The 72,089-nt window shown below is 34.2% G+C and overlaps 1 non-coding gene across 1 annotated transcript; it reads left to right on the top strand.

Annotated features, from left to right (window-relative positions):
* The first annotated feature begins 44,731 nt into the window (after positions 1-44,731).
* Positions 44,732-44,858, top strand: LOC141567783 (small nucleolar RNA SNORA77). Its single transcript, XR_012490612.1, has one exon. It is a non-coding gene; the product is annotated as a small nucleolar RNA SNORA77 (small nucleolar RNA).
* The last annotated feature ends 27,231 nt before the right edge of the window (positions 44,859-72,089 follow it).

The following is a 72,089-nucleotide window of genomic DNA, read 5'->3' as shown; positions in this document are numbered from 1 at the left end:
TGAGTTTACTGGACTTTAGAGCTTTAACATCTGAATTGTAGAGGAATATATTTCAGCCCCAAATGGGTAATGACATTTATAATATATGATCTTTGTGATGATTAGATAGAATTAAAGGTGTAACACACCCAGGCATATGATATATGCTTTAAGATAATAAGGCTTATGATATTTTGAATTATGTTAACTGTAAATGAAATATAATTCGACTGCCCTGGTACTCTTGTGTTTTTCAAAATCTGGCAGATGAAGGGAAACCTATCATTTGACAAATTATATAATTTCTGTGAACAAGGACTGCCTATTTTACATTAATAATTTAAAGAAATGGCTTCCTACATAAGACAACAAGTGACAAACCTTCCACAAAGGCAACAAGTGACAAACCTGCCTTACTCCTTGCTCTGAAATATAAATGAGCCCTATTGGATGGGAGAGGATAAAAAAGAGATGGGAGACATTTTTAAAATTAATACATTTTATTATGTTCTTTTTCCTTTATAGGTAGTATTTATGTTTCCTGGTTTTAATTTTTTTAAAGTTCCCTCATTGAATAGCACAAGTATTTATTCCCATATTCTCCTGGAAGTCTAATAGTTTTAGCTCTTTCATTTAGGTCAGTGACAAATTATGAGTTAAGTTTTGTGCTATGTGTGAAGACAGTCAAGGTTCATTATTTTCCCATCTAGTTTCCCCACACAATTTATGGAAAATAATTTTTTTCTGATTCAATTACTTTGACACTGTGACATATTTTTATATGTATTACTTCTACATACATTATAAACATCAAAAGATAATTACACACTTTTTAGCATTTATATGGTTATTAAGAATTGACTAAGAAATAACAAGAAAAAAGCCAAAAGAAAGAAATGTGCTTTTGCATTTAGTCAGATATTTACCATTACAAAAATATCTTTATTTTCTGAAGACTAGAGTTTGTGCCTGGCATCGTTTTTTTCCCCTCTTTCCATGTAAACCTTCCTGCATTGTTTGTGTAGTTCAGGTCTGCTGAAAATTAATTTTCTAGTTTTCTTTACCTAAAAATTATCTATAATAAACCTTTATTCTTGAATGATATTTAACTGATTGTAGAATTCTGCTTTGATATTTCTTTTTAACACATTGGTGTTATTCCACTCTCTCATATTCTTCATGGATTTTGATGAAAAGTTAGCAATTGATCAAATTGTCCCCTGTATGTAAGATATCATTTTTAGTTTGCCTCTTTCAATATTTGCTCTTTATGTCTAGCTTTCAACAGTTTAACTGAAATATTGCCAAGCCTGCATTTCCTTTTGCTTTATATCATTGATGGTTTGTTTAATGTCATTGTTGGTTTAGTATCTTGAGTATGGACATTTCTTGTCAAATTTGGGAAAGTTTGGAAAATAATATCTTCCAATTGATTTTCCCCATTTTGTCTATTTTCTCTGTCCAGTTACATGTATGTGTAATAACCATATGTATATAGAATGTTCAACGATCATTTGCTATCATCTAGTGAGCCCCAAGGTTCTGTTCCTCATTTTGTTCATTTTCTTCTGGCTGGAATTTGCTGATTCTTTCTATTAATCAATCTTCAAGTGCACTTTCTCTTTACTCTGTCATTTCAATTTGGCTATAAAATCACCTACTTTTTTATTTACCAGGGTGTCAAAAAATGTATACAAATGGACACTTTGATCAACGCTACTCAAGTAGTAGTTCGTCGTAATCAGAAATGTCTGGATGCTGATTGTAACCACTTTGAGCACTACTTCCGTGTTTCCCTGAAAATAAGACCTAGACGAACAATCAGCTCTCTTGCGTCTTTTGGAGCAAAAATTAATATAAGACATGGTATTATATTATATTACATTATATTATACCCAGTATTATATTATATTATACCCAGTCTTACAGTAAAATAAGACCGGATCTTATATTAATTTTTGCTCCAAAAGACACATTAGAGTTGATTGTCCCACTAGGTCTTATTTTCGGGGAAATAAGGTTATAATCATAGAAGTCAAACGTGACTTGTATTCATCTTTTGCTCTCAGCATATATTGAGTAGTACAACTTTAATATTTTTGTTCCTTTTTTAAAATGTATATACATTTTTGGCACCCTCTGTATTAAATTTATTGGGTGACATTGGTTATTAAAACTATATAGGTTTCAATACATCATCTGTATATTGCATTGTGTGCTCATCACCCAGAGTCAGTTCTCCTTCTATCACCATATGTTTGATCCCATTTACCCTCATCTACCACCCCTCCCCACCCTTACCCTCTGGTAACAACTAAACTATTGTTTGTGTCTACGAGTTTTTGTTTCTTTGTTTGTCTTGTTCCTTTGTTGCCTTAACTTTTATATCACACATATGAGTCAAGTGAACCTCCTTACTGTTTTCCATAGTGACTGTATCAGTTTACATTCCCCACAGCAGTGTACAGGGGTTTCTTTTTCTCCACAGCCTCTCAACACGTGTTACTACTTGTCTTATTAATGATAGCTATTCTAACAGGTATGAGGTGGTATCTCATTGTGGTTTTGAGTTGTATTTCCCTAATAGCTGATGAAGTTGAACATTTTTTCATGTATCTGTTGGCTGTTTGTATGCCTTCTTGGGTGAAATGTCTGTTTAGGTCCCCTGACCATTTTTTAATTGGATTGCTTGGTTTATGTTTTTGAGTTGTATATTTTAGATATTAGCCCCTTATCAGAAGTGCTGTTTGCAAATATTTTCTCCAATTCTGATGGTTGCCTCTTTGTTTTGTTGATCGTTTCTTTCGCTGTGCAGAAGCTTTCTAGTTTGACATAATCCCATTCATTTATTTTCATTTTTACTTCCCTTACCTTGAGGTCAAATTCATAAAATCCTCTGTGAGCATAGTGTCCATAAGTTTAGTACCAGTGCTTTCTTCTATGCAACTTAATGTTTCAGGTCTTATGTCTGGGTCTTTGATCCATTTTCAGTTAATTTTGGTATATAGTGACAGATAGCAGTCTACTTTAATTTGTTTGCATATGACTTTCCAATTTTTTCAGCACCACTTATTGAAGAGGCTTTTTTTTTCTCCATTGTATGTTTTTGACTCCTGTGTCGAAAATTATTTGCCCATATATATGTGGGCTTATTTCTGGGATTTTGATGCTATTCCATTGGTCTGTGTGTCTGTTTTTCTGCCAATACCATTGCAGTTTTGATTCTTGCACTTTGCAGTATAAATTGAGATCAGAGGGTATGATACCTTCAGCCTTGTTCTTTTATCTTAGGATTGCTTTGGCTACTTGGAGTCTTTTGTGATTCCATACATTTCTGATGATTTTTTGTATTATTTCTTGAAAAAATGCCATTGGAATTTTGATTGGCATTGGATTAAATTTGTGTATTGCTTTGGGTAATATGGTCATTTTAACTATGTTGATTCTTCCAATCCATGAACATGGAATATCTTTCCACTTCTTTGTGTCTTCTTCAATTTCTTTTAATAGTGTCTTATAGTTTTCAGCATATAGGTCCTTCACATCTTCTGTTAAGTTTATTCCTAGTAATTTTATTATTTTTGTTGTAAGAAAAAAGAATGTGGAAAAACCACAAATTCATAGAAATTAAACAACATGCTATTAAAGAATGACTTGGTCAAAGAAGAAATAAAATGAGAGCTCAAAGGATGCATAGAAACAAATGAGAATGAAAATAAATCATATCAAAATTATTGGGATGAAGCAAAAACAGTATTAAGAGGGAAATTAATATCATTACAGACCTATCTCAAGAAACAAGAAAAATGCCAAATAAACAACCTAACATTACATCTTAAAGAACTAGAAAAAGAAAAACAAAATGAAATTCAAAGTCAGCAGAAGGAAGGACATAATAAAAATCAGAGCAGAACTAAATGAAGTAGAGAACACAAAGACAATAGAAAGAATTAATGCAACAAAAAGCTGGTTCTTTGAAAAGATTTAATAAACGGACTAACCCTTAGCTAGACTGACGAAGGAAAAAAGAGATAAGACACGAACAAAATCAGAAATGAAAGAGAAGTTATGATGGATACCACAGAAATACAAAGGATCATACAAGACTACTATGAAGGACTATATGCCACCAAATTCAATAACCTAGAAGAAATGGACAAGTTCTTAGAAACATATAGCCTTCCTAGGCTGAATCATGAAGAACTGGAAAATCTAAATAGACCGATCATCAGTAAGGAAATTCCAACAGTCATCCAAAACCTACCCCAAAGCAAAAGTCCAGAGCCAGATGGCTTCACTAATGAATTCTACCAAACATTTAAAGACAGTTTAATACTTGTCCTACTCAAACTCTTTAAAAAAAACTGAAGAATCATCAATACTTCCTAACTCATTTTGTGCAGCCAACATTACCCTGATACCAAAACCTGGTAAGGATAACATAAAACGAGAAAACTATAGACCAATATTTCTGAGAATATAGACACAAAAATCCTAAAGAAAATACTAGCAAATTGAATACAACAATTAAAAAGATTATACCTCGTGATTAATAGGGTTTATTCCAGGCCACGGGGATGGTTTAACATATGCAAATTGATCAATATGATACACCACAGAAACAAAATAAAAGGTAAAAATCAATGCTTTTATCAGTAGCTGCAGAACAGGCATTTGACAAGATACAACATCCATTTATGATTAAAACACTTAATAAAATGGGTATAGAAGTACCTCAACATAATAAAGGCCACATACTACCAACCCTCAACTAATATCATACTGAATGGTGAAAGACTGAAAACGTTTCCTCTAAAATCAGGACCACCACTGTTATTCAACATAGTATTGGAAATCCTAGCCAGAGCAATCAGGCAAGAGAAGGAAATAAAAGGCATCCAAATTGGGAATGAAGTAGTTAAATTGTCACTTTTTGCAGATGACATGATTCTTTATATAGAAAACCCTAAAGACTCCACAAAAATATCTATTAGAAGTAATAAAAGAATACAGTCACGTTGCAGGATACAAAAAGCAATGTACAAAAATCCATTGTGTTCCTATATATTAACAATTAAATTTCAGAAAAAGAAATGGAAAACAATTCCTTTCACCTCCTTTTTTTTAAATTTGTCATTTGGAATATTTCCATTTTTAGTGTTTCTAATTATCATCTGAGGTCCACTCTCTGTTGAGGTTAACATTTATTAAACATATTTTATTTTCCTATGTTGGAGGACAGTTGTAATAGATTAATTTTAAATCCTTGTCTATTAGTTGAAACATCTGGTTCATAACACAGTCACACTTTATAGATTTTCTTTTGAGAATGTATTTTTGGATTATATCCCAAACATTATGAATATTAGATTGGGGAGCCTCTGGATTGTTGCATTTCTTCAATAGTGCTGTTTTCTTTGTTTCAGAACATAATTTTCTTGTCTGAGTTTCATAAACTCTTCTTTAGTCCTTTCCTTTTCACAATTCCTGTACTCTGTTCAGTGCTGTTGGTGTTAAAACTTTCCTTTCCCTGTGTAAGAACATTGTGAATTTTTCCACATGTATCTCCACCACATTTGTGCTGCCTCATGACTTGCTGTAATAGCTACAGGCTAATACTGTGGAGAGGGTGACTTCTGTGTGTAGCTCCCTCTTTCCTCTCATTCATGTACTCATTCCCCAATAGCCAGTTTGCTTTTACTTACTTTACAGTACTCTCGAGTAGTTGCTTTTGTATTATGTTCCAATTCTATAGTTGTTTTTCTACAGGGCATATTCTAATATTGTGATAGTTTATCATAGTGAAATATAAAAGTTGCATAAATTTCTTGGTGCACATCTGAATTTGTGGGCTAATAAAATTCAGAACATTATATCAACTACATAAATAACCAGATATGAGCAACAAAATAGTGACTATGCTACAGTAAGACTGAGCAAAGGAGATAATTGTCTTCTAGGTGTGTTAAGTTATGGAATCATTTAGGTGAGCTAACTGAGATTAATAGCACTAATACTGAGGCAACAGTGAAGGAAATTTTTCAGATTAATCATGAAAGTTTCCAATAGAATAGAAATGAAAGCCATGGTAGCATCTGAAACTTCTATGTTCTTTTAATTACAGGAGTGCAGAATAGCCTGTGGTCAGGGTGTTGGTGTGATTTTGGGTGGTGGTGGTGGTAATAGTGGTGATGATAAGAATGATAACATCGCTGGCGGTGTTAACGGCGGTGAGAATATTAGTGTTGGTGGTGGTGGTTGAGGCAGATGGTGTGATGGAAAACCCTCCCTAACTGTGCTTCCATAACATTTTGCTCATATTTTAAAAAGAATTCTTATCATGACATAATAAACTTATTCCCTTGTTTGTATATTAATTATTTGATAAAGAGGAGTAGGCTTGACCGTGTGTGTTACCTTAGATAGCACTTTAAATGTTGTTCAAAGGTATAGAATTGTAACCACTATTTGGGGTGTGCAAAAACGTAACAATATTTCCCATTAAGTAAAAGTAATTTTACTCTGAGCTCTCCTAGTATTGATCAACTAGAACATATTTAGGAAATATTTAATAGAACTTCCTCTCTACTTACATCCACTCAATATTTTTCAAAGAGCTGCACAGCAAACCAAAGATTGATGACTCCACATATGGTCCATATTACTGTCTATGGGCATCCTATGATACTAGCACACATAAACCTTTACATTGCTTAGGCATGAGGTTCCTATGCTATGCTTGGAGGCTGAGGTGGGATGCATGATGTCCAAGGTCCAGCCTAGTAACAGGACCATCATCGACCCATACATCTCCCCTTACCACTTTATCTACTTCTACTTACCTAAGGTGTGCTATAAAAAGAGGCACGTAGGGCTGACAATCATGGAGCTTTCTTCCCTTCCCAATATGGCAATATCTACCCTCTCTCTGCTTCTTGCTTTTTATTTTCATCACCCCTATTTCTTTAGAATAACCCCACTCTAGCGTCTGCAAACTAAGCATAACAGGTATCCTAGAAGGAGGTTATCATTTTGGAAACTTTGTCTTCTTCTTTTCTCCTAATCTCCCTTTCATTGAGCCAATACAAAAGCTGGTACCTGATTGAAGTGGAGTATGTTGGGAAAGTGTAAGAGAAAAATGTACGGGGAAAATTACTAGTAACACCTTTATAAATCATCCTGCTGCATCCTCAGTGAATATTTGTGAAATCAATGAGAATGAAATTAGATACAAAAAAAATCTTAATTCCATTTTAATTTGGGTGTCATCTCAGGAGAACTAATCTAGTAGTATTATTTCTCATAGTTCTCTAAATTATCATTATTTGGAATTTTTGTTAACCTTTTCCAGGTCCCTTGTAGTCACTAGTATTTAGAACTAGAGACTCCGAATTTGTTCGGACTCAGCAGGAAAGTATGGGATTGGGAGTATAGTGGATCTTTCCACACCACACTGTGCTACAAAGAAATCTGGTGGGAAACTTGTCAGCACTCCCATCTGCGGGATTAAATCATCCTTGGGCGGGTGGATGAAAAAATAACTGAAAAGGGGGTTTAGGCTGATGAGAGTCACTGGGGCTGTGAACAGAAGTTTCCAAATTTGGAAAGTGATTATCTTAGCCCACATTTCATATCTCATTACACCCTCCTTGCCTCAGTAAAAGTTATCATTGTTATTGCTTAGTCCAACCCGCAGGCCAATGCACTCTTTTTATGGATATTACAAGTTTATTGTAGCAAATTCTTCAGCATAGAAATTCTTCTATCTTATTCTGAAGATGAAAAATGTTACTTTGGCTTAGCCAGCTTGAAAAAAAAAGACCCAAATTTTCCCATTAGTTCTGTTCCTTTTTCTCTTGATAGTATCTAAAATAAATTAAACGCATGTGCTGATGTGCAGCACACATCAAACTCCTTACTTTGCAGGATTTAACTTCAAATATGTCCCTAGGGTTCATCCCAATTGAAGTAATAGCCAGGTCCCTACCAAAAAAATCTCTTGAAAGGAGCACAGTTTTCCCTTGTGAAATGGTTTCTCTGACAAATTTCTGCCTAAAGTACTGCTCCTCAAATGTAGTGTGTATATAAAACATACCGCGTCTTGTTGAAATGCAGATTTTAGGCCAAAAAATCCTAGAACTTCAGATTCAGTAGGCTTGAGGTGACACCTGGATCTCCGCATTTTTAATAAACCCTCTGGTGATTCTCAGACAAATGCTTTGCAGAGCCCACTGTCTGCCTGAGGTGATGCTTCTTGAGATGGTTCTCCCCTCCATCCAATCACAATAGAAGACAGAAGACATTATTTTCTTGTTTTGTTTTGTTTTGTTCAGTAACACCTCTCCTTGTCCTATAAGAAAACAGGCAACTCTAAGAACCTGCTTTCTATTTTCTACTTCAATCCTTTTTCACATACTTTTATTTCATTTTTCTTTCTTTTTTTTTCTTTTTATCAAAAATAAAATGTAGAGCTTTTTCTGGTATCCACTTTTCTTCTTCCTAACAAGTTAGGATATATTTTTCTGGTACTCTCTTCAAATATTTTTCTGCTGCTATCTAAAAATTTATTAATTATTTATGAATTCTCTTAGTAAGCAACAACTTATGGTGTTGGGATGAATTCTGAATTCACTACAGTAGAACTCTGATGGTTAAATGGAGTGTATATACATACACTATTTTATAAATACCCCTTTGCACTAAAAATGTTATTAAATCACATCTGAAGGGGGAAAACAATACATTTGGAACATTTGTTACACTTTTTTATTCATAAAAAAAATCTTACTAACAGAATTTGAGGAGGCCTATGTTTTTTCAAAATAATTAAGAAATCTAATTTAGTCTATAGATGATCAAGATCACTAAAAATGTGAATATAAATAAAAATCCTGCAGCCTTTATTTGAGTGTCTTTCTCTTCAGAGAATATTTAAAAGTAGTTCTTGATATTTTCGAGATAAAGCGTGAGGAACTGTTTATAATACAATCTTTCTGTTGGTAACTTAACAACTTAATTTCCAACATAAGAAAAATTTAATTATGTGAAGCACATATTGAATTATAGAGCTGAGAATAGGTAAAATTGGGATACTAGGGCACTTCACTTACTCTAAAGTATTATATTTAAACAAGTAAAAAATCTACATTCAAGATAGTTTAGTAAAATAGTAAGCTGTATATGGTCAGTGCACTAATCTGATTTTCATCTATTTTCTTTTATTAGGAATATATTGAACATTAGTGTTTGGATGTTTCTGTTATATGGTCATTAATAATTGACATTATTTCTTCACTGATTTTCACACATATAGTAACATGGCACAGTTTGTTAATAGGTAGCCATGTGAGTTAAGTATCGGTTTATTTCTCTGTGTTGTTTTAATTTAATTTTTCTTCTTAACAGAAGTTTTATAAATAATGACATTTAATTTTCTCCTATCTATTCTGTATATTCAGAAATTACTAAAACCAAATGGAATACTTCCTAAAGTAATCACCAACCTTTCACTGTACAAGTGTTTATTAGTGTACAAAGTAATGATCTACTAGGGAATGTCAAATAAATCTTGTTACTGCTCAGATTTGGTGGAAAAATCAACAAGAATATAAGTCAAGGAGAAGAAATAGTATTTTAGACAGAGAAGAGTTTATAAATCACCCCTTGTCTTTAGAGATTGATAGTGAAATTGTAAACTGCGTGTAGTTTTGACTGAATTTAAACCCATCGTTCACTACATCTCTAATAAGTGATTTCAGTTAACATAACCTTGGAAAATGTTATGTTTCAATGATAAAAAATAAGGGGAAATGAGAAACTATCAAATATGTTCTTTGAAAATGTTCTCATTCATGAGACTACGGTGGTACATACACGTCCCTATTTGGTGCATGAATGTTTGACTGCTGTTTTAAAGTCCCCACTGGTCATATGTCTACAGACACAACCAAATAACTGATTAACTAAACCCAGAATATGAAAGATTCAATTCCGCAGACTCAGGTTAAATGCTGAAACATACAGTACTAAAATCATTGTTGATCTGTACCTTTCTTCAAAAATATTACCCTATTCGTCATATCTCTATACCAGGATGTTTATAACCATATTTCCGTAACTCTGTGCATTAGGGTGTTTCCTTGTAACTTTTCATCATCTCTTCAGCATAACTACAACATTGAAGAAGGTATTTTAAATAGAAATTATCAGTCAGAAAATACTGCTGCACTATCAAAACTATGTTTTCACTTTAATGACCCCCTTAAAATATATTTTGTTGTTATAATCATAGTTGGTTTTCTGTAGGGAAAATTAAGACTCATTATAATTAACATTATATATACATATATTATGTCAAATATTTGATATTTGAAATAATTTCTTTAGTTATTAATTTGTACTATTTACTTTAAATTTTTGTTAACATGATTAACGCAATGTGTGTATACAAAATCTTAATCTAAGTTTGTAAATTTAAGGATAGCTAATTAATATTATAAGTATCATTTTCTGTTATAATGCCATATCACTGACAAATTAGCTTACTGCATTTTAAAACAATTTTTGATTGGGAATTTTTTGGTGTTTTCATACAATACTTGATTGGCAGCAGCGTGATAAAACCAATTGTCCTTATATGGTGATGTCTAAGAACTCAGTAAGCCTACAGTTCATGCTAGAGGTCAAATCTCAAGACTAACGTCTGTTGTTGAGTCTTCCATTTCACAGGGAATCCACCACATAATCCCTGTGACCTGTGTATCCGTCCGTGGGATTCAGTGGAAGACTTTTCTGCAAAGTTCTCATCAGTGAATCAGAAGGCAGAAATAGCAACTTCGCCATCACTATGTCTGACGGCAGGAAGGGAAGTTGTCCTGTAAGTACAGGAATGTTCAATAAGTTGAATGAGTTTGTCTGTTTGCTTATAAGTGTCTGTTTGGTTTCGTTGGTTTGATTTTTCGTTTCCTTGAGGGGATTGATTCTCTTGAATTTTCTTTCATCGTGATATACTCACCAAAAAGTAAGGACATAGTAGTGGGAACTTACAGACCCTGTTCGCCCTACACATAACACTGAAATGACAGTTGATAAGCATCAAAATAAGCATGACATTCACACAGTGACCCACTGGTTAGGTCTGTTCATTACACTGAATATGTTGATAATGTCTAATCTTTACTAAGTTAATCTAAACCATTATAAATAGATAAGAATATATACATTCTAATATTTTAAATGTGTGTAGGATTATTTATTTCAAGATAAACCTGTAAAAGTTGGATTACGAAGACAAAGCTTTTGAGCATTTTTATGGCTCTTGGTTTGTAGTGCTATGTTGTTTTCCAAATGGGATACTATATATCAATTTATAATTATCCCTATACTTCCTTTAAGACTTAATAGTTATTAATCTGAGTTGTCAGGTTATATATCAGGTAAAGTGATATTCTTTTACTTTACACTTCTTTCATTACCATGAGAGATGAACATTTTTCCATGTTTGTTTACCATTTTTTATATGAAGTAAATTTTTCATTTAACTTCCCCAATTATCATTTGGGATTCTAATGTTTTCTTGTAAACTAAATGAATTATTTATATGCAATATACAGTAGTCAAGTATAAGAAGAAAGGGCATTGCGGGCAGGAGAAACAGCACATGCTAAGGCCTTTTGCAGAAGTGTGGCAAGAATATTTGAGGAACAGCGTGGAGATCTAGATGTCTAAAGCAGAGTGAAGTTGTAGGAAATGATGTTGGAGCAGTAGTGGGGCAGGTCCTGCAGTGCCTTATATGTCATTGTAAGAACATGTTCACGTTGAGAAGATTGGATGCCACTGTGGAATTCTGAGCAGAGGATAACATAACCTGGTGCACATCGTTACAGGATGTTGGCAATCATGAAAAAGAAATAGTAAATTGTGCCCATACAGAAACTTAAATCAACTTGGTATAGATGAATTTGGATGGAAATGAGTTAGCATTGACCTCTTCGTACCTGTGGTTACACCTAAGTCATGGCTTTAGTGAGAGGCATTAGACAAGAGATTAGAACTGTCTGCACGTGAAACTGACTCAGTGCTGTATTCAGGAAATTCAGAGTATAGGCTTGCAAGAACTCTAATGTTTCAGAACAGTGTTTGATTATAATAAAGCATTATAAAGTATGCTTAATTCCCAACCTTGTATTTTGTTGGCCTTTGCATAGCATAGATATTTCAAATAATAGACTAGAACAATAATTCATCACTGTCTCCAGTAAAAGGCTACAAGACACTCGTACTTGACAGAGGAAAGAGACCATGGACTTGTAGAGCACTGTGGAATGGACTACCGAATTTAGGTACCGAATTTTGTCAAATAGTATCAGTTCACTAGGAAAAAAACACTGACAGTTTGTCACTTGAGGAAGGACTTTTCACTTTCTTATCACTACAAACAAATTTCTCTCCCTTCTGCATGGGCTGTTTTCATTTTCCAAGCCTTTCCTTTATGGAAGTCAAAGGAATGTGTGTGTGGCCCTCAAAAAGGAATCCACCATTCTTCAGCTTTCTCATCCTGGAGAATCAGCTTGGTTTCTCCTTAAGTCCAGATTCCTAAATTCCCGGATTTGAGTCGTGCCACACACCTCAATCCCAGAATCCCATTCTGATTAAAGAAGAGGTCTGCAATGCAGCCTTGAAAAATGCAGCCATGTAACCTAGACTTTTGTAAGATGAAGCAGCTTCCCCAATTTAATTTCTAAATTTCACCTGAGTTTTGTCAAATATTGGTATAACTCCTACACTCTTTACTCCCATGTCAGGGTTAATACTTCAAATTTATATTCTTTATGCCATAGCTCCCCATATTCTTGTTGCAATATTTAATGAAGATTTGTACTAAGCAGGAATGCTGGTTGTAATCCTACTTCCTGGAAACTACAAGGCTCTGATGGGACATTGTGAGGGCAAAGCATGTTGAGCCTCATAAGTGAAACTTATTTTATGGGGAAAGGGAGAGTTTTCCAATGGTGTGCTTCACTATTTCTATAGGGAATTGTAGGTTCTATAGAATGATCAAACATGCTTTATAAAGAATCAAATGTACCTTCTAAAAATTAAAAAATATAACAATAATAAATGGAATGTGCTCTTAAACTAAAATGGGAATGTGGGAGCATAGGCAAGAAAATCCCCGCTGTTTTTTAGAAGATTGTCTAACTTACCATTATGCAACAGTCACCTAACAAAGGACTACATGTATTTAATATTAAATAATCATTCTTATCAGTGATAATACTATAGTTTAACACTGGAGTAATGCCCAGTTAGGTGCTGACTTATTATACCATTCTGCCTTTTCTTGAAGAAGAAGAGATTCTCTCAGCTGCTTTGTAGGAGATTTTTCAGTGTTGACAATATTACTACTATGACTACTACCACTACTATAATTAATATTATTACTTCCTGTAAACAGAATGTTCACCTATTAGTAAGTAATGATCTTCATTCAGAATTAGAATCTATAAATCTCACTGGGATAGATTCCTCAAAAATCTATATTTAATCTTTTGAATTAATCATGGGGATTCTAATTAAACTGACTAGTAGAGATAAGCACAATATAATTTCTAAAAAGAATTCTAAAGGAACAAGTTCCCCTGAAGCTACAGAGTGCAATTTCAAATTTTCTTTTTATATTAAAATATAAAAGAGATAATATATAATTGTGTTGTAAATTATACACTTTTAAAAATCCATTTTAATAAGGACTTGAAAAGCAAACTAGTTAAAAAGAAACAGTAAGTCCTGTGCTTGTGTAATATAGTCTGTTTCTTGGAGATAGTATTTTGATTCAATTATATCTGCAAGCACCATAATTTCTATTGATGAATATGGATTGACATAGTAGTTTAAGCCTATAATGAACTAAATGTTACACAGAATACAATTTTCCTCTTCATTTACCTTAATTTATTCTAGTTGTAAATGCCATTGACTACCATGATTACAGAATAAATCTCACTGTAGGATCAATTACTACAGTGTAGAATAAAACTTGTAGTTGTTTTGTAATTATATCCACTGGGCATTCCATTTTAATTTAAAATAGCTTTTGCAAAAATACTGAAGCCTTAATGAATGATGTACAAGATTATATCTGAACCATTTAACATGTAATTGTTAAAAATATTACAAATTGTTATTTTTTTTAGTCTGGTTAATATTCTAAATATATACCTAAATAGTATCTTTCTAGATTTAATATGTAATTTGCATATTAGATGTTAGAAAATGCGTTTCTCAAAATTAAAAATTATATTTCATATTTCTGAATTTTAATGACTTTTTTCCCCTTATGAGACAGACTGAGAATATCATTTAGTAACTTTCTTCATCATTAAATATAACTGAAATATTGTCTTCCCAAAAAAGGTGGAGTAATTTAAACATCAAGTCAATTTTAAAGAAAGAGCATTACATACCTCTTTTACTTATTATAAATATGAATTTAAAAATATGACTTTCTTAAATCAGTGTTTCTCAAACTTTTTGGTTTCCAAATCTCTTTACCTTCTGAAAAAGTTATTGTGGCCCACAAAAAGCTTTGGTTTCTGTATCTTATATCTATGAATATTTACCATTAGAAATTAAAACAGAGCACTTTTAAAGTAAAATAATATTCATGCATGCATTCTAATAGTTGTCAGAGAAGTGACCTAATCACATTGTTGTTTAACTTCTGGAAAACTCTACTGTTCACTCATGAGAATATGAAATTCACAAGACCGAAATATTCTTAGGGTCCCCTCACCACAACTTGAAAACCTCTGCTTTACATTAATGTAAGCAATGATTTCATTAGAACCTAATTTAATTTTGAAAATGAATTATATATTTCTATTGATTGTAATAGGCTTTAGTATATCTATGACATTTCTTTTTATATATATATTAAGTTTATTGGGGTGACAATTGTTAGTAAAATTACATAGATTTCAGGTGTACAATTCTGTATTACGTCATCTATAAATCCCATTGTGTGTTTATCACCCAGAGTCGGTTCTCCTTCCATCACCATATATTCGATCCCCCTTACCCTCATCTCCCACTCCCCACCCTCCTTACCCTCTGGTAACCACTAAGACATTCCAAGTAACATTTCTCCTTTTGTAATAGCTCTAAGACCATGATTCATTATTTTTAAGTTACTTGTTTTTCTTTGATTGAACAAGTGTAATTGAATACAGATTATGGAAAACAGGTACTTAAGAAGGGCATGGGGGTCACTTCTTAAGTTATATAAATGTCTAACAACTATGATGTACACCTGAAATACAAAATAATAGTGAATGCCAACTGTAACTGAAAAATTTAAAAAGTGGGAAAAGGTGAAAAGAGGTGAAGAGGAATCAGGTTCAAATTTCCAAGTATAAAGCATAAGTCATGGGGATGTAATGTACAGCATGGGGAATATAGTCAATAATACTGTGATAGCTGGTATGGCATCAGCTGGTGGCTGGACTTACCATGGTCATCGTATCTTTAGGTATATATATGTTGAACAACTATGGTGTACCCCTGAAACTAATATAATATTGCATATTAACTCTATTTTAATAAAAATCTAAAATTAAAAAAGACATAATCAGACCATCCAAATCAAGCAAGAATTTTTTTCTGTTTTCACCAACATTAAAGCATAATAACATGAACTGATTATTCGTGAATACACATAGAATTAATCTGCACAGTTCGTTTCCTGAGCATAGATGCTTCGTACTGGAGATTGTGCATACTTTTTACATTTTTTTGTTCAAGTGCCTGTTTCAAGGTATTTTCTTTTAAATATGATTGAAATTCACACTCTGTTTCTTTCTGTATCTCAATTTTCTAAAGGCTAGGAATTTTTTGCTCTGAAATTAAATTTGGTTATGGACATTGCGAGTAGAGCCCATTTATATTTAGACCGAAGAGCGTCCCTACTGTCTTCTCCTGCAATGAAGACAGACTAGCCAAAATAACACTGTGCTGGGAGCTGTGTTATTCTGATGGCCTGTACTGACCTCTATAAATAATGTCTTCTATAAATAATTTTAATTGTTAATACTTGATATGTATTAGAGTGCAGGGCAGTGGGCACTCTTATACATTAAAGCAATCTTCTTGAGGAAAAAAAGGGAGTGAAGGAGTGGCTTTTGTGTGAAAAGGTATGATTTTATACTTTCCAGAAATTTTATATTACAAGCCCAGTTGTTCAGCAGGGGATTTAAGTGCCACCATTATTATTGTTTTTTTCTATATAGTTCCAGAACTCCAGCTCATGTTTACAGGTGATTGTTCACAGATAACATCTACATAAATGTTTCTTTTTAGCAAATAAAAAAGACTTCATATAGTAAATGTGATTATTAATATTATATTTAAAATATACAAAATACTATTAATCACTAGCTTACTAGATAAACTGCTAGTTTTGGGGCTAGAGAAAGAGATAAAACAATTACATATATATGATAAGTATACATATGATTAATACATTGATAGAAATATGGAAAGATATAAGAGTTGACATTTTTATACTAACATTTAAAAATAAATATTACAGGCCTTCCTGCATTTAAGAAAAAAAATCATTTCTGTTTACCATAGTTGTCTTAAGTAGAATAAGAATGGAATGCATTAAAGGCTTGACTGTTGCAGGAAAGTTAGACTTGCCAAGCTTATTGACTATAAAGATTAAAAAGAAAATGAATTGTCGAATGGGAAGTGCAGGAAAAATGGGAACATTTAAAAGCTGCCTAATGAATTAGTCGAGGTGACAATTGGGCAGTGACAGGAAGTAATGTTTCAAAGAGAATCTGAGATGAGTAAGCACTAGCCAGTACTCAGGCAGAAGAAAAAGCTGGTATCAGAGAACGTTCTCAAGGAGATTCACAATGTCGAGTGAAGTGAGTTTAGAGAGAGTGATATGCGTGACGCTGCTCAAGTGAGCACATTCCATATTCCAAAGAGGTGCAGCTCTCGCTCTTGCTCTCACGCTCTCTCTTCTCTCTCCCTCTATCTCTATCATCTCTATCGCTACCTATCTCTCCATCTGCAGTGTGAAACTATGTAATACAGTTCTCCTCACATGAAAAAAAAAAAGTACGGTTGTGTTTTGACTGTCAAGGAAGATATTGTTAACAATAATTAAAGACATCGAATTTAAAGAAGGACTGTTTGGGCAAAGCAATTCATAAGCCGTGTGACATAATATTGTTATTGTCAGTGCTGTCATGATTATTATTTTTACAATGCCCTTAGCCTTAATTCAACTGAGATGTACAGTTTTGGGGCGCGGAGGGGGTAAGAGATTTGTTAGGGAGTTAGGAAAGAAATATTAGCTGAGAAATTATAATGAAAAGAATATTAACTCATTGGTAATTTCATTACTTTGTTATTTTTCCAGAAAGTTGATTGTTTTCTATTAAGACTGAACAATTTAATGTAGTTTTTATTCATAAACTGTTAAAATGGCATATTTATCAATGTTGCTTTTCCCTTTGTTTCTACTTCTGACATACACATGTTCACAAACCTGCTAATACATTATTTATATCTGTAATTATCCAGCTTGATCGTTTCATCAAAACAGAAATAGATAAAAATTAAATGGTAACACATGCTTTCATTACATTTGAATAAATGTCAAGTAGACCTCCCAAACATATACTATACTCTCTTATAAGAGTGATTGTCATGGAGCTGTGAAATTGTGATTCTCTTGTTCCTAGTTTATGTTTATTTTCATTATAATACATTATTGGCTGGAGTTATTTGTCAATCTAGAGCCTTGCCACTAGGAAATCAATAAAAGAACAAAACAAAACTATTCTTTCCATTAAAAAAGATGATGAATAGGTCTATCACATACATAAAAGGGATGAAATGAAACCATTGAAAATATAACTCCCACAAAACTTTAGAATAAATGGTAAAGGGCCTCTAAAAGGTTTTCTTCATAAAAGCAATGATAAGATGAGATAAATAAAATGTCGTAACGAACTTCTTTTTAGAAATCTGGAAATTAGCCAAAGGTTTGCATACAGCAGTTCAGGGAGTATTTATTTTTTTAAAAAGAGGTTGACTTTGGGTAAGTATAAAGATCTTCATGATATAATTTCCCTATCGTTATATCAGTCTGTCCAGCCCTATAGTAGATTTAAAGCCAACAGACCACAATCAGGCTGAAACCAATAGGCTGGCAGGCACCAGCGGAAATAAAACCCCATTCCAAAAGACTATGCTCATGGGAGCTACCGGGTGGTCCTTTGTAAGACCCCACTTGCAAATCTGTCTATATGTGACCTGACTGGGAACTCTTCTAGGGGAATCACCTTTTCTCTTGGGGTGATTGTCAAAAACAGTTACAGGGCCCCAATTAACTTTGGTTTGCCTGCGGTGAAAACTAGGGGTTGGGTAAAAAATAGGCAAACCACAAAGCTGAAAAGGAAAAGTTGAGAAATATGATGTCCGTAGAGTCTTTGCAAAGCTCTAGCATATTCCTGGGAAGCTGCAAGGTCACACACATGGCTAGGTCTGTGCTTATCCACAAGACGGACTTCCGACATCAACTTCTCACCTGGGCCTCATGTTGAGACTCTGTTCAAGCAGGAAATAAAGATAAAGACAGAATTGTCACCTGACTGGCTGCATGTTGAAGGCATGCCTCCCTACACACACACACACACACACACACACACACACACACACACACACACACGCACATGGCCCTTCATAAGAGATTATGAGACATACAGATTCTAGACATTGAAGGAAATCTCTGTGCAATCAGTAGTTAAAACTAAAGTAACTGAGCAGAGACTTCAGTGGCTACACTTGGCAAAAAATATGGACTTTACAAAATTAAAATATCTCAAAAAGGTGTTAAACAAGCAGAGAATAACAACAGGCTCTGGAGAGGGTTGGGGATCTGATTTCCAGAATGCTGCATCATGGTATATAAAATGTTAAGGACTCAACAAAGAATTGTAAAACATGCAAAGTTGAAAACAAGCAGTTTAGTTGATATGCTCTTTATTTTCTAGTGCAATAGAATATTAAAGAAACAAATATTAAAGGAACAAATTAGTACTGCATTCCCTCTTTCACTGTAAACAACTAAAACACTGAAAAATATTTAACAACTGTTTGTAGATACTGAATTAAAAGCAGTATAGGGCTGTCTCCCTACCCAAGGGAAATAAATGTGGTGTATTCTATGATCACAATAGATTTCTTCGCAGAATTATTTTGTGGACAGAAGTTTAAGGAATTATATGGTTAGCAGAACGCAATGGTGTCATTGAGTTGAGAAGACACTAGTCAGAGTAGAAGAAGTTAAAGTGTCTGGAATCCAAGGAACAGAGAGATGGAGAGGAGAGAATGAGCTGCTGAGGTATATATAAGGGTCCTATCGATTCTGTAGCTGAAAAATAAGCCTCACATCAAAAGAGTGAAACTCTCGAAGTTTAGGCAAAGGATGATCCTTAAGTGTCCACAAATTGCTACTAGAATAAGTAAATTTAACAAGGTTGCAGCTAAATGATTAATATAAAAAATCAGTTGTGTTCATATATGCTTGTAATAAGCAACTGAAAATATTTGAAAACATGTATAATAGCTTCAAACTGAACAAAACAGATACAATACTGGAACAATGAAAACAGTGTAGAGAGAGATTAGAAACACCTAAGAAAGTGCAAAATATACCATGTTCATGGTTTGGAATACCTACTATTGACAAGTTACCCACCCAAATTGATCTATGTAGACTGAACACACTCTCAAACAAACACATCTCTATTCACGAACACTGTATAAACTGAAGGCTCTATATAGAGAGAGCTACAGAGAGAGATAAAGGCAGAATATATACCATACATACATATAATATACACATATAATGCACATGTTAGATACATCTATATAATTGAAGGATCTAGAAATGGCCAAAAGAAAAATGTTGGAAAACACCCCTATTTGATTATAAGACTTACTAAAATACTACTGTAATCAAGATGATAGTGTTATACCGATACATTGACATGTGTTTATCAGTGGTACAGAATAATCAAGAAATAGACCCATTATTTGTCACTTACACCAAAACAAAGCTGAAAAAAAAGTAATAGAACCATACCTATATGGCCAATTTATTTTTTAATTGATTCCAAGGTAATTAGAGAATAAAAGAAGGCATTTTTTAAATTAAAGTTTATTGGGATGACAATTGTTAGTAAAGTTACATAAGTTTCAGATGTACAATCCTTCTTTAATACATCATCTATATATCACATTGTGTGTTCACCACCCATAGAGAGTTCTCCTTCTATCACTATATATTTGAACCCTTCTATAATACTGGAACAATGGGATATCCATAGGGAAAAATAGGCCTCAGCTATTATTTCACAACCTACATAGAAATTAAATTACTACTGTTATGGTGGGAATGTTAAGTGAAACAAACATATAACACACATTCTTATATTGTTAAACATACACCTGCCATATGACCCAACAGTTGGCATAGTCATTTATGTTTCAGCAAAAAATAGATGACTATGAAAATATTGTTTCACAAATATTAATGGTTAATTTGTTAATAATATGCAAAATGATTAATAATACAGATCTCTATTAACATGATTTTTGTGATACACATACTTTAGAATACTGCATAGGTATGAAATTAATTTAACAAGAACAACTTGAATTAATCTTTAAAAATTATGCTGAGTTAAAGAAGGCAGACACAAGATTTACATTAGTCAAAACTCATTGAACTTAATACTTAAAATGAATTAAGTTTATTGTATGTAAATTATACATCCAAAAGTATGAAAAATGGTATTACAGAAAAAAAGTGTCCCATTATATTATCAGGGAGCTAAAGTTAGAATTTGTTATAGTTTCACAGAAATGTTTTCACTGACATATATTTAATTTGACATCTTTAAACCCAAAATGCAAAGCAAAAACACTATATGAGAAAGTCTTCATTAACAACCCATTTAATCAATTACTTTCAGATGAATGGATGGATAGATGCTAGATAGATAGATAGATAGATAGATAGATAGATAGATAGATAGATAGATAGATAGATAGATACATAGATACATAGATACATAGATACATAGATACATAGATACATAGATACATAGATAGATACATAGATACATAGATAGATACATAGATACATAGATACATAGATAGATACGTAGATAGATACATACATAGATAAATGTATTGTTAGAGACTGCTTAGAGCTATAAAAAAAACTAGAGTTGGATAAGAGGACTCACTGGAACAGGAGGATGCGGTCCAATTACAGCATACAAATCTGATGGTTAAGTGAAACTTGAGGAAAAGTTGTTAGTGCTGAGGGAGCTAAGATGGAGCTTTGCAGGCAAATGGAGCAGCAGGATTGATGGCCCTAAAGTGAGAGCAGGTCAGAGAGCTAAGGTCAAGGATGGGGTCGGGGGGTGAGGGCGGGGTGTATTAAACATCACATTCTAGTTTTGTATAAAATATTGGGCTAAAATACCTTGAAAATACATAAATATGATTGTCCTTGATTCACAGAACTTGAAATTCAATTTCTATTTGGGATACAATTGACTACCCATTTCATATTCCCTTTCATCTCACAAGCACCTAGCTGGTTGTGGTTCTTTGCCTACTGTGTTTCCTTGAAAATAAGACCTAGTGGGACAATCAGCTCTCATGCATCTTTTGGAGCAAAAATTAATACATTATATAATTAATACTTACATAAGACCCGGTATTATTGTATATATTATATTATATTATATTATATTATATTATATTATATTATATTATATTATATTATGACTCGGTCTTATAGTAAAATAAGACTGGGTATTATATTAATTTTTGCTCCAAAAGACACATTAGAGTTGATTGTCCAGCTAGATCTTATTTTCAGGGTAACAGGTTAGTAGGCTAACCCAAACGCTCATTTCTAAAGGGTCTAGACCATGGGCACTCCTGCCTAGTTTGGGTAGTTATAATTTTCTGTTGACTTTACTCACAATATGGTGTTCTCAGACACATCCGAGGAATCTTCTGTATCCCTGACGTATCCTTTCTACCTCCGTTGGACAATAGTAGCACAATTTCCCCTTAGGAATGAGCATCAATCACCCAGCCAGCACAGTGAATCCTTTCTTTGCCTGTTAGTTCAGAGTCATGGGGAGCCCAAAGTGGGAGGATAATAGTCTTTAATTAAGTAGAATCAGTTAATAGTACCTTTTTTGGTAAATTTCTTAGAATTTGTCTGTTTTAAACAGGGTGTATGTGAATAAGATATTTATATATTTTTTCTTACCAATTGTTATGCCATTTTCTTTCTATTTCTTGCCAGATTTCCCTAGATAGTACCTCTGTTTTAATGTTGAGTAGAAGCGCTGAGGGCAAACTGTTTTATTTCTTTTACTTTTTTTTCTGAGCTTAGCTGAGAGTATCCAAAATTTTACAATTAAGCATTACATCTGCTCTAGGATTTTAGTAAATTCCCTTCGAAATTCCAAGGACATTCTCTTTTACTTCTAGGTGGTTAATAGTTCTTGATTTTAATCACTTAAATGTTTTCAAATGCTATTTCTGTATCTATAAAGATGATCATATATTTTTTTCTTGGGTTTCTTAATGTGGTAAGTTACCTTAATTAGTTTTTGAATATTTAAAACAAACTGGGTCATCTTTGATTTCCCTTCCTTTTTATGTTGATCAATTTGACTTCCAATTATTTTTGAAGTTTTTTTCCCCTATATTTGTGAATGAAATTAGTTTGTAATTTTTTTTCTTATAACATTCTTATCATGTTTGATCACTGAGTTATGCTGATCTCATGAAATGAGTTGGATGTGATGCTCCCTGAATTCCAACTATACAGGCATGTGTCACTTAATGACCAGGATACGTTCTGAGAAATATGTCATTAGGCAATTTCGTCATGCAAACATCATGGAGTGCACTTACACACACCTAGATGGCACAGCCTACAATACACCTGGTTATATGGTGCAACCTATTGCTTCTAGGCGACAAACCTGTACAGCATGTTACTGTACTTAATACTATAGTACTGTAACACAATGATAAGTATTGTATATCTAAACACAGAAAACATGCACTAAAAATACAGTATGAAAGATAAAAAAAATTGTACCCCTTTATAGGGCACTTACCATGAATGGAACTGGCAGGACCCGAACTTGCTCTGGGTGAGTCAGTGAGTGAGTGGGGAGTGGATGTGAAGGCCTAGGACATCACTGTACACAACTATAAACTTTATAAACACTACACTTAGGCTACACTAAATGTGTAAAAATATTTTTATTTAATAATAAATTAACCTTCGCTTACTGTAACTTTACTTTTTAAATGGTTTAATTTTTTAACTTTTTGAATCTTTTGTAATAACACTTATCTTAAAACACAAACACATTGTACAGCTGTACAAAGTGTTTTCTTTCTTTGTATCCTCATTTCATAAGTTGTTTTTTCTATTTATTTATTTTTTTCATCTTAAAAATTATTTTTGTTAAAAACTAAGACACAAATAGCCATTATCCTAGGCCTATACGGGGAGGGATCATTAGTATCAGTCTTCCACTTCTACATCTTATCTGAATAGAAGGTCTTCAGGGGCGATAACATGCAGAGCTGTCATCTCCTATGATCACAATGTCTCCTTTAGGAAAACCTCCTTAAGGACCTGCCTGGGGCTCCTCTTTAAGGAGATGTCATTTATTTTTGTTTTTATTTATTTTTTTCAGAAATATGTCCATGGTGGTTTGCTTGGTTTCTGTTTTCATCACATATTTTTTTGTGAGCTAATAATGAACCATGAACATTCTTCTCTATTAATGAAAACCTTTGTGTGTTGGGGTCCATGTTTTCAAACTTTTTAAGGAACTTGTTAAGGTCTGCAAAAGTTTCTGCTAACACTTTGACTGTGAATTTTCCTTCTCCTGCACTTTCTTTTCTCTTGCTTCTTAGTGCTTTCCTGTTCCAGTTCCATCATCTTCTCATTAGTCAATTCCTCAGGAACCAACTCGAGGAGCCCCTCCGTGTTATTCTCGTTCACATTCAAGTTAGGCTTGTTTGACATCTCAGCACAGAGTTGCTGAGTTTTGCAACCTCCTCATCTTTGGCAAATCCTTTGAAGTCATTGATGAGCCTCTTGAGTGTCTTCTTCCAGATGCCATTTATACACTCCTTGGTGACATCATCCCAAGCCCAAGTAAGATTCTTGATGCAGTTACAGACGTTATAATCCTTCCAGAATTGCTTCTTCCTCACTTGAAGCAATAGTCTAGGCAAAGGTTACCCTCAAATAGTAGGCCTTCAAAGCTGGTTGGATCAAAGAGGTGGTGATTGGAGGAGGAAATGCCACTTTGATATTTGGATGAAGATCACCAGTAAATGGGAGGTGTCTGGGAGTTTTATAAACAATATTCCAAATCTTGAAAGGTATGTTATTCTCCAAACAGTATTTCTCCATTTTGCTGACCTAGCAATTCAGGAAGGAACAAACTGATGGTTTCCAGAGCGGATGGTGGTGATTGGATGGGTGAAAAAGGTGAAGAGAATTAGATGTACAAGCTTCCAGTTATTAAATAAGTTAGTCTTGAGGATATAATATGCAGCATAGGGAATATAGTAATAATATCATAGTAACATTGTAAGGTGACGGATGGTTACAAGACTTATTGTGGTGATCACTTTGTAAGGTATATAAATGTTAAATCACTATAGTGTACTCTTGAAACTAATATGTCAACTATAGTTTAATCCAGTTTCTGAAAAAGTTTGTGTAAGACTATTATAAATTCCACTTTGAATATTTTATTAAAATCCCATATGAAATAATCTGGGCACTAATATTTCTTTTTAGGCACAAATGTAATTGGTTTAAGTACAAATATAATTGCTTTAACAAATATATTACTTTTTATATTTTTTATTTCTTCTTCTATCTGTTTTGATATATTGTGTTATCAAAGATAGTTTCCAGTCCATTGATTATACCTATTTAGAGTTATTCACAGTATAGTTTTATACTTTTAATACGTGCAAGATCTACGGGATTCTCCCTTTTTTTCCCCCCTGGTATTGGGAATTTGTGTATTCCTTATTTCTCAGGCACAATAAGTAAGGGTTTATTGGTTTAATTTATCGTTTCATAGATACAGTTTTTGCCTCTGAAGTTTTTCTCTTTTGTCTATCTGTATTCTCTTTCATAGATTTCCACCTTAATCTCTCTTCTATTTTATGTTTAATTTGTCTTTTTCTGGTACAGTTCTTATAATAGAAATGTTAATCACTTATTGTAAATGTTTCTTTTCCTACTTAATTATTGAATGCTATACATTTCCTATTGTTCACTGAATTAGCTTCATCCTGCAAATTGGATATGATTTGCTTTAATTATCATTTAATCCAAAATATTTCCCAATTTTATCTATGATTGAAGGATTCTTTACTCCTGTAGTAAGTTGCCTAATGCCAAAATATTTGGAGTATCTTAGGAGGTCTTACTGTTATTGACTTACAATTTCATGCAATTTCTGTTAGAGAATATATTCTGTATATTTTCATCTCTGAACTTTTTTGAGTCTTGTTGCATGGTCCAGAAAATTGTTCATCTCATGAACATTCCATATATACAAAATATGGATATTCTGCAGTTTTTTGTTACAGTGTTCTATAAGTGTCAATTAGATTACTTGGATGATAGTGCTGTTCTAATTTTCTATATTTAAATAATCTGTTCTTTATTGTTTTCTTTCAGTTACTGACATATGCATTTTAAATTCTTTAGCACTGTTTTATTTCTCCATTTAGGCTTATCATTTTTGCTTCATTCATTTTTAAGTTAATTTACGAGGTGCACATACTTTTAGAATCATTTTATCTTCTTGATGAATTCACACAGTTAGCATCCTAAAATTCTCTTTTTTTTTAAATTAAAGTTTATTGCAGGTGACAATTATTAGTAAAGTTACAAAGATTTCAGATGTACAATTCTGTAATATGTCATCTATATATCACATTGTGTGTTCACCGCTAAAAAAAGACAATCCAGAACTGAAATATAAACATAAAAAAGAAGATATAGAGGAAAAAATTATAGAATACCACCATACTGAAATAATAGACAGCAACAAAAAGGCAAAGAAAATGAAATCCTCTTAATCTCTGAAAATATTCCCTACCTTGAAGTATATTTTGTTTCATATTAATATGCCCATGTTATTATGCTTAGAGTTTATCTGATATCTCCTTTACCAGTGTATTTAGATTTAAAGTGCCTATACAGTAAATTGATGTTATCTATTTATTTTAATCCATCCTAATAATGTTTACTTTTATTATCAGTAAATAGTCATTTTTATGATTAGTATAATTATGTATACAATTGTGTTGAAGGCCACCATTTGCTAAGTTATTTTGATCTACGACACCTGTGTTGTGATCCATTGTACCTTCTTTCCTAGAGATCTTTGTTTTCATCTTGTAGAATTTTGTTTCATGCAGAAGAATTTCCCTTGATATTTCTAAAAGTGTGACGCTACTGCCAACAAATTTCCTCAGCTGCCTTTTAAATTAAAATGATTTCATTTGCTATAACTTTGAAAGTATTTTTCTGAGATATAGAATTCTAGGTTAACATATTTTTTAAAACAATTGGAAGTGTTTCTTCCATTGTCTTTTTTAATTATTATTCATAAGAAACCAGCCATCATTCATATATTGTGTTTATTTAATGGTAACCATTTTCTCTAGCTGCTTTCAAGATTGCATCTTCTTTTTAGCTTTTAGCAGTTTCAGTGTGATTTGTCTAGGTGTGTTTTACTTTCTTATTATAATATTTTTCTCAATATGGTTCAGTTTATATAATTTCTATTGGCCTCCAAAAATTATGAGTTTTATTCTTCAGGCTGGCAATTAATGGTGAATTTTCTAGATCTTGTGAAGGGTTGATTTTAGGTTTTATTTTGGCAAGTTTATTTCAGTTTGTCTTTAGTCTTAAACTGTATCCCTTAATCCTATTATGTAATCTTTATCCTTAAGGCATGATTTTTGGACCTTTTTCTGACAGTATGAGGTTTTTGCCAAAATCCTTTAACTCAGCAGGTTTTATAGTATTCCTAATCTAGTCTATACAGCTCTGGGTAGCTACTTTCCCCCCAGTTCAGCAATTTTAGCCTTCCTAATGTGGTTTCCTGTTGTGTTCCTACAGTGTGCAGTCTCAGCCTTCTTTTGCACTACAAGGAGCCAGCCATAGTTTTAAGATGGATTTGTTATAATTGGTGGGTCACCCTTCTGTTTCTCTCTTCATGCTAAGACTCTCCTCAGTGTGCAGCCACCTCGCAAACCCAAATTCAAATTCTGTTTCCATAATCCAGTTAGGTGGCTTGTATAAATTGGAAAATTTTCTGTTATGTTGCTTAATAAATATGTTTTCAGTTCTTTAGTTTGTTTCCTTCTGTTTTTCTGCTTGCTTTGGATTTCTCATCAATGTCTTTAAAGAATTTTTATATGTTTTGCTTATATATACAATAATATATACCTCAATAATTTATGTTTTATTATTATAATTTGATGATTGATTAGATATAATTGTTATGAATGGAAGTAAAATTCCTGCCAATCAATTTTTACTTTAGATCTTTAAAATACAATAATACTGAATTCATTTTAAATGTAGAATAATAATTCTAATAGTTATTAGTGGATTTTTTAAATAAAAAACAATAGTATTAAATTTAAAAACTGGCTATGAAAGTAAATTGATTATATTATTAATAATAATGTACTAAATGCTTTTGTTCAATGCTTTAAATTTATAAATGTACTTATCATTTATTTGATCTAACCATAATCCTACAAACCAAGCATTACAATATCTCATATACAGGTGACAAAAGAGGTATCAGAAAAATAAAGTCACTTCACCCAAGTTTTATTATTGGGCAGCACCTATCCTAGTTTTATACAGCAAATCCAGTGTTGAGGCTCAAATACCAAGAACTTTATCTACAAAGATCTTTTGAAGTTCCTTAAAAGAAAACAGGTTGTTAAAGCTGTGGCGGTCAAGACTAGCAGCATACAGGAAACTTTAGGTTGGGAAATAAGAAAATAGGTGTACCATTTGTGAAGTCAGAATCTCCTGCATTGTAGACCTGGGTCATGTAGCCTTTACACTGTTAGTGAATAAATGAGAATTTAGCTCTTTTCAGTCCTTTTTCAATGTGAAAGAACAGCAGTTTGAAAGTAGAAATCCTGCTTAAAACCTCTTTGTATTTTATATTCTTAAGCCATTGGGACCCTTGAGATAGTACTTTTATTCCAGATGCAGTCTTGCTCTCAGTGATGGAATTCGGCATTCCACCCCCTCCCCTGATCTTTAATCCTTCTCTTCTACCTCTCCTTGTGCAGTCATTATTATCCAGTGAAATTTAGGTATCTGTAATAATCACTCTCTGATACAATGCGCACACACACACACACACACACACACACACACACACACACACAGCGTATATATTCATACGGCATCCTAAAAACTTGAAATAAATGAGAATCTGTTCATCTATATTTTATCTTTTTGCTTCTCATGGAACAAGGGTCTAAGATAAGTGTGCGAAAGGGAAAATAAATCTGTGAAAAATCCATAATATCATTCTATACACACTAGGCTGAAACACACACCCATATAGAGCGCACACACACACACACACACACACACACACACTCACACATGCGCGCACCTATTTTTAGTTCTAAGAGGACTGTGTTTCAAAATAAAACAAATTCATCAGTCTTAAATCTCTTGTAGATAATGCTTCACCTGAATTACCTTCTTCAATAATTCAGATAATACCACTACAAAAGTGCAATCTGCTGAGGTAGATTATCTTACAGGTTTTGTAACGCAAAGCTTTGTTCTTAAGGAGTTTTTGAACCCCTTTCACTGCTTTTGTTTTTCGTCTTCCCTGTCTTTAAATTAACTTCGCTATCTTCTTTGTTTCATTTTCAAATAACTTGGTAAAATACAAAATAACTAGCTACTTGAAACTGTTCACTAATTATTTTACAAATTAAAAGCTTATATCGATGACATCAAAATGGCGGCGTGAGGTGAGCCTCTGTAAAGCTCCCCTGGAGTTTACAAGGAATCCAACAACAATAACTTCACAAAGGACTCCCTGCACAGCAGACAGGCAAGACGAAGAGGCTCACTACCGAAATCATCTACAGGTGGGAGATTCGCGTGAGCGGGGGACGAGGGAAGGGAGAAGTGCGCGGAGACGTAGCCGCTCGGGCGCAGGACGCAGACCCAGCTCAGTGCTGTGAGCTCGCTGCTCCCCGGAACTACCACAGCTGCGGGAGAGGGAAGAACTCGGACTGCTAGGGCTCCGCCAGGGCTCCACAGGGCTGAGGGGACAGCATATAACATGGATGAACCCAATGCTAATGGCAGAGACCTCGGAGAAAAGACTGAGGGAAAAAGGCTGAAAACGGTGGTTTAAGCCCGCACTGCCGAGCAGAGAATAGAAGCCTTAGGCACTGAGACTAGCTGCCCCCTCCCTACGCTCCCAGAGCTCGCCCCACCCCCACCTGCCTGGTGCTAGAAACGGGACAGTAGCAGTGTCAGATGAAAAGAACAGAATATTTGCTATTCTGAGAACTTTGGACCACAGACACAGATTCATAGCCCAACTAGTTCCGGCAAAGGGGAAGGAGCTGTGGAAGCAGGACCAGCTGTGGTGGTGGTCACTGCCATTGCTCTGGGCCACCTCTCACAACTCACCCCGCCCCTGACCCCACCTATCTGGATGGATCCCTGCAGGAGGAAACAGAACTGCTGAAACATACAGGGTCTGAATCTGGTGCAGGAAGAGCATTGGAACTTCAAAACCTCTCCACGTACCCACCAGGACACTGTGCCCTGTGACCCAGGCGAACTACTAACAGAGGAGAAGCCCATCTCCCAGGGAATCCCCCCATTGTGTGAGAAGCTGGAATAGTGCAGAGAAAACAGCACTACCATGTGAGAGAGAGAAAACAAGGCTGCAGTCGGAGAGAAAATAAAACATTCTACCAACAAGTACTGGAAAACAAAAGAAAGACCTCTTCCTATCAACCTGTTGCAGAAGCCACTCCTATAGATGTCTAGGGAGAAATAATAAATCAGTAATTGCCATGAATAACCAAGGCAACAAGACAGCTCAAAAAGAAGGAGAAAACTCTCCAGAAAAGTAACTTAAAGATATGGAAATATGTGACTTAAATGACAGAGAATTCAAGATTGCAGTTCTGAAAAAACTCAACAAGATGCAAGAAAACACAGAAAGGCAGTTTAATGAACTCAGAAACACAATCAAAGAACAACATGAGCATTTTACGAAAGATATTGAAATTTTAAATAAAGAACCAAATAGAATTTCTGGAGATTAAGAATTCAATAGAAGAAATTAAGAATGAAATAACCAGCTTAGGTAGCAGAGTTGACCAGATGGAGGAAAGAATCAGTGACATCAAAGATAGCAACCTGGAAATTACACAGATGGAAGAAGAAAGAGATTTAAAAGAAATGAAAGAACTCTACAGGAACTTTCTGACTCCATCAGAAAGAGCAATATAAGAATAATGGGCATACCAGAAGGAGAAGAAAGAGAGAAGGGAACAGAGAATATATTCAAACAAATTGTCGATGAGAACTTCCCAAATTTGTGGACAAAACTGGACCCTCGAATCCAAGAAGCAAATAGAACACCTAGTTACCTCAATCCCAACAGGCCTTCTCCAAGGCACATTGTATTGAAGCTGTCTAAAATCAACGACAAAGAAAGAATCCTCAAGGCAGCCAGGGAAAAGAAGATGGTAACCTACAAAGGAAAGCCCATTAGATTATCATCAGATTTTTCAGCAGAAACTCTACAAGCCAGGAAGGAGTGGAACCAAATATTCAAACTATTGAAAGAGAGAAATTATGAGCCAAGAATAATATACCCAGCAAAGATATCCTTTAGCTATGAAGGAGAAATAAAGACCTTTCCAGATTTTCAGAAGCTGTGGGAATTTTCTAATACACGACCTGCACTGCAAGAAATACTAAAGGAGGCTATTCGACCACCATCAACAGGAACAATTCGTGGCAACCAAAACATAAAAGGGGGAGAGTAAAGGCCTGAACCGGAATATGGGAATGGAGAAAGTAATTGTGCTGAAGAAAATGGAATACTCTAAATATCAAACTTTCTTTTACATAAGCTTAAGGGTAACCACTCAAAAAAAATCGAGAACTGAAATATATGCTGTAATAAAAGAAGAAACAAAGAGAAATATCATAGAATATCACCACACAGAAATAATAGACAACAACAAAAAGGCAAAGAAACAATGGAGACACAGCCTTACCAGAAAACTAAAGATAGAATGACAGGAAATCCTCCCATATCAATAATCACCCTAAATGTAAATGGACTGAACTCACCAATAAAAAGGCACAGAGTAGCAGATTGGATCAAAAACTAAACCCAACCATATGCTGTCTCCAAGAGACACATCTCAGCTACAAGGGCAAGCATAGACTCAAAGTGAAAGGGTGGAAATTGACACTCCAAGCAAATGGTACCCAGAGAAAATCAGGTGTAGCCATAATGATATCAGATGAAACAGACTTCAAGGTAAAAAAGATAACAAGAGACAAAGATGGACATTTCATAATGGTAAAGGGGACTATACAACAAGAAGACATAACAGTCATTGCTATTTAAGCCCCCAATCAGGGACCACCGGAATATACCAAGCAACTACTAACAGAACTAAAGGGAGAAATTAACCAAAACACAATTATACTAGGGGACTTAAATACATAATTGACAGCCATGGATAGATCATCAAACAGAAAATAAATAACGAAATAGCAGCCCTAAATGACACATTAGATGAAATGGACATAATTGACATATATAGAGCACTTCATCCTAAAACATCAGACTATACATTCTTTTCTAGTGTACATGGAACATTCTCAAGGATAGACCATATATTGGGACATAAAATCAGCCTCAGCAAATTTAGGAAGATTGAAATCATACCAAGCATATTCTCTGATCACAAGGTTTTGAAATTGATATTAACTGCAAAAAGAAAGCAGGAAAAACCACAAATACATGGAGATTAAACAACATACTTTTAAAGAACGACTGGGTCAAAGAAGAAATTAGAGGAGAGATACAAAGATACATAGAAACAAATGACAAGGAAAATACATACTATCAAATTTTTTAGGATGCCTTGAAAGCAGTTTTAAGAGGGAAATTTATACCATTACAGTCCTATCTCAAGAAACAACAAAAATCCCAAATAAATAACCTCATGTTAAATCTTAAAGAATTAGAAAAAGAAGAACAAGTGAAACCCAAGGTCAGCAGAAGAAAGGAAGTAACAAAATCAGAGCACAACTAAATGAAATAGAGAACAAAAAGACAACAGAAAAAAATAATGTGACAAAGAGCTGGTTCTTTGAAAAGATTAACAAAATTGACAAACCCTTGGCTAGACTCACTAAGATAAAAAGAGAGAAGACACTAATTAACAAAATCAGAAATGAAAAAGGGGAAGTTATCACGGACACCACAGAAATACAAAGGATCATCCAAGAATACTATGAAGGACTATATGCCACCAAATTCAATAACCTAGAAGAAATGGACAAGTTCTTAGAAACATATAGCCTTCCAAGGCTGAACCATGAAGAACTGGAAAATCTAAACAGACCGATCACCAGTAATGAAATTGAATCAGTCATCCAAAACCTTCCCAAAAGCAAAAGTCCGGGACCAGATGGCTTCACTAGTGAATTCTACCAAACCTTCAAAGAGGATCTAATGCTAATCCTGCACAAACTCTTCCAAAAAATTGAAGAAGAGACAGTACTCCCTAACTCATTTTATGAGGCCAGCATTACCCTGATACCAAAACCTGGTAAGGACAATACAAAAAAACAAAACTACAGACCAATATCTGTGATGAATACAGATGCAAAAATTCTAAACAAAATTCTAGCAAATCGAATACAACAATGCATTGAAAAGATTATTCAAAACGAAACAAGTGGGGTTCATCCCCGGGACACAAGAATGGTTCATCATCCACAAATCAATTTGATACATCACATAAACAAAACAAGGGACAAAAATCATAGATTTTATCAATTGATGCAAAAAAAGCATTTGACAAGATACAACATCATTTATGATTAAAACACTTAATAAAATAGGTATCAAAGGAAAATACCTTAACATGACACAGGCCATATATGACAAGCCCTCAGCTAATCTCATAATTATTGTTGAAAACTGAAGCCCTTTGTTCTATGTTCAGGAACACGACAGGGCTGTCCCCTATCATCTCTGCTTTTCAACATAGTGTTGGAAGTCCTTGCCAGAGCAATCAGGCAAGAGAAAGAAATAAAAAGCATCCACATTGGGAATGAAGAAGTTAAATTATCACTCTTTGCAGATGACATGATGCTATATATAGAAAACCCTAAAGACTCCACCAAAAGAAGTATTAGAAACAATCAACTAATACAGTAAAGTTCTTGGCTACAAAATCAACGTACAAAAGTCCATTGCATTCCTATATACTAACAATGAAATCTCAGAAAAAGAAATACAAAAAACAATTCCTTTTGCAATTGCAGCAAAAAGAATAAAATACCTAGGAATAAAGTTAACCAAGGATGTGAAGGACCTATATGCTTAAAACTATAAGACATTTTTGAAAGAAATTGAAGAAGACACAAAGAAATGGAAAGACATTGCATGCTCATGGATTGGAAGAATCAACATAGTTAAAATGGCCATATTACCCAAAGCAATATACCGATTTAATGCAATCCCCATCAAAATCCCAAGGGCATATTTTAAAGTAATAGAACAAAAAATCATCAGATTTGTTTGGAACCACAAAAGACCCTTAATAGCCAAAGCAATCTTAACAAAAAAAGAACAATACTGGAGGTTTCACACTCCCTGACTTTAGCTTGTACTACAGGGCTACAATAATCAAAACAGCATTGTATTGGCAGAAAAACAGACACACAGACCAATGGAATAGAATTGAGAACCCAGAAATAAAACCACATAAAACTGGACAGACAATTTTTGACAAAGAAGCTAAAAACATACAATGGAGGAAAGACAACGTCTTCAATAAATGGTGCTGGGAGAATTGGTTAGCCATGTGCAAAAGAATGAAACTGGACTGCTATCTGTCACCATGTACCAAAATTAATTCAAAATGGATCAAAGATTTAAGCATAAGACCTGACACAATAAACTGCATAGAAGAAAACATAGGTACTAAACTTATGGACCTTGGGTTCAAAGAGCATTTTATGAATTTGACTCCAAAGGCAAGGGAAGTAAAAGCTAAAATAAATGAATGGGACTATATGAAACTTAAAAGCTTCTGCACAGCAAAAGAAACCATCGACAAAATAAAGAGGCAACCAACTGAATGGGAGAAGCGTTTTGCAAACAGTGCCTCCGAAACGGGGCTAATATCCAAAATATACAAGGAACTCATGAAACTCAACAACAAAAAAACAAACAACCCAATTGAAAAATGGGCAGAGGACCTGAAGAGACATTTCTCCAATGAGGACATACAAATGGCAAATAGACATATGAAAAAATGCTCAACATCACTAATCATCAGAGAAATGCAAATCAAAACCACAATGAGATATCACCTCACCCCAATCAGAATGGCTATCATCAACAAGTCAAATAGCAACAAGTGTTGGAGAGGCTGTGTGACCCAGCAATCTCTCTCCTGGGTATCCACCCAAAAAATCTGAAAACATTTGTACATAAAGACACGTGTGCTCCAGTGTTCATTGCACCTTTTTTTACAGTGGCCAAGAGATGGAAACAACAAAAATGTCCTTTGATAGATGAATGGATAAAGAAGTTGTGGTATATATACACAATGGAATACTATTCGGCAGTAAGAAAAAATGATATAGGAACATCTGTGACAACATAGATGGATCTTGAGACTATAATGCTAAGCGAAATAAATCAGACAGAAAAAGCAGAGAACCATATGATTTCACTGATATGTGGTATATAAACCCAAAACAACAAAAGAACAAGACAAACAAAAGAGAAACAAAAACTTATACACACAGACAATAGTTTAGTGGTTACCAGAGGCTAAGGGGGGTGGGAGGTGGGAGATGAGAGTAAGGGGGATCAAATATATGGTGATGGAAGGAGAACAGACTCTGAGGTGGTGAACACATAATGGGATTTATAGATGATGTAATACAGAATTGTACACCTGAAATCTATGTAATTTTACTAACAATTGTCACCCCAATAAATTTTAAAAAAAGGGAAAAAAAGGAAAAGATTTCTAAATGATATCAATTATAAAGATAAATGCATAAACCAAAAAAAAAATGCTTACATCTTGAGTTCCATCTCATATCCATATTCTTCAAATCTTAATCTATAACGCTTCCATTAGCTTATTTGTGCAGGACTTTATTTGTGTAGATCATTTCTGTTTTCCTGTTTTTGACTTACAGGAAAAAAAATTAGTCCAACTATTTGGAAAAACTAAAGATTTAAAATTTACATGCAAATGTAAATCGATATTATTATAAAACAATGGTGGCTAAAACTTGACTTGTATCATATCTGGATGGCTTAACAGGCATGTCTATAACCACATTGTTAATACGTTGAAGAGAATGGCATTTGTTGAGTCATTCAGTGTTTTACCTTGTACTAGGTACAGAGATACATCTGATTAGTTATTTCAAGATTACATGGTAATTAACACATTTTAAGACACATGAGCTTGTATTTAATAAGATATCAAAATGATGTATGTTCTTCAGTTTGAACTCTGTCATCACAGTATTTTCAATTCATTGTAAAGAAATAGAATTTAATACAGTCTCTGGAAAAGATCATTTAATTCTAAAAAGAGAGTGCCTCTGGACATGAAAAGCACCAATAACAGTAACAACAAAAACACAAAGCTGCTAAACATTTGCATCTACCTGTGATATATATAACTCATCCCAGCATGTTTTAGGTTTAATCTATCGCAGTTCCCCCCACCCCCTGAAATCTATTCTTCCTAATGTATTTCTGATTTAAATGAATGAGATTATTTGGAATCCTGTTGCTGAAGCCAAAAATACAATTCTCATCCTTGATTCCTCCATCTTTCTCAGATCTAACTTTGAATCAGCTAAAATTTCTATCCTATATTTTCCGATTATTTTTCTAAAGCAGCTTGTCTCCTTTCCTACTGTTACCACCTGGGGCCAGATCCTCCTGTTGTGAAAACTTCTTGATTAAGCTCTCAGCCTTCAATTTTGTCTCTGTCTATTGCATTTTCACAATAGCAATAAGTTATTCTAAGGAACAGTGGTGGTTCGAAGACTATGGCTATATAAGATTGGCTTATATTTCTGAGAATTTTTATAACAAGAGGACACGGTGTGAAGCTGTGTTTGTATCATGTTTGTAATAACATCTAGAAAACATTAAATATTCAACTCAAGAATGGATGAGACTATTTGAAATGAGTGAAAGGCTACTAAATCCCCATGAGAAACCCTGTGGAGCTGTATCTGCTAAGAAACATGTCTCGTCATATCTGCCTCCTGCTTAAACCCCTTCAGCAATGCTTCATTGTTTTCATGTTGCATTCTTTGGAAGACCCTTTGGGATCTGACATCTAGACTTCAACATATCAGCTTCATAACATAATTCATCCTCGTCTGGCTCTATCTGCGTTGGCCAAATAGATCCACTTGCATCACTTTGAATAGGATAAAGCCTTTGAATATTGTCTTCTCTCTGCTTAAATCACACTTCTGCATGTCCAACTGCACTAATTCCTCGGTGACTGTAGGAGGGTGTTGTGTGTAAAGGTCAAGGGAGCAGGCACTGACCTCAAAGTGGGTGTGGCAGGATTTCCGGTCTAATACTAACACGTAGTGGTTTGAGCTTTACCAAATCCTCACATTTACCCACATGGAAGGAGACCCTGGATTAAGATGAGCCCAAAACTTTCCAATGAAAACAATTATTTTTAATCTTTTAAACCACAATTACTTTTGCACCAACTTAATATATATTTAGTAGGTAAAAGGCTCACTGTCCTGATATTAGGCAAATCCATATTAATACTTGAAATAAATTTTCCAGTGACAGCATCACATTTGAACTTTAAAAGAGTTGTACCTTAAACAACTTCAAAGAACAGACAAAATGATGATATGCTTAGGCTATCAAATGAAGTGTCAGTTGTGACTCCACAGGGCATTTGGTCATTATAAGGATTTATCCCATAAAGAGTTTTATAACAATAAATGCATTGGAAAAAATGAGGGTGGAGACATTTATATTAGGGTATGAATTTATTTAGTATGAAATTTGAAATGATTATAAACAGACGTTTGAGAAATCCACATCTTTAAAAGTGTGCAAAACTTTTTTTTTGGTTTATGCTTTTTATCTTTATAATTGATATCATTTAGAAATCTTTTCCTTTTTCTTCCCTTTTTTAAATTTATTGGGCTGACAATTGTTAGTAAAATTACATAAATTTCAGGTGTACAATTCTGTTGTGTACATTCATGTTTTCGCTTAGCATTATACTCTCAAGATCCATCCATGTTGTCACAAATGTTCCTATATCATCTTTTCTTACCGCCGAATAGTATTCCATTGTGTATATATACCACAACTTCTTTATCCATTCATCTATCGAAGGACATTTTGGTTGTTTCCATGTCTTGGCCACCGTAAACAAAGCTGCAATGAACATTGGAGCACACGTGTCTTTATGTATAAATGTTTTCAGATTTTTTGGGTAGATACCCAGGAGAGTGATTGCTGGGTCATGTGGTAAAAAACATATGTTTCTTTAAGTGTACATTCTAATTCAGGCTATGGCATATGAAATTAAACTGCTCATCATCTCTGTCTATATTAAAACTTTCACTTCCCCTGGCTACGGATATGGATTTGAATAATGCAACACTTCCTCATGACCACAGACATATTATAACATTCACATCTTAATTGAGATCTCATTTTATGAGCAAAGTTAGGCATCTTTGAGAATGCATTTTAAACATATATGAATTTTAAGAAGGACAATGTGGCTAAGTGGTATAGTTAGAAAATTGATGAGAAAAATTCTTAAAAATGAAGAACAGGTATCAAGTAAATTAATAAAATTCAGACTATTAAAACTTATTATTTTGAGGTAAAATATTATGCTTCTTTGCTCAGTGTCATGAATGCAACACATACTCAGACGACTAACAAAAATCTGTAAAAACACACTTTTATTTTTCCGTTAGATATTTAAGAACTTTGAAAGTCACTTCTTTCCAGGCAATTCATTAAGGAGATTTGAACATATTTTTGTGAAAATGTGTTTAATTAGTCTTGATGATTATGTTGATTCCTTTTCAGGAGAGTAGAGATGATAAATAGTACACAAATATCTTATGTTAGCCTATTAGCTTTCAGATTTCAAGTAGATAAAAAATCGGGATGCCAGAAGTAAAAATCGGTAAGCAGAAGAGTTATGTGGTCTCGTTTACGGTTTAGCAGCATCATTTTGGCTGCTTTGTGGAGAGCAGACTGTCAAATAACAATTATGCGAGTGTAAAGACAAGTTAGCAAGCTATTGAAATAACGCAGGAGAGAAACAATAGTGACTTGAACATGAGCAGTGTTGGTTCTGGAAAGTAGCCAATTCTAGACAGATGGTGAAGTTTGGTTCAAGAACATTTGCAGATCAATTTGGATGAGAAAATGAGAGAAGTCAATAATTTTCTAAAGTTTCTGTTCTAATGATATAAAAATGGATTTCCATTTATTGCAACTGGTTAGAGTGAAGGAATACATTTGGGGAAAGAGAATCAGGAATAGATGTCTAATATAGTTAGATAGAAAGCAACGGAGTTCAAGGGGAGTTAGGGACAAGAAATACACATTTGGGAGCCATCAGCATAATAGTGATATTTTACCTAGGGGTAAATTGAGAATGTGCTGGGAAATGGATAATGTCCTGGGAAGAACATACATTTATAGGTAGAAAGGTGATGGGGAATCAGAAAAGAAGAAATGTTATCAAGGGAATTTTGTATAAAAATTCAATCTGAATCATTGAAGAATTCATAGATGTAGAATGACTCCTTAGGCCCATATCTAATATTGATTTCTGATTGAACCAGTTCTTAGTAAAGAAATTAAAATAAATTAAAGTTTAATATGTTTAGGTCAGCTTTATATCTCATCCCCAGTTCTGAGTGAGCATGAATAATGCTGGACATGTTTTCGATTTCACCTCTTACGTTCACTTACTTTCCTTTTCTCTCCTTTTTTTCCTTTCCAAAATGAAAGTAGTATCTAGATAAAGAAAGACGGGAAATTTGGGAGTTCTGAGAGGTTCATTGAGCAGAAAGAAATTGTCCACCATAGTAATCACATCTGCTATCTTTTTATTTTTGCACGAAGACCATGTCCTCTCTGACCTTAGTGATGAAATACATAAATAAGCAATAATGATAGGCAAATAGTTCTGAAATTATTTCTAAATTAGATGTATGGATTTCAATGTACATTGGTAGGTGTAATTTAAGTGGTAATTTATCTAAACCTTTTGAATAATTCCAGTCAAATTCCAACATTTACTTGCAATATAGATGGGTAGGACAATAAATATGACTGAACTATCAAGATTATGGTGTTAATTTTAATGTAATTTAGAATGCATAGATACAGTTGTGATGTAAAACAGATTTGATATCTTAGTAGTAGATCTGAAAATTATATAACATGATAAAAATGTATATCCTTTTTGATGATAAGGATTTACAATATTTTGTTAGTAATTTAATGATGACTTTAGAGTCTAAAACTTAATTGGCCTGCGTGAGAAAGGTCATATTGTCAAACTTGAACATTGAAGATGACTTTTTAATCTGAAACATTTTAATCAGTTTAAAACATTTAAACGATCGAAACATTCTGTAAAATCTGAAATTGTTGTCTGAAACCTTAAAAGACATTTTGCTTATCCCCTTGAACACTGGTGTCTGAATTGCTGAGGACTAGAAAAATATAAGTGAAGTAAAAATGTAAACTGCTCTATAAACCCAATGCTTGGGAAGTGGTTTTAAGGACTTTGTTATTGTCAAACTTGAATGATGAGTCAATGTAAAATGGAAACTTATACAGATTTTTCTGTACAAAGACATATAAAATGGAAATTTGTACAGTTGTGACTTGTGTGTGTGCGTGTGTGTGTGTGATTTAAATGGTAGACTTTATTCTATTTGTCATGATCCTTCAATTTGAAGTGATCTAACATCCTGGGCTCTGTGATAACACACTCATCTGTTGTACAACTTTGTGCCTATAGTGAACAACCCTGTATTGTACACTTAGAAATTTGCTAAGAGGCTAGAACTCATATTAAACGTTCCTACCACAACTTCAAAAACAAACAAACAATATTTAGAGTACTCTTGCTGACCATTATCAAACTCTATACAAAGATAACTGGAGATTGTTTTTTATTGAGGGTCTTCGTTTGTAGATTTCCCAGCTTACCTTGACCCAAAGTGATATGCTTCTCTGATTAGGGGGATATATAAAACACAATGGAATTCAAGTAAATGAAGTCATTGTTTTTGCTGATCTTTAAATTTAAATATGGAAGATCTTTTAAAAAGCTTGTACCTATTGCATATTTATTTTTGTAAAATCCTTCAGGTTAAATATGTTGTTTGGATATAGACTTTCATAATTTCTCCTAAGTCACACTTCCGATGCTAGTCTAATATAGCTTATAGTTTTTTATATATATGTATACATCCATATATACATACACACATTGTATTCCCAGTAGCAGCAATCACTCTATTTGTTTATGGGTGAAAAGAAATAAAACATGCAAAACTCTTAGAACAGTGTCAAAATATAGGAAGTATATAGTTAATATTTAGATAATTTTACTGCAACATTTACATAAACATTTAAACATTACATCATATAACAGTTCATAGCTAAGGAATTTTAAGCAAGCATATTTGGAGAGATCATTCAAACAGTAATTTAACATTTTTAACTTTTCATCTAAAAGCTATTAAAATTAGATTTCTAATTTAGTTAATAACAATTATTGATTGCTATGACTTGTAGAGATTCCTGAACATTCTGATATTTCAAATCAATATGTTTATGCCAACCAAGAATTACCAATAATGCTTACCTTAAGCTCATCTTCACGGAGCTATAGAATAACATCTTTGATTTAAAAATCCATAACCTGTACTTTTATTTACGTACAATAGAATGACTTTTTAACTGGATTATTGCTAAATTTAGTGAAGAAAAAGATCAATCAAAAGTTGGTTTTCTTTTGTTTATTTTAGTAAACCCATTGGCTGATTATTTGAAACTTTTTTCATTGCTATGGTTTGGAAACAAAATATAATTTCTTGGCATTCTTCTGTGGAGAATCTGGCACATGAAGAGATAAAAAACATGAACACCACCAAAAGTCACTGAATTCCTGAGTACTTAAACTTTGAAAATTAATACAATTAAATCTACTTTCTTTACTATATTGATCTTTCCAACTGTGGAAGAACAATAGTTGTGAAACAAAGAATAAAAACTTATTTAATACTTAGAATAAATCTTAGCTAGCCATTGTCAATTGAATTAATAACTCACTATGTTTTCTGAGAGGGCCCCAGGAAAAAACACTGATGCTTTACAAGAGTTGTACAGTGGTTTTGCCAATATAGTCATCAGCGTGATATGAGGCTGCCAATCCAATCTCTGCATATTAAATAATTTGACATAAAGAATGAACATTCTAAATTGAGAGAATACGGGATACATTGTTCATCATTATCCTCTTTTAAACATTCTGGAGACATGTTAACTAAAGTTGTCAGCTAAAGAATAGAGGGCTTGCTAAAGTAAATGTTCACCAGCTGCATAATGTAATTCTTTTTGGACTCCAACATTTTTGTTTGTTTGTATAAAGTTACTTGATGAATTTTAACACAAATTACCTAAAAAACAAAACGTATTTAGGGTTGAAATTCCCCTAATGGCACTGTGAGCAATATTTCTTCAATTCCAAACTAATGTAATTTTTGATAATTGGGCTGCCATTAATGTTCCTGTTTTCTGAACTGGATGCTGCTATGTAATTGTGTTAAATTTTTGAAAATCCATTATTCTAATTAAATTAGGATTTGGGGGGGCGGGGATAATACCTGTGGGAATCATTCTCAAATCTAAAGCAAAAATAGTGTAAGTTATTTATGAAGACTAAAAGTAGGATGCAGCTTCACATTTTCTTATCTTCACGTCTTTTAGAAATAGAACAGTAATATAGGAACAGTTAAATATTTTACTGCCAGAGAATGAAGGGGAAACACCCCTGCTGGTGGTTGCATAATAGACATCAAAATCTTCACAGTCCTTTATTGAAATAACGGATTGGCTTACCAGATAGCAAGTTTTTGTCACGTTAGGTTTTCAAGAATGTGATATATTTTTAAACAAAGAATTAAATAGTTGTTTTGACTAAATGATCTTTAAGATCACCACTGATTTTCTATATTTTTATTAATTCTTATTAAAACACAACAGTAACAAAATAATTACCAAGGGACTTTCCATTAAGAGTTTAATTTACACACATCACCAGATCGTGTAGAATAACTGGGATTTAAGAGACTGTACTTAATGCTGTTTGTTGCCGAAATAGTTTCCATTCCACATGAGTACACAGGCATTCATGTATATTAAATGCATGTGAAATACACAATATATTTGAATTTGGAACATAATATATATCCAATGAATGTTAGTTTTACCATTATCATCTATATTACTAGTATTAGTATTATTAGTAGTATTAGTATTAGTATTACGAGTAGTAGCATGATTCCACTTGGCATTTTGTTGACTCATTTGTCCAAAGATGGATAGAGTGACTTAATTTGTCATGCTGGGTTAAAACTTAATGGCTTCAGTACTTGGCAAAGAGAGTCTCTTTATTCCACTGGATGGAACAAAGAATCGAGTTTCCCCAGAGGCTTCCTGAAGCTCAGATATCTTGTAATCATGAGTGGAATTAGCCTGAGAACCAAGCTGTCACATCTCAGATGACATAGTGAAGATATGGAAAGTATCTTGATCTTTGATGACCCTGTTGAAATGCTGAATCAACCACCCCTGGATTCTCTGCCCAACTCTCTAAAGACTTTGTTATGTGGGATAAAAAATTTCCCTACTTTTTAAGCCAAATAGAGTCAGTAATTATGATAATTACAAAATCTTCCTAACTGATACTGACAAATTTTAAGTACTCAATTTTTGTCTCATAAGCTTCATGGCCTTTGAAAATACTTCCATTTGAGTTGATTTACTCAACTATAAAATTATTTGACTGACCTATTCCAACACAAAATCATGAAAATTTTCCTGTGGACATAATGATAAAATTTAGTTATAAAAAATCCGAGTATGCATAGTGGAGGCTTTTTGTGAACCACTTAAGCAATTTATGATGCAAATTTGAATTTTTTCCTCTATTCTCCAGAATCAAATACATAGTATTATGTTCTTATATTCCCTCAAATTTCTGGCAGTGGAGACTCCCTCTGAAATGATATTAAAATTTTAGTTATATTAGGCATTTCTTCTTGGTTGAAGTACCTGTAAGTTAAAAAACCATCAAAGTCAAACACATGTTTCTCACAATATCCCACCTCAATCTCCAAAGCAGTTGATGAGCCTGCTAACAAAAAAGCTAAAGAAATCATGTTTTTTCTTGATATCTGAGAGCAGATGTGCACGATGGCTGTCTAGGGTGAAATGTAAATTTGGGTACTCCCTCTTTTTTTCCTCCTGAAGCATTCTCAATTAGGTTTTGGAGAGTGCTGTCCACAATCACGGTGTCACCATCTGCTCTTTTAACCAACTGCACTGATTTTTGCTAAACTAAATGGAGCTTATATAATGGAATTTGCATTGTAATTTATTTAATTTTGTAGTTTAAATCAAAAGGAGCAAGGCTAATGAACCTGCCACTTCCATCTTTTTTTTTTAATTAAGATAACCCTGCTTTTTCACTTTTACCAGATTCCCTTATTAGCTTTGCTGAAGATTGTGAGACAATCTGCTTCAGCGTTTGTTTCTCTCATCAATGAAACTTGCATCTGTCGACCTTTGAAGAGTCCATATTTTTTGAAAATCATCTGCTCAAGGAAAAAAAACCCATAATGAAGTTACGTGGTAGACAAATTAGGTATAAAAGAAGGAGCTCCATAAAATGTCAATTGCTCATAAGGAAACACCTGTATAAATCTACTTTTGACCCTGACGTGTACTCAGAGGGAGGAAAACCAAAAGGACATGCCGTAACTCACGTCATACCCACCTGAAAGCAGCCTTTCTCCCTTGCCATGCAATTAATGTAGTAATAATAATAACGATGATGATAGTAACTATAATCAAATGTTCCTACGTTGCCAAGTAGAGAAATACTCATAAGAGGACTTTTATGGAAACATTTTCCCTTACAGGATTTGACTTAATCAGGATTCACCCTGCACCCAGCTGCGGTCCCACATGAGTGCTGTTACTCTCTGCTGCAGAACCATTCCAGGGTGCCGTGCTCACCTTGGCCTGGCAGGGGTGATGCAACAGCCCGGGGACACCCTGTTTTTTTCTGGGGAGTGAGCAGGCCATCCAAGCCTGAGTCATGCTCACTGGCTTGGCCTTGTGGCACTTGGGCAGGTGCTCATGTCACAGTGTCTGACCAGAGTCCTACAGAAACTGAATGGCATAGAGAGGTAGGTCTTCACGGTTACAAGCTTTTGCAGGGCCCAATGATGGCAGCCACAGCAAGTGACCAGAAGTAACTGATTAGACTGATGAGGTTTCCAGACGTGACCATGTGATTATTTGGGTGACTCTGGAGGCTGGTAGAACAGTGGCCTGTCCTGTGGGCATATGTCCCAGGTTGGCACGAGGCAGGAGAGGGCAAAAATGGTAATGCTGAGAAAGTGGCTGAAAAGCTAGAAGCTCTTTCCGTGGAGGAGAGCAGGGAATCCAAACATGAGGAGACCAGGTGAAAGTGAGGAGACACAGTAAGTCTTCTTTTTCTTTTCCGTCCTTTTGTTTTAATTTTCCCTGCCCTTTGTTTTCAGTTTGTTTTCATTCTGTTTGTTTTTACAAGGGACTTTATATAGAGACCTGAATTCCAACAATACATTTTTACTTAAGCATGAAGAAAGATAATCTACAAAATTAAATTAAATATGAACTCCTAATATTTTCACCTTTGCTTATCTGGCCTGCCAGTCTTATTTTGTCTATATTTTACTAAGCTTTTCTCCACTAAACCTTAGCTTTTCATGATTCAGAGACATAACACATAATGCATTATCTCTGCTTTGTTTCTCTTCTCTACCTGTCACATTTTTATCATATTTTGTCTATCCTAAGAAGACTTCTCTATTACCCAAGCTGAATTTCTGATTTTCAATCTTTAGATTTCTTTGGCATGGCTTAAGCATACATGTTTCATTTTAAATTTATGTGTGTGTATTCACATGCCATAAATACATTGAACATCATTAAGATTAGAGACTGCAAGGTAGTCATGTTGAAGTCACCTGAAACTTTTAATAAGTACCTGAAGATATTTATGACACTGAGGTAATTATTCAGACTCATACAAATATAATTTGTTGGAATTTTAATTTTCAATGATGCTTGGAATTACCGTTTTTATTATTCAAGTTATGTTTTAGAAAAGCTCAGCTTATAATGTAATTGACAGACTAGTCAGAGCTACACAGAATTCCAGAAAACAAGTCTTTTGATCCCTCGGTTTTTACTCTTTATGATCGTGACTAAGTCTGTGTGTCATTAAATACACATTCCCCCAAATCAGCCATTTGCCGTTTGGGGGATGAATGATGGAACTTTTGGTGTTTGGGCGATGAATGAGGGTCAGAACACAGCTGACTCTCAGTGCTGCTCAGACCTCCTAGGTGCTTGGCTGGGTCATGCGTGGATTGCTGAACTTCACAGCCCTGGATCCCTCCAGGCGCTAATGAACCTTCTACACCTGAGCCACGTTAACTTTCTTAAAGCATGTTGCTCTCCTTTTCTTACAGTATAGCATGCCAGTTTCTGAAAATCTTCAAGCAAACTAATAATAAGTATTAGCACACATTTATCAAGCACACACAAGCTAATAGGCAGTGTTCTTAATGCTTTATGTTGCTTATGTCATATAATAATCACAACAAAACTGAAGACAACCATTTTTTTTTTTTTTTTTTTTTTTTACTGTTATCCCCATTTATAGAAAACTTAAAGTCAGAGAGGTTAAAAACATCCAAGATCAAACTGCTTTGGGGAGGTAGTGGAAGACAGGATTTAAACCAAGCTGTCTGACTCAGTCAAGTACACATAAACCAGCTCTCCGTTTTGGTGGGTGGAGAGGGAAACACTGACTTGTAATGTTTGAGGATGTCTGTGGTTTCAATATTCCTGTCATTTTCAAATTTAAGATACCAAGTTGACATTCCTGAGTAAGGTCTTGGAAGATATATGTGCAATGGTTCTTGAGCACCTTAAATGGCTCCCAAAATTGAATTATTTTGATATCCTCCGCAAATCCCATACTATCCCACCATGGAACCTTGCTCTTGTCATTTCCACTATTTAAATATTACCATTCTTTTCCCTAGGAACAAGGATTGTTCATCCCATGCAAATCAATAAATGTGGCGCACCAACCACAATGATAGCATGAAAGATAAAAAACCTACGATCATCTCAATAGATACAGAAAAAGCATTTGACAAAACACAACATCCTTTCATGACAAAAACCCTCAAGAAATTTGGTATAGAAGGAACATACCTCAAAATAATGAAGTCCATATGTATATGAAAAGCCCACAACTAATAACATACTCAATGGTGAAAGGATGAAAGCTTTTCCTCTAAAAAAGTAACAAGATAAGGATGCCCACTCACTACACTTATTCAACATAGTCCTGGAAGTCCCCACTGGAACATTCAAGCAAGATAATGAAATAAAAGCCATCCAAATCAGAAAGGAAATAAATAAAATAAAAGAATTGAAAAGCTTCCAAATCAGAAAGTGAAATTGTCATTATTTACAGATGATATGATATTGTAGGTAGAAAATCCTAAAGACTCAACCAAAAAACTGTCGAAACTAATCAACAAATTCAATAAAGTTGCAGGATATAAAATCAACATACAGAAACCGGTTGTATTTCTATAAACTAACAAAGAGAACAAGTGAAAAAGACATAAAGAAAATTATCCCATTCAAAATACCATCAAAAACAATAAAATATGAATAAATTTACCCAAGGAAGTGAAAGATCTGTACAATAAAAACTGTAATACTTTGACGAAAAAACTGAAGAAAACACAAACAAATAGAAAAATATTCTATATTCATGACTTGGAAGAATTAATATTGTTAAAATAGTCATAAATTAGATTCCAAAGCTAACTATAGAGCCAATGCAATTCTTATCAAAATTGCTAAGGCATTTTTCACAGAAATAGAATAAATCCTAAAATTTGTTTGGAAGCACAGAAGCCAAATGGCCAAAGCAATCCTGAGACAGAAGAACAAAGGCAGAGGCATCACACTTCCTGACATTAAACTATACCACAAAAATATGGTAATTAAAACAGTATGGCAGTGGCATAAAAATAGATGCATAGATTGGAACAGAAGCAAGAGCCCCAAAATAAACCCATGTATATACAGTCAACTAATATTTTACAGGGGAACCAAGAATACTCAATGGAGAAAAGACAGTCTCTCCAAAAAATGGTGGTCAGAAAATTGTATATTCACATGTGAAATATACTAAATATTATGATTTAGATTGCATTGAACTTCATGAATAAAAAAAGAAATATATCACGTGGTACAATTTGAAACCATGCAGGATTATTCATACTTCAATTGTTGCAATGAAGGAAAACACCTATGTTGGGACTTTGAGTTTTGATTTAATCTGGTATTTGCTATAAAAAAGCCTTATTATGAATAAGATACTTTTTACCAAGTTACTGTTTAATACTAAGTTACTGAAAGCATTAATTATTGCTAATCATTTTAAGAGCTATTGTAATTTATATTGAAATATTTAATTATATAATATAATGCCTCCTTTAATGTTTCAAATAACTATGAAGCATTAATTATCTTTTGATGCTTCATTGAATTAAAAAAGTATTTGTTTCATAAGTTGTTCTTCACACATTATGTATTTGTTAGAAAACAATAGACTTCATTATGTGAAATCCAAGCTAATGAAGAGTAGGTGCATTAAACTATTCAAATATAGGCTCATTCTTTCTTCAAAGTTAAGCAAGGGAGGTCATTTAGGTGAAATTTCATTTTTAATCATTGGGAGAACAATTAATTTTTTTTAATTTCATTTATTTCTTTTTTTTAATTAAAGTTTATTGGGGTGACAATTGTTAGTAAAGTTACATAGCTTTCAGTTGTACAATTCTGTATTAACTCATCTGTAAGTCCCATTCTGTGTTCACCACCCAGAGTCAGTTCTCCTTCCATAACCATATATTTGATCCCCTTTACCCTCATCTACCACTCCTCTCCCCCTTACCCTCTGGTAACCACTAAACTATTGTCTGTGTCTATGAGTTTTTGTTTCTCATTTGTTTGTCTAGTTCTTTTGTTGTTTTTGGTTTTTATACCACATATCAGTAAAATCGTATGGTTTTCTGCTTTTTGTGTCTGACTTATTTCGCTTAGCATTATATTTTCAAGATCCATCCATGTTGTCACAAATGGTCCTATTTCATCTTTTCTTACCGCCGAATAGTATTCAATTGTGTATATACAGGGCAACAGTAATCAAAACAGAATGGTATTGGCAGAAAAACAGACACATAGACCAGTGGAATAGAACTGAGAACCCAGAAATAAACCCACATAAATATGGACAGATAATTTTTGACAAAGAAGCAAAAAACATACAATGGAGAAAAGACAGCCTCTTCAATAAATAGTGCTGGGAGAATTGGAAAGCCATGTGCAAAAGAATGAAACTGGACTGCAATCTGTCACCATGTACCAAAATTAATTCAAAATGGATCAAAGACCTAAGCATAAGACCTGAAACAATAAACTGCATAGAAGAAAACATAGGTACTAAACTTATGGACCTTGGGTTCAAAGAGCATTTTATGAATTTGACTCCAAAGGCAAGGGAAGTAAAAGCTAAAATAAATGAATGGCACTATTTCAAACTTAAAAAAAAATATTTCTTAAGATAGCCTCAATTATATTGTTTTCTTCAAATTAATACTATTTTATTAATACCCATATGTAGACAATATAGGTTCTCTCAATATCATTTATGAATGCAGTAATCAAATTCTTTATATTCTACAGAGCACTGCAAAGTAATAACCCTATTGTGTTTATTATCAAGGCAAAGTTTTGCTTATGTGCATTTGAATGAAAAGCTTGCTTCTTAGGTTCCTTCTATTTAAAATGAAATATGGCACATTGGAGTAAATATTAGATTACTTAGTTTAGAAAATTAAAATTTATGGAGATTATTGCACGTTAGGAAGTGAAATTTATTTCATATGGATCTGTACTCCAAAGCACCTAGTATTTTCACAAATTCTAAATACTCATCAATATGATAGACTGTCTTACTTCAATAAAATGTTACAAAGTAAAATAATCTAGGAATGGCAAATAATCTGGCATCGCGGATATTGGTAATCAATTAGAGTACCCATCCTGAACGAACTAATATCCCATCTCTCATTCCTCATCCATACTGATATGAAAACAGTAATTACCAGTTGATTGGAACTGTCTTTTGAGATTAAACCTCATTGTTATCTGTAGGAAGACATATCTTTAAAGATCAACTATAAGGTGTGTTGCAGGTATAAGTTATTTATAATATATGGTGACACAAATATAAGGATGAATCATTTAATAACTTGTACCAGGTACAGTATTATACATGTAATAGTGTCAGTTATACTCAAATATACTCTCTTTAATGAGGTAGATAAGGTATTGCTGCAGGTATGTGAATATAATCTGAAATATGCGCATGTGTCAAGATTCAGAAATATACTACAAGAAATAGTAGACTAAAGAAAATGTTTGGAAAGAAGTTTCAAGTTAGGGGGAAAAAACATGAGTATTTTTGCATCAGTTCTTTAGGTAGCCCTTTGTCACAGTAAATCAGCCATACACAATAATTAGTGAATGAAGTTTTCATTGCTTCCTTTGGGACGCGAGATCAAAGTCCCATGTTGGGAATGTACCCCACCACTGCTTCAAGGTTGCCCCACACCACTGGGCAAGTATAAATGCCACATCACTGTCATAATGTTTTGAAATTGTTTTTTAGTTGATTCTATTTTTGTTTATTTGTTGTCAGTCTTTGACAGGTTTCCAGAGTTCTGACATAATTCTAACATTTTCTGCTTGTTATTTGATGTTCCTATGGAGGTATGAGAATTTGGAGCTTTCTGTCATTTTTCCTCTTGGTAGGCACTTTTGCTATCTCTAGTATGGCAGCTGAATCTTTATATTGTAAGTAATATAAAATTTCTTGTGAAAACTGGCTTTGTAATATAACCAAACCTAAAATACATTGGCTTACCCATTGAGTGTTAAAAACCAACTTCACAAATATTGCATATAAGAACGTTTGTGATCCTTGTTATTCCATAGAAAAGAGTTAGTAAAACTTTTCTCCGAGATACTTTGGAAGCCATTCTACAACGTGATGTTTTCTGGTGTTTGATTTTTTTTTTTTTTTTTTTTTTTACCCCAACTGAAGCAGTGATTCGAAGTTGTTTGAAAAGGCAGCCTTAGAAAGAATCAATAGTGGCCACAAAATTCCTGAAGAACTGCCATTTCCATTGTCATGGAAAGTTTCTTTCCATGACAATGGAAGCCAGCCCCTCAGCAAAGATAATTTGAGTTTTTATCTTTCCGGGCAAGCCTATGGAGTCAAGAGAATTTCCATTTATTTTGATGAGTTGTAAAAACAATCCATCTTATAATTAAAGACAGAATTTTCAGCATTAAAAACTGCTAGTCAATATTACCTTTTGCACACTCACATTACTGAATACTTGTGATGGAATTCTATTTAATACTTATCCTGTATTTGATTGGACAGCTATAAAAAAATTATTGTTAAAGAAATCACAAGCCTGGCATGCAGAAACTTATAATTGGTAAAAAACCAAAGGCAAACTTAAGAAAACACAAAATTGAAGCATATGTGCATACCATTTGGCCATATTCTGTAATATGTATGACTATTTCAGATGTGAGTGTGGATGAAAGTAGATGTAGGAGATTCTTTCAGAGTCCCAACTAATGGTGACGAAATGGGGTAACCAGGTGGAAGAGTATCTTTGCCACTGAATACTGATTGTTTTGTTTTGTCTTGGTTTGTTTTAGTCAATAAATGTTGGGACAACATGAGAAAAGGACAGAGAGTTTTAGAAAATTGTGTGTCTATGCACTTGCCTGTGTGATTACTTCTTTAATTGTGCCTCAAATTATTGTGATAATAACAAGACATTTTTATACTAAACGACCAACTTTAAGAGCATTGTGTGTTACTATTTGATTCCCTGCTACATTGCAAGTTGAATATCACTCCTAACTATTACATTTTCACTTAAACATCTGTTAACTGTGGGGATCTATTCCTTTTCACCACACATTCACCACACATTCTATTTCATTTCCCTCAAAGTTCCTGTACAGGTTTTTATTCTTTCAGGAATCTCTCCTATATAGACAGTCACTCTTATGCACTATTGAAAGATGTTTAGTTTACATAAACTTGCTATTTGCTGTAACTCCTTTTGTCTGGAATTTACATTCTGCTTGAAATGGAAGGGGCAAGACACAAATGTGAAGGAATTGACCATACAATATGGTATCCAGTGAGCAGTGCCGTTCTGTGAAACAAACATGCACGTATTTCCACTATGTGCTAAGAACTATATAGTCCTCGACATGTCTTGTCCTGGAGAACCTCACAGTTATTGTAGTTTATAGGTTATTATAGAAGCTGTAGAAGGGGCTCAGGGTTTATTATAGAAAATCATAAAATAATATTTTATATATTGTAATAGAGGGATATAGAAAGTGTAATGAGGACCTGAGCAGGACAGTGGATGAGCAATAGTCATAGGAAAGAGTAATTCAGGATATTTTCATGGAAGAAAAACAGGGATTGGACCTTCAATACTGGATAGAATTTGAATAGGAGGTGAATGTTTTTTCCAATAAAAAGAAATGTAATCTACAAAAAAGATAGTAAATTAAGCCATGTTCATGGAGTAGAGAACAATCAATTTGTCTATGCCAAAGGAATTGTGTAAATAAATAACAGGAAGTTATACGAGAGTGTTAGATGGTGGTCACCTTAATACTAGATTAAAAACACAAAAGTCATTGTAACCAAAGGGACAATCAGTGCAGGATAATGGTCAGAGAAAGACATTTTTCCTACAACATTCTGTGTATATTCCAATCATCTCACTTTATTATGTTACAACTACTTATTTTTACGTTACATGAAAATGAGATATCATGTTATATTTAGTCAGAGCAGTATCTGTCACCTGTAAATACTTAATAAATGTTTAATTAATGAACTGATATGCCATTTGCTCTGCAGTGTATAAACAACCCAATACAAAGCTTGAGTCATGTAAGAAAACTAAAATTAAAAGAAATTAGCAATGCCACCTAAAACTATTTAGTTTTTACAATATAAAAAATGTTTTATCACTTATCTAGAATTACAGCAATAATATTAAGAACATTTTTCATAAATATTAAACTGACTTCATTAAGCTCTCCATTCCTAGGACTTTCTTTTTTTTAATTTTAATTAAAGTTTATTGGGGTGACAATGGTTAGTGACGTTGCATAGGTTTGAAGTATACAATTCTGTAATACATCATCTATATTATCATATTGTGTGTTCACCACCCAGAGTCAGTTCTGCTTCCATCACCATATATTTGATCCCATTTACCCTCATCTACCACCCCTCTCCCCCCTTACCCTCTGGTAACCACTAAACTATTGTCTATGTCTATGAGTTTTTGTGTCTTTGTTTGTCTTGTTCCTTTGTTGCTTTCCGTTTTATATACCACATATCAGTGAAGTCATATGGTTCTCGACTTTTTCTGTCTGATTTATTTTGCTTAGCATAATCTCAAGATCCATCCATGTTGTCGCAAATGGCACTGTTTCCTTTCTGTAGGTAATTTGGAATAAACTTTCAGGCAGAATCTGAGTTATTTCTCTATAAACAAAGTTAATAGAATGAACCTAGCAAAATTATTTTATTGTATTTGATTGTTTATGTATAGTTAGGTAGAAATATAAAGCAGTTCCAGCTTTCTGTCATAAGAGGAACTGTGAAACAACCAAATGATTATGACTCGAGGCTGGGAATGGATATAGAGGTATGTATCTGGATTTAGGCATAGGTTGGGCTATGGAAATAGAGGCCAGGTTACCTCTATTGACCTAGGAAGAGGTAATGGAAACCTATAATTTCTGGAGATCAAGCCAGGAAGGAATGATAGCTATAATGTGATTACGATAAATAGCATAGCAGTGTATGATAATATCTAATTTATCAAACTACATGGGAGGAAAGTATGTGAGTCTTCAGAATTTAAATAGCAGGCAGCAGACCTGTTATTGGCATCGAGAATTATGATAACATTCTTACAAGGAAATAAAACTCAGGAAATTGGATATCTGGGGCCAGATACTTAAAGGCCATTAATTAAAAACTAAGATACAGTCTCCAGGAGAATAAGGTTCAAGGTCAGAGAGATGCCTGAAACACCACAAACTCAAAGATGGGTTAGAGAGTCATTGAGGTGGAGCATCTTTTATTACCCATATCTTACGTTAATTAAACTAGCAGCACCCCACCGTATAATATGCCTTCTGAAAGAGAGTTGCTGTTATAGACATGAGTTATTGTACTCTGCAGTACATAGTCCTCAGGAAATATGACTGTGGGTACAGTCTTGGAAGCAATGTCTCTGTTATGTTTGTTATAAGGTACAAAGAATTTATTCTGGGCGATCTCTAATTATTGAAAGATCTAAAAAAAAAAAAAAAAAAATTGGAAATATGAGGCAACCCAGAGATTGGCAGCTGTGAAATACCACTGTCTCCTGTGGACTACAGGGACTGTAGAAAGATGGTAGCCATGTAGGGAGGGGCTGTCTGATGTTAACTGGACACAAAAGACGAAGATGATCTTGGGCATTGCACCCCATGCCCTCACATATGGAAAGAGGGGCGTGAGGAGGTTTGGAGCAACATTACACAATGATGTTAAATATTCAATTTATATAAAAATGATGTGACAGAAATGAATTGCAAGGATATAAATTATTGTATTGTGAAAATGATATTCAAGTAAATACTTAAATAACATACCCAAGTAAAACACTAACACAGCATGAAAGAATACTCGTTTTAAATTTTCCACTGAGCAAATATGTTAGTAAACTTAATTTATCTCAGTCAGATTTTAAAATGCACTAGCCAGGCATTAAGTTCAACAAAATTCATCAATAATCAGAAATTAATTAAATTTTTCAGTTTAACATTGCTTGAAGTAGTACCATCAGGGTTAAACTGAATTCAGTATGGGAAATCTTTCCCCTTACCCGTATAATCTCTAACCTACCCAAGATCTGTACATTTTTACATCTGATAGTATATTCAAATTTGTTCTTACTTTTGTTTTTAAGAATTACAATTTAAGAATTACAAAATTTAAGAATTACAAAAATGTTTAATTCTAGATAAAAAATATAGCATCATTTTTTTTCATGATGAAATTAATTTTCCCAGTTTATATCAAGGCTTTTAGAAATTGTTCTTTTAGACATGTATAGCTTTGTTTGTCCTTAAATTTATTCGTATTTTGAGTGTTGCTGTAGGAGAACGGAAAGTTTGCAAGAGCAGCACACTCTATGCTGTGTAGCAGATACTTCCATGTTTGCTGGATTTTATTTCGGACTGTGCTGGCAAAGACAATTAAATCCTTTCAGGTTTAGGATGATGAAAGTCACTACATTTTTTCCTTTGAAAGAACAGAATGCAGAGCACTTTATTTCTCCTTGTCTTTATCAGAACTTTAACAGAGTTTCAGGATGCAAAAAGTCTCAAAGGTTGTTCTTGTTTCTTTTTAGAGAATTAGTCTTCAAATAAAATGTGCCCACTAATTTTCTTCAAGACTTAACTGGTTCACTTGTCATTGATAGTATACCTGGAGAATAACTTTGTTGTATGTCTTGTGACATCCATTTCAATTATTAATTTTGTTGGAAAATGAAGAAAATCTTTCCCCTGAACTACTAACTTGCTCAAATTTCTCGTCCTAGAAATTTTTCTTTTTAATACAATGGAATGTATTTTTCCCCAATATTTACTTGTCTTATAAATTAGTACATTAACCTATGCCACGCATAGATGTTTCTGAACAATTATTTTGCAATAGTGGATGCTTTTATTTGTCCTCCGTGCAGAAACTTTTTCTTCCTATCAACTTTCCGTCCTTTCATTTTCCATGGCTTCATTTCTAGAATAGTTCAGTTTGGGCTGTTTCTCTGTGTGTCGTCAAAGAATACTTATCTATTTGTGTTTATAAAAACAACCTAGAAGTAATTGTAGTTCTTGGACTAAAAGTAAATAATATATCAGTGCTTGCCCCAGAAATATCATTGTTTTGTTTTCTCTGTTTTTTCCTACTCTTAACCTTGAGAGGATAGAGCTTGTCTTATTTGTTTTTTTACTTTCAGTTTCATATCCCACTATGAGTGAAGTTTTATGGTTCTCGACTTTTTCTGTCTGACTTATTTCACTTAGTATGATAATCTCAAAATCCATGTTGTCATAAATGCCAGTATTTCATCTTTTCTTATGACAGAGTAATGTTCCATTGTATGAATATATAGCTGTACCACACCTTCTTTATCCAATCATCTATTGAAGAACACTTTTGCTGTTTTCATGTCTTGGCCACTGTGAATAATGTTGCAGTGAACATAGGGGTACAAATATCTTTACAAATAAAAGTTTTCAGATTTTGGGGAGTAGATACCCAGAAGAGGGATTGCTGAGTCATATGGTAATTCTAGTCTTAATTTTTTGAGGAACCTCCATAGTAATTTCCATAGTGGCTGTACCAATTTACATTCCCACCAGTTGTGTACAATGGTTCTTTTTTCCCCACAGCCTCTCCAAAACTAGTTATTACTTGTCTTGTTGATAATAGCCATTCTAACAGGTGTGATAATAGCCATTCTAACAGATGTGAGGTCATTGTGGTTTTGATTTGCATTTCCCCAAAAGCTAGTGAAGTTGAGCATTTTTTCATATATCTGCTGGCCATCTGTATGTCTTCTTGGGAGAAATGTCTGTTCAGGTCCTCTGCCCATTCTCTCTTCTATAGAGAAGATGCCATCAACATTGCAGAGTTATTCACATTTAAATATGAGGATTTGGCTGACAAACATATAACACTATGTCATCTATTTCCTTTAATATCTAAAGGTAAAAGTATTCTGTTTCTCTTTCCCCACCCAGCAATTGTTTGGAAATCTTATACGCAGAAATGGCAATCAAATTAGATATACGTGTACATTCTTAAGTATTGTGCTTGATCACTGAAAATAAATAAATTTTAACAATTTTAAAAATGACTTTTTTTTGTCAGGAATCCTTTCACAGTGAACACATATATCAATTTGTCACAATGTAAATTTTAAATACCTTATAGTTTTGTCAATTGTACCTCAATCAGGCTAAAAAAAAAAGTGAAAATTTAAATACCAAAGATTTACTCCTATATTAAGGCATGATAAAACAATAATCTTATAGCCTTTGAAGAAAATAATAGCCTTTGAAGAAAAAATAAAAGTTAAGGGATCTTCCATGTGCTGGAATGTACCATTTACATTTAGTTTTTTGGTGATTCATGACAATAATTAAAATTAAAACAATCTAAATGAGAATGACAATAGAATTTATAGGACAAAACAGAAGTGAAACATAGTTCTCAGAGTTACATATTTTTAAAATATTCTTTCTGTTGCCTGTTTCTCTGTAATAAAGGGGCACCAATGATTTTTTCTCATGAACGTACTCATACCATTAGAGGTAGTGGAACATGGTCTGCAGGCTGCCATCTTTGGGCAAAACCTGGCCTACTGCCAGGTTTTGTATGGACCATGAGTTAAAACTGGTTTTAACATATTTAAGTGGTTTTGGGGGAAAAATCAAAAGAATAATCTTTCAAAACTCATGAAAATTATATGAAATTCAAATTTTAGTGTCTATAAATATTGAGGGGAACATTAAAAAACTGAACTTTTCAAATGACTGAACTTGAATGTACGTTTATCTTAATCATAAACTAGAGTAGAGAATTTGGAGGCTACATTTGTACGATACTGTAGTTTACTTGTAATTATCTCTAAGTTGATGATTGGATTAATTGTGAATAAAATATGTATGCCTCACTAAAGAAGATATACAGATGGCAAATAAATGCATGAAAAAATGTTCAACATCATCTTCCACTAAGGAATTACAATTTTAAATAACAATAAGGTACTACTACACACCTGTTAGAACGGCCGATCCAAAACACTGCCAACATCAAGTGCTGGCAGGAAGAATGTGGAGCAAGAGGAACCACTGCTGGTGGAAATGCAAAATGTACGGCCACTTTGGAACACAGCTTGACAGTTTCTTATGAACTTAAACAGGCTCTTACCAGATGATCAGCAATCGCCCTCCTTGGTATTTACCAAAATGAAATGAAAACTTATACTATACACACACACACACACACACACACACACACACACACACACAATCTGCATACAGATGTTTATAGCAGCTTTAATCATAATTGCCAAACTTGGAAGTGATTGGAGTGTCCTTCAGTAGGTGAATGGATAAATAAACTGTGGTACATCCAATGAATATTACTCAGATGTAAAAAGAAATGAGCTATCAAGCCATAAAAATAAATGAAACTTAAATGCATATCACTAAGTGAAAGGGCTGCATCCTATTATAATTCCAACTACATGACATTCTGGAATAGTCAAAACTATGGACACAGTAAAAAGATCAGTGGTTGCCGGGGATGTGGGGAGGAAAGGATAAATAAACAGAACAGAGGGTTTTTAGGGTAGTGAAACTACTCTGTATGCTACTACAAATGCTGGCTGCATATTTGTCAAAACCCATAGAATATACAATCCATAGAATTAGAGTGAACTTCTAATGTAAACTGTGAGCTTTAGGTGATAATGATGTCAGTGTAGGTCCATTGACTGTACAAATTTACCACTGTGATGAGGACTGTTGATGGTGGAAGAGGTGGTGAGTTTGTGCAGACAGGACTGTGACGACTCTCTATACCTCCTGCTCCATTTTGTTGTGAACCTCAAACTATCTAAATACAAAGTTTATTAAATTTAAAAAAAATGTAGAATCTGTGCCAGGGTATAGCACTAGTCTTTTTGCCAGTGGTCTTATTGTTCTTTTAAAAGGATCAAATATAGAAAGCAGCCTTCTGGTTTTGTGCAAATATGTTGGATATAAACAACAATCATAATCATCACCCAGAAATCATAACCCAGTTTTCTACTCTCTACACATTTAAACTGATGATACAAAGATAAGTAGCACATTTTGCTAACTCTGGACTGGCTTACAATATAGAATAGAGGGTTAAAAACATTAAAATTAAGTTGAGAAGGCAACTACTCTGGTGCACATTATACGTGACCAATAAATGTTAGTGATACTGTACTGGATGTGAGGATAATAATGATTACATTTCCTGGAGCCACAATAGAGAGAACCAAAGTTAAGTGCCCCAATAGTGCAATAACGAGCCTAGTGGAAACAGGGTAAATTAATGTATTTGCAATAAATAGCTATCGCTTTAACGTCAAATCCTAATAAAAAATCATAATATTTGTGATGGTTGATTTTATGTGGCAACTTGACTGAGCTAAAGGATGCCCAGATAGCTGGTAAAATGTTATTTCTGGGTATGTCTTGAGAGTGTTTCTCGAAGAGATTATCATTTGAATCAGTAGACTGAGTAAAGATCACCTTCAAAACAAAATATTTCGTTGTCTATTTTCACTTTCTTGATTTTCATGATTTGGATAATTTGACTAAAGTTTTATTCTGTTATTAACAAATGAGAAGTAACTTCTTTCAATATTTATCTTTTTAAACTATTTCTGAGGGAGTCATCATGTGCCATAAACATTTTCAGGACCATAGAAATATTTCCGAGTTTTAGTTCAACTTTATTGCTTATATTAGTCATGGTAAGAGCCATATGTTATCTTTTAGTTCATTTTTCCACATTGGTACCTCAGTGCTGACAAATGAATTCCTTTACTAGATGCTTTCATAGTGAAATACAAGAAGATAGCATCGATGATAAATCTTAAATACGGATGAATCTGACAAAAACTTAAGGCATCTCCAGAATGACAAATGTTAAATATTGAAGAGGGATGCTTGATTTATTTTCTTTATATACTAAGTACCAAAAACTATGTTTTATGCACAAAAATCTGTTCTTCATTTTTAAACACACCATGTTGACATTAGTTGGCAGACATGTCAGGTACAATTGTTTGAAGTCATGCCAAAAGAAATGGATCTCATTCTATTTAATCTGTGACTGTTGAACAGCTTCTCAGTACACTTTTCACAATCAATTGATAAGAGCTATTTTCCACTGAATTACATATTCGATAGGTTAATGGAATCATTATCTCAATTCAACAATAGAAAGGGCCCATTAAAAAGAAGAATTACAAACCTAGTCACAAATAGAACCTGTATACTTTTAATCTATTTGCATTGAAGTTGTATTTTGGGGAACATATTAACATTGAAAACGGTAAAAAAAACAATTTACCAGGATGATTTGAGTCTATAGCTAACTCAAAATCATTCAGGAAGAAACTTGAGCATATTTTCTGTAATAGTATTATTACTATATGTACCTATGATTTATTAACTATTTATGATATTCATATCCAGTCATTATTTCATATTATTATTTGCTCAAATATACTGGCTCCATAATAATTGTGGGACAAAATTCACAAACGGCTTATACAGGCATATAAGATCTTCCAGAGCTAAGCACTAACATATATAACCAATCTTGTCCTTGTCTAGTTAGCGCGTAGTAAGATACCTGTGTTCCACATTGATTTGTTTCTGGACAAGCCAGTGATATCAATTCCCACGTTGTTTAGTCTCCCCAAACTGCCACCCACTATAGGCTGCTTAAAATGTTCTGTATCCCTTCTTCAACATAAATCCTACCTATCATTCATCTATATATTAGGATCACCTTTGGAGTTAGTTGAAAAAAACCAAAAAACCTCAACCCTTTTGAGAATCAAAAGGAGTGGATCCAAGATCTTGAGGCCAAGGCTTAAACTCTTAATGTTTTATTCTCACCTGCTAATCCCTTGATAAAGCAAGTTGTCATGTTATATGCTGCTGCATAGAGAGGGCCACAGGGCAAGGAACTGAGGGCAGCCTTCAGTTGATATCCAACAAGAAAACAAGGCCTTCAGTCTGGACACCTGGAAATGAACGCTGTCAACCATTGTGAGTTTGGAAGGGATTCTTCTCAGTAGAGCTTCTGAGGAGAACCCAGCCCTGATGAGTCTTAGATTGCTATCTTGCAGAGAACTCTGCTAAGTGATGCCTACACACCAGACTCACAGAAATTTGTGAGATACTGAACTCAAAATAGTTTTAAGCCATAAATTTGTGGTAATATTATTGCTGAAATACAGACATGTGTTGATTCTGCTGCATGCTCAGTATGTTTATTCTGATAATGTGTTCCAGAACAGGAAAAGTAAGCACAAGGTGGGTCTGGGGACTCATTGAGCCCTCTAGAAGATGGACTTGCACTAAAAGTGGATTGGATTTCCTGACCTCCATACATTCCTACTCTGCATTATTGGACCACAGCACTGTGTTTGTTTGCCAATAATTTCTGTCAATTGGAAGCCAGAGTCTTGAGCATGATCATGATTTTTGAGCATTACGCAAAAATATGATGCACAGTGATCCTATTAAATGTCCATAGGTGTGTCTTAGGAAGGCTACAAGAAAGATTAAAAGTAGTATAATTGTTGGCATTATAACAGAGGCCTTCCCCAAGGGGACTATGCTTACATTTTATTCTTCAGTGTCTGGGTATGTAAACTGACTCAAGCCTGTGGATTGGTTGAGGGGCTGTGACTCCTGGTTTGGGAGGTTCATGTCAGACTGCTGTCCATTGGACCTAGAATTTTTCTGTTTGTACAGATTAGACCATGGTTATGATTCTGCTTTTCATCACATAACCGGTGCTGATGGTAATCTTGTTTTGTCTTTGGTGATTTAAATTCCTTCACTTATCCCATCACTGCATGGTCCCATCCTCCCCTTCATATTTAGATACTTCAGTTCAGTGGTAGAATTTCCCCTATGATATCTCACCCACACTGAAGAGGCACTATAGAAAGAGCCCTTCAAGAACACTTGGGCTCCATCACAGCTGTGGTGAAAGGTGTGTCCTCTGGCCACTGGCCAGTGTGTGAGCCAGTCTTATAAGATAATATCCAATCTCCCTAAGCCATAGGATGCCATGTCTGCACTATAACAAATATGTGTAAGTTATCTATTACCACGTAATAATGTTGCCACAAAATTAGCAGATCAGAACAACACGCATTTGTTATTTTACAGTTTCTGTGAGTCAGGAGCCTGACTATGCCTGTAGTTTGGTCTACCACAGGCTGTAACCAAGATGTTGGATGGGATTGTGGTCTCAACTGAGGGAAGGGTTCATTTATTTATGTGTGTGGGTCTTAACAAAAATAGCTAAGTGACCATTATCCTTACTCACCTCATTCTCATGGATTCTTTGGCTTGAGATCTTGGGCCTCTTCCCCTTATAATTGAGATTTTCCCCCTTGACATTTAGGTTTGATGTGTTGTGTAAAGTGCTTTGTTCCTGTGCTCTTCATAGACATTTTTTTTTTCTGGCATCCTTGTCTTAAATACTATCCTTAGATGATACAGTTCTGATAGTGCATGGAAAATCACTGTAGAAGTGGAGCTTTTTTATGTGAAATGACAAAAACACAAATGAAAGTAGCATCAGCCAAAATAGAGAGACTGGTTGTCTAACAAAACTCAAAATACTGGGAAGGGACTGGTGTAAGGCAGGGCAAAATTTGGAGACTTGTAAATATCATTAAGATTCTGTCTGTGTGTATGGCGAGGGAGTGGGTGTGTAATGGAGCTTCAGAGATCTAGTGAGTGGAGTTCAGGACTGCTCTCTACCTTCTATCCTGTACAGGACAGCTCGTCACAACAAAGAATTATCTAGCAAGTTCTGCTGAGACAGAAATTCTGGCCTAGAAAGAGATTACACTTTCATTATTAGATAAATAAAATTGGGTGTGACAACTTTAACACTTGAATCTTATCAAGGACATGGTAAGACTAGCAACATTATGAAACTATAGTATAGTATAGTATAGAATATTAACTATGTAGAATATTATTATAGAATATTAACTATATATGGTATCTGCTATACTGTATTAGTATTATAAAGTTGTACTATGTATAATATATTAATATATGTAATATATTATATAGATTATTATTATTATTCTACTGCACTGATGTAATCTGTAGCCATTGACCTCTGGGAGGAAGAGGAGGATGGGATATGGAGTGTGAATATGAGCTATCAACATATTGTCAATTTACCATGAGGTTGTCCTAATTTCAGCTTATGTGGTACTAATTTTATCTTTATATATTTCTAATATTTGGTATAAGATTGTTGAACTGGCAAAATAATTATTCCCAATCCCCATGAATGAGGAAGATTTAAAGCAATCTACATTTACATGAGAAATGCACAAGTTCTCAGTCACTCTCTTATCTCCAGACTGTTATTTTTTTTAACTTCTAAAACAATATAGTCTGTGGGAATCCTGGTTGCTGTGACATTTTGTGGAACATCAAGTTGATTCACTGTATTGATGAGCTCATATTAATTGGAAGTAGGAACAAGGAAGGGTTGCATATACCTCAATGACTTAAGAAGACACTTGTATACCAGAATATGGAACATTAAATTCCGTGAATGTTTAGGGGCTTGCCATATCAGTGAATTCTTTAGCAGTTTATTGGTCTGGGGCAACCTTGGATATCACTGCTGAGATAATGTACAAGTTGTATACCACAGAAGATTTCCTAAAACAAAAACTTGACCCACTGGTGATATCAAAATTATCACATCCATTTGTGCTTTGTAATATGACTGAAAAACTGTGCGAACATTTGAGTTTAGGCCAAAACATCATTTGTAACAGCTTACTAACAAATGCAATAATAATTCTGTAATTTTCTGCTTTAAATTTGTAGGTATTTGTAGTATAAAGAAAAGAGAAAGCTAATGAATTATGAGTTTAACTTCACTTCCCTGAGTTTTGCTTGTACAGCATATTAAAGATATGTTACCTTCCTTCAACCTAAATAAGAAGTGATAAAAATCCCCACCTAAGAATATGACTTGGCCTGACCTAGAGAAAAACAGTAGAGTCTTACCTTCTGCACACGTTAGATTAGTTTAGGTACCAGTGGCATCCCACTGCATGTAATCAGCATCCTTCAGAAATGTATCACAACGAAAAATAATCCATCCCGTGGAAGTTTTTTCTCCATCATTGGGACAGATTTTTACTTCACTGGCTGAACACCAGAAAGGCAGTTGGCTTAAGTTTAGAAACCATGTCTTAAGACAAGACATTTACATATTAATTGAAATATTCCCTCTCCGTGTTCTGATAAGCCCACTTAGGAGAGGCTTGTGGGAACTCAGTCCTGCTGAAGGAACACTAACCATTCCTCCCCTCTCACACTCACTCCAGAACATATGCTCACATATTGGAATGATAGGAAGGGTAGCATTTGGTATTTAAGGTGTTCTCCTGCCCTTTCTTCTCCTCCTTGTGTGTTAATAAGTTGTACTTATAATGTTTTCGCAATGTGATGTCAATGTTCCTCTTGGGTTTTGCGTCATTTTTATTTGAAAGATTCTTTTTAGCTCCTGGAAGCTAAATTTGACCAAGAGTTCTTAATTTTATTGATATATGAAAATGCACATGGGGGAGCTGGAAGAGATTTCCGATGTTCAGATCTCACCCTAGACATTCCTGTTGTATAGTAAGCATACCCCATATGTCTTGGAGTGCCTCTCTATCTCAATCCTTTCTCTTTTTTACATTTTCTTATTCATTCTAATGGGCAGGCAAGCGTGAGAACCATTGCTACAATTAAAGGCGTATTTAGGCAATGTGGCAGGAGCAGCTTCTGAATTGACCCTGCTCTACATAATACTGTAAATCCAGAACTGTTGTGGGCAGCCTACTATCAAATTATGCTCATTTTTTGCCTTTAATAATAAAATATCTAGGTTTAATTTTCTCTCAAAATGAATGTCCTCCCCTTTTGGGAAGTGGTCTCATTTACTATTTATGCACTGGGTTACCAGAAGGCAAGATCATTCTGGCTCTCACATCACTGGGGAGATCTCAGAAGGGACTGTCATCCTTATTCCATTGTTCACCTCAAACTTCCCTGAAAAAGTTTCCCTGTTGTGTCAGTCTAGACTTAATAATTCAAGACTGGAGGAATAATACATCACACGGATCATTTGTTAGTCTGAGGGATAAATTACAGGATCAGACGAAATCCAGTGGGAAGGCAATTGTTATTCTGAAGAGATAAAAATGGTTTGTACTTTGTTGTTTTAAAGCAAGAAACTACCGAGAGAGAGAGAGAGAGAGAGAGAGAGAGAGAGAGAGAGAGAGAGAGAGAGAGAATATTGTAAGGAATTGGCTCACATGATTATGGAGGCTGACTAGGCCCGAGATCTGCATTCAACTGTATATATCCAGTAGAACCTATGGTGTAGTCCCAGTCTGAAGGCTGGCAGGCTTGAGACCCAGGAAGAGATGATTCAGTTGAGTCAGAATACAGGAAAACACTGGTATCACAGCTCTAGGCAGTCAGGCAGGAAGAGATCCCTCCTACTCACAGAAAGGCCAGGTTTTTTTCAACTCAGGCCTTCAGCTGGTTGGATGAGGGCCACACACATTAGAGAGAACAATCTGCTTTACTCAGTCTACTGATTTAAATGTTATTGTAATCCAGAAACATCCTTACAGACATACCCAGAATAAGCAAACATCTGGGCATCCACATTGCTCAGTCAAGTTGACTCATAAAACCATCATAGGGAGTATGATGAAGAAATAATCTATAGAGGAGTGAGTGCCAAGTTGCAAATGTGAGACAAACACTGTGTCCTATAGGGGTATATATATCTGGCACTTGGGTCATACAAATTGAGGATCTCGACATGTTTAACAGGAAAATGCCCGTAGCTTCTCAAGATAGAGGACACATGGTATTTTCTTAAGAGAGCCACATTTCTATTGCATTAACAAATTTTAAAAGGCATGAATATATTTTACTGATAATAATTACAAATTAATAATAATTCCTTTCTATATTCTTGTGTTGTATTGTCTTAATCAAATAAGAAAAACAATTCAGAACTGAGGTAATGATAATTTTCCCTTTTGACACTTTTTGAACTTTGAAATATTTCAATTATTTAATTTATTTATTTCTACTTTACTCTTATGTACACTGCTGCATACAAGAGCAGATAACCAACATTAAATTATTCACACCAGAAAATTATTTAATTTAACTATAAATGTGAACATAGAGGAAAGGGCAACATACAAGGAAGAACTGAGGCTATTACGCTTATGTGTAATCACTTCATCATTACTAATCCAAATTATATCAATTCATCTAAAGTAATTTGCTAAAATGATTAATTATCAATGCCATTTGATCTTGATTTAAATCATCTTCCTGAATACAATTTTTAACCCCAAATTTATTTTTCTACATTGAGATTTTTGTTTAATTGGAGAAGAAATAACTGGGACACATAATATATAACAAAAATCATCATTATTTTTAAACAAGAACAAAGATTTTAATGATTAAAATATTCTAAGTTATTAAAAATGTAGAAACTAACTCTAGCTCAGTGATAAATGTGGGAACTGATTCTCAATTTCCCTCAATCAGGACAGGCATTTTGTATCACTTCCAGACATATAGGCCCCTAATGGACATTTCTCCCTTGCTCCTTAGCTCACAATGATCAATACCAAAGAGAGATGGCAGAGAAGATGGATGGGCTGCAGCGTCAGAATTAGTTCCTCCTTGCAACTAAATTCCCCAGTCATTTTGTTGCTAGTCATCTAATTTACAATTCACTCTATTTCTGACTTTTTCTTGCCTGTTACTTGACTTTAATGCAATATTCAACTTTCATTTTCAGATCCATAGTTTCTTATTCCATGTGCCTGATTTCAGTCACTTAGTTCCTCCTGCTGCCATATTCCCAAGCAGTGTTTTCAGACCCCATTCAACAACCTCTCCAAGTTTATTCCCCACTTCTCAAAGTTTATTCCACTCTTGTAGTGGTCATGATTAACTTGGAAAGTTCTAGGTTTAGAAAAGCCAGCTATGTCATACTCATTAAAACAAAACAAAACAAAGCCAGTTTTCCTCTCCCCTTCAGAAAACCTCCCATGATATTTTGCAGGTTTCAATACAAGGTAGGATAGTGATTGCATGACCCTGAGTCTGGCAGGAAGAATTCACCTTGCTATGGAAAAGATATATCTATACAAAAACTATAATATTCACCTAAACTTAAAAAACAACAAAGGAAGGTAGTGGGGATTTCTCCTTCACAAATTGTGAATTATCCAAGTGTTTAAAGATGTGTATGTCTGAAAATTATGTTGAGAAGATTTTTCTTGACCAATATAAAGCATTTAGCATTTGGCAAAGTGGCATTCAATAAAATATTATTATTTTATTATTCTTAGTGTAACTGCACATACAACTAGAATGAAAGAGATATTTTGGCAATTTATGAATTCATGTGGTGATTACATGTCTAGAGTTGGACTTGTAGATATACCATATGAACTACCGTATGACTATCTGTTAGAGGAACTAGCAAAACAAAAACAATGAATGAAACCAAACACTGACATTCTTGGCTTGCGGTTCCAAGCAACTGAATTTAACTGGATAAAATGTGTTCACTCATTCATTTATCTGTTTATTCATGCCCTAATCCATCCACTCAATCAATACTTATTGAACACTTACCTTTATTCTAGTAAGACTGAAGTGAAAAAAGAACGACATGATCTATGTCATCTTGATTTTTAGGCTGAAACAAGAAACCACAATAATATTCAGTTGAATATTGAAGCAGGGGATTTTATTTTCAAAAATGGAAACACTCATTAACTATTACTTCTCAACTATCAAATCTATTTGAAGAATAAGTAAGAATGAACTATCATGGGCATAGGAGAGATATGAAAAGCATTTCAGGCAGAAAAATGTACATTTACAGTGACTCCAAACTAGAAAAGAGCATGGTGTATTGTTGATAAATGAAAAGGTAGGAGGTGCTTAGAGAAGGTATAGAGCAGCATGAGATGAAACCAGTGAAAGGGACAGGTGCCAGATCTTACATGTTCTGGTAAGCCATGTTAAGGATTGGAAGATAATCACTAAAAGATAAAAATAGGGGCTTGATATAACTGTATTTGTTTCAAAAAATAAAAAATCCTCCAGCTGCAAGTACAAGAAATGCATTAGTGAATGGCAAGATTGGATGTTGGGAAATAAGTTAAGGACTATTGTAATAATTCAGGTGAGATACAAAGGTATCTTGGATTAATGTGGTGGAAATGAACATGTTAAAGAGACAGTTAAAGGTCCAAATCAATCATAGCTGAAGTTTGAGAGAGGGGCTGATGCGAATTATGGTTAAATACGGACCAATTCCATAGCTTCCTGATTGGTCTCCATATTAGTACTCGTGCCCCATTCTAATGCCATCTTCAGTGAACAAACAGATTAATATTTTAATGCAGTTGTGATTGAAGCATGTTAAACACATTCCTTGAAACAAATTTATTTTGTTTTAAAATAAAATTAAAAACCCGAATTGACCTCTAGCTGTCTACTTTTCCAACTTCTAGACTCATTTCCCCCTATTCCTCCTCATTGTACTGGTGTTCTATGAATCTTTTAGTATTAAATCCCTTCCAGGATTCCAGATCTCTTAGTGTTCTTGTTATCTATCTATCTATCTGTCTATCTATCTATCATTTCTACTTGGCAAACTCCAATGTTTTGTAAATTATAATGAAAGTCACTTTCTCAGGAAGATTTACTCTAACCCCTCAGGAAAAGTGATTCATTTGATACACATTTTAATGGCATCTTGTAATTTCATATACCCACCTGTAAAACAGGTGAGCTTGTTTACAATATTTAATTTGCCTTAAAAATATTATAAATACTCATAGTCCCTATATTCTGATAAGAAATATAGTCTATATTAACCATTATTTTTGTTCACTTGTACATGTCATTTTAACATAAAATATTACCTCACTTAGATGCTTCTCACCTTCGGCTCAAATATATTCTATCAAAAGAGTTTACTTAGAAGCATGAATTTCATTTTCGTAATCCCGTGATATTTCATATAATTATAATGATCAGATTTCCTAAGTTTGTCTAGGCCTGGTCAATAGTGACAAGTAATTGGTGTCACTTTCTGTAATGTATAGTTTAATTATGCCACTAATGACCTCTAAAGGTTTTACAATGCTCACTATTTAAAAGTTAAATTAGACATTTATTTTTTTACCATTTCCTCACATGCTAAATCCCAGTTATATTTATTATTGATCACTTACTGTATAAGGATTATTTAGAAAGTAGGAAAATGAATGTTGTTACTAATATGCAGGACATGCTGGTTAATATTTTCTAGTAATTTGTTCTCCACCTGTTTGTTTTGGTATGTGTACATAGTAGCCGATCACAGATTCAGGGTGAATTATCAGACCTGGGAGAACCCAACAAAACTAAGACTATAAGAAAGAATAAAGGGCAGAGTAGGGTATAATATGATGGCATATGTTTTACAATATTGTGTAGTGTTTTTTTTTAAAGAACTCTCATATTTTATGTTCTATTATATTTCTGATATTCCCAATTCTGCCCCCACCTACCCATCTTTGATCCAAATGTTTTGGTATACATTAGGCAAAATTGAATTTAAAAATGCATTTTCCTTTATAACTTGGAATTAAAAATTAAGTTCTTACAGAGTTATAAGAAAATTTCAAGAACTTATTTTTCTCTTCGTTTTATTTAAAACATTTAAGCTAAATTTGACTAAATACACATACACAGAGAGAAGTTCATAGATCATAGGTTTAGTGTTTCTTTTAAAGTTTTCTTTAATTTATATTTCAAGCTTGTCTGAAATACAGTCATTGAAGAAATAGTTTGTTAATTCTGCCAAAGTCAGTCAAACCACTTCTGCTTCTGGGTAGGATACAGAAAGACGTTGGAGACAATTGCTGCCACCATAACCAAGAGAACAACTTGATTAACTCAGGGTATAATTTTAAAACCCATCTCTTCATAGGAGGAAAGAGACCATGGTTATTTTCTCCCCTGATGGAGTGGTAAAGAAAGGAGGGCTCTTTTAGAAAGGGTGGCAACTTTCAATCTTTCAATGAGCACATGATGACTTCATGTGAGCTGCATTATGGATGAGACCCCAAGTCGACAGCCCAAGCCACGTGATAGTCAATATCCAGCCAGCAAATTTTTCTCCAGGCCTTGGCTAAATGCCTGGGTTAGTATTCTAGAGACTGGAGCAGGGCAAGAGAGATGAGATAAACCTTTCCAGAGTCCTCCAGGCCTTCACTAAGAACAAGTCAATGGTCCTCCAAAAGCAGACAGTGGGCAAAAGACCTATGAAAAATTCCTGTAAGATACCGCAAGCCTTCAGAAGCACAGAGCAGATGATTAAGGCTGGGGTCAATGAGGGATGGCTGCGGAAAATGTCTCTAAGGCACCTCAGCATTCAACCAGCCCAATGAGGATGCCCTCCTCTCATCTTCTGAGATGCAGGGGCGGGACTGGTTTGCACAGACTTTTGGTTCAGTCTCCCAACAGTCTGGTGTGTGGTCTGTAAGCAGATTTGCTGTAAAGCAATTTTGAAAAGCTGCTCCCTGGACTGTAAGTCACAAGACAATGCTAGAGCTTTTACAGGGCTAAGATCCCAAGTTGTACTGAAGGGAAAATCCCAATCCGATACTCAAAGTACCTGAAGCCCTTAATGAAGCTAATCTAAACTGACAACAGAACTAAAACTGAATTCATCTACAGATCAGATTGATTTAACCAGCCCTTTCTCTGCCAGTAGCATTTTGACCTAAGTATTTGGAGCTAGGTCCTGGAAGGAAGTAATTCAGGTTAAATGGAGCTGTGAGGATTCGTGTCTTTATAAGAAGGGACATCAGAGCTCACTGGCGCGCTCATGCTCTCTCTCTCTCTCTCTCTCTCTCTCTCTCTCTCTCTCTCGCTGAGGAAAGGCCATGTGAGGACAGAGCCTGAAGGCAGAAAGCCATAAGCAACTGATTCAGTTGGACCTTGACTTTAGTCTTCTAACATCCAGAATTGGGCAGAGATAGTCATTTCAATCTTTCAGCCACCCAGTCTATGGTATTTTGTAATGACCGCCCAAGCTGAGTAACATAGGATGCGTCCTTTTTCTGTGAGGAAATACTAACTGCATCTCTTCTTCTACACACAGTGCTCCACTAATTGTACATCACCCAAAAACTTAAGTAGGCTTTAGATAGTAACACCCATGAAGCACCGTATGTAATGTTGAATTGGGGCTGGGAGGTCACAGGAAACTGTTCGCAAGATGAGGAAACTGAGAAAACTGGTACAGACAGGCAATAAAAAAGTGGAGAGCAGGCTGGTGTGGAAAGAAACAAGAGAGAAATTTTGATTGATTACAATTGCCTAGGCAGCCAGGAATTTTAACCCATCTGTTCCCACTGCTGTTTGCATAACACAGGACCTGGCTACATTCATTTTATTACCTTTACTTTATTATTCCTGAGACCTCTTCTTCCTCTTTTTATATGAGCCAGATTAATTGAAGTACTTTTCCTGCAACCAAAGTATCTCTGACTTAAAAAAAAAAAAGAACAGATTCTCAAATGGATTTATTTTTATCACCAGAATTATTCATTATTAAAGTCAAATGTTGTATTTCCAATTTCTCCTTTATTCTACAAAATGAATTCTGTTTTTGCTAATATCTTTCACCTTCATTTTCAGGGCAATATAAAGGGAATATTAGAGACCACATTTCGTATTTCATTCTACCGTAAGAAATGCATATTTTTCTATGTGTAAATGATAGTAGGACTGAGAAAATTGGATATGGTTTGATAACATAGAAGAGTTATGTTTCTGATTTTACAGTAATCTTTAAATCATTTGAGGATGTTATTTAAATGGAAAAAGAGCCAAATATGATGAAAGATCCAAGTTTTCTTACAGAATGAAAGTCAATTTAATATTAAATACATTTATTTTAAGAAATACTTAAAGACCCATATGTTGGATAATTTTACATAGTACAGTGCAGTCATTCTAAACGTGGTGAGCACACCAAAATTGCCAACATTTTTTTTTCTATTCTATTTGAAAACACATATTTGA

This window comes from Rhinolophus sinicus, linkage group LG11, assembly GCF_036562045.2.
Source record: "Rhinolophus sinicus isolate RSC01 linkage group LG11, ASM3656204v1, whole genome shotgun sequence".
Classification (NCBI taxonomy): domain Eukaryota; kingdom Metazoa; phylum Chordata; class Mammalia; order Chiroptera; family Rhinolophidae; genus Rhinolophus; species Rhinolophus sinicus.
The sequence above is the reverse complement of the archived record's forward strand: the minus strand, read 5'-3'. Positions and strand labels throughout refer to the sequence as shown.